We start from the raw sequence: 72,089 nt of genomic DNA, 5'->3' as shown, positions 1-72,089 counted from the left end.
AAGCTAGAGTAGTTAAGACCTTGTAGCACTGGGTGCAGAGATGGACAAGAAGACCCACAGGACAACAGAAACAAACAGAGCCATAATTATATGGAAACTTGATATACAACAGAAGCTGCATTGCAGACAACAAGGAAATCATTATTCATATGAACAAAAATGAAATTGCATCTCTACTTCAAACTATATGTAAGACTACATTCCTATTAAATTAAGGGTAAATATGAACATTAAGAAAGTCAAAACCATAAACATTGAGAAGAAAACACAGGAGAATATCTTTATGAGGTCTGGTTGTGAATGACTTTTTCCACAAGATTGATAAAAAAGGATAAATATAAAGGAAAAGGTTAATACATTCAATTGCATTAAAAAATAAGAACTTCTGTTCATTGGAAGACACCATAAGGAGAGTAAAAAGACAAACCATAAACTGAGAAAAGATATCTGCCAAAAAAATGTAATCAACAATGATTTAGTAGCCTGAACGTATAAAGACCTCCTAGAAATCATTAGGCAAAAGTTAAACAACTCAATTTAAAGATGGGTGAAAATCATGAATATAAATTTCAAAGAAGGAATCTATAACCCATAACAGATGAAAAGATGCTTAGGCCAGGCGTGGTGGTTCATGCCTGTAATCCCAGCACTTTGGGTGGCCAAGGCACACGGATCACCTGAGGTCAGGAGTTGAGACAGGCCTGGCCAACACGGGGAAACCTTGTCTCTATAAAAATACAAAAATTATTTGGGCGTGGTGGTGCATGCCTGTAGTCCCACCTACTCAGGAAGCTGAGGCTGGAGAATTGCTTGAACCTGGGAGGTGGAGGTTACAGTTAACCGAGATCGTGCTACTGCACTCCAGGCTGGGAGACAGAGCCAGACCCTGTCTCAAAACAAAAACAAAAACAAAAAAAACCCCTCCAAAAACAAAAAAACTATTGAAAAGAAAAGAAAAGATGCTCAATTTCGTATTCAATGAAATGCAAATTGAAATCACGATGAGACTTCATTTCATCTCTACTAGATTGGCAAAAGTTAATAGAAGGTTTCCCTGTACCAAGCTTTTGTAAAATTGTGGAGAAACAAAACAGGATCTCTCATCCACTTCTGGTAGAGTATAAACTGGTTCAAAACAATGTGACACTGCTTAATCAATTTAAAAGCATAATATTGCTTTTTCTTTATCAATAGAAATAGATGGCAGGGAAGTCCTTGGAATTATCATTAGATGTTCGTAGAAGTAAGACTGTCCTGAGAAGGAAGAGAGGAATATCAGGGTTCATTCTTTGCTGGGAGAATTCTCAATAGCTTCTCTGAAGCTTGGCATTTTTGCGTGGATCAATTTGTTTCTTAGGGAGATGTGAAACTTCATCATGGCTGAGAAATCTTTGGTGCTAAGAGCTTATTTATAGAATTCAAGTAAACAACTTATTTTAAATGTTAAGTCTTCCACAGCATAGATCCGCACACCTTTTGCAGGAGCTGTATTTGTGGTTTTGTGGTTTTAGGGGTGTATAAAGTTAGAAGCAGCAGGGATCTCATAGGTTGTGCTGTCGTGCTGTCTAAAAGCTCTGATCACTTGTCCCAAATGGGTGAGGAATTGCAGGCCTTGTCTAGTGGATTATAGATAACCTTTGGTACCGTAGTTTGGAGTCAACTCTTCTGTCCCACTGCCTGAGTTAGAATTTGAGCTCTTTCAAAAGACCTTAAAACAGCAGCTTGGTTCTACATTTCTAGTAGCAAATGGAGGAACAAAAAGAACCACCAAAAACAACAACAAAAAAATCTTAAAGTGATCATCATACTCATATGATCAGCAATAGTTTTGGTACTGTCATTCTTGTAACTATTGTGTATAGGGTAGAGTAAATTAAAAAAGTGACTGTGTGATTGGCGGATTCTTTCCTTGCTGGTGTCATTGAGAACAAAAACCACTAAGGGTTTATCAAAAGGTTTCAGGAGACAACTTGAGTTTAGCCAAATATATAACACATGAACATCAACAAGGATAACTGTAATAAATTTAAATACACATATAATGAAATCCGTGAATTTACCATGAAACTGTTTATAACAGTTCTGAGAAAACAAACACATCTGCTCACCACAGAAGAATGCTAGTTCACTTGTCACTTTGAAAACTGATACATAAAGGGAAAGGATCAATATTTATTTTGACATTCCCATGAACTGTATCACTGGATAATTGAATAATAGATATAGGTAAACAATCTTTATAGAAATATATCTGCTAATAAAACAAGAATGATGCGATTAGAATATTATCATATGGCCTCTCCTGATAAACTGCTGGATCTAGGCACTGAACATAATACAGTTAACATTACAAAAAGAGAAATAACCAGCAATTACATACCACTAACTGAAGAGCACACCACTGCTTCTAAAGTAGTCTTGCTAAAAAATCAAGCCTGGTCTGATCAATTCCCTACAACTGCCTGGCAATACAGGAAATTCAAAGGATGAAGGAATATATTTAAAAACAGCAAGGAGATGTAATCAGTGGAATCCAGACTATTGGAAATTGCACAAGGCAAGTGACCTAGTTTCCTTAAAAATAAATTACGAGAAAAAAAATAGAGAAAGAGGGCACTTACAAATTCAAGAGACATCAACCAATTGGAAAATGTGGACCTCATTTAGATCCTGATTCAAACAAGCAGGCTCTAAACGCCAAACAAAAGCACTAGCTTTCCTGTGGCTAATTAGACACCTATTTTAAAATGTACATTTACTTATTCCCTCTAAGCCTCAGTTTCCTTATCTATATAGTGGGGACAATAAATATACCTTCTTTATGGGGCTTAATTGAAATGAAATGAAATCGTGTTTGTAAAACACAATGCCTAGTACTTTGTAAGGACTCAATAAATACTATTATTATCACCAAAGTTGGTGTTAGAAGCTTGATAAGCAGTTTAGTATATGATTATCATATTGAAAATTGAAAAATTAAAAAAGACAAGTTGGAAAGTCAGATTGGCAAGGGGGTAGCTGGTGTATAAGCAAGATAAATGTAAGTTGTAAGAAAGTGAGAATGAGGAACACTTGTCCAGAGTTCTCAAATTGTCCACAGCCTTCTAAACAAGTGCTCAGAGACTCTGGTGTGGGTTTGCCAAGAGTAGAGAACATGACTACCGAGGAGTGAACACACCCTGCAACATATTACTCACTAAGGCTGGGATTTGCTCAAGGCCTTGCTTCAAGACTGTGGCAGAGCTGGGACTCAAATCCAGATTTCTTGGCTGCTGAGTTCGGTGCTCTTTTTCTCCACCACACCCCATCATCGCATACATATTTTATTAAGGTTAAAATGACAAAGAAAGTAGAGGTTTGGGTATGAAGAACAAATTCTGATTTGTTTGCAATATTGTAAGAAATGCTCCTGGAATAGGAAAACATAGTAAAGGATGCAAAAAGAGGGAATAGACAATTTTGTATTTTTCTCCTATACTACTTTTATATCTTTTAAGATATAAAAGACCAGATGAAAGTTGCCAATTGAAACTCTATATATCTAATTGATGCAATAGGAATAAAATCGCACACATTATCCTCAAAATAGTCTTGTGAATATAATAATAATATTATTATGATCATCTTTCAGTTGAGGAAACGGGATTAGAAAAGTTAGATATTGGCTGAAGTCACACAACCAGAAGTGGGCAGAGCTAGGACTCAAACCCAGCCAGCTGTCCGTTCTACCATCACTGAGATAACATATAGCCCTATAAAAGGGGAGGGGTTCTGGTATTTTCATGAATAGAGAAGTAAAATATTACTCATCCTTAAAAGAAACCAGAGGTTTTTTTTAGGTATTTCTCCTTGATTTCCTTTGAAAGTATGATTTTTCAACCATGAAATAAAATATTCCTTAAGGGCAAAGTAATGGTTTCAATAAGATTTTAGTTACTCCTGCTTTAAGTGCTCTGTGCACCTATTATTTCTTTATTTAAGGCCCTACGCATTAAATAAATCTCATTAAACACACTACCAGTATTACAATTACTTTTTCTCTTATTATTTGCTGTTATTACCATTATGGAAATCATATATAAAAACTCTAGAAAATTGTATTTTCTGGTTGTTAAAATAAAACATTGATTTTAGGGATGTCATTTTGTGTTTGAAACTTGATTTTGAGCTACATTTGAGTTAAGAAGCTAGAAGGGATGAAGTCTAGACTGACCAGTGTTCAGAAACACAGAAATAATTTTACCATGACTGCTAAGTCTTGGTCTCAAGATAAGTAATTTTATTCTCACTTGTGGTTAAAAAGAACTTTACAGAGAAATACTGTAGACAGACTATAGATATTACATCTCTCAAGGCATTTCTTCTCATTGTCTTTTTCTTAGAAGACCATCAAATAGCAAAGTCATGGAATCAACCTAGGTACCCATCAACAGTGGATTGGATAAAGAAAATGGGGTGCATGCACAATGGAATGCTTTGTAGTCACAGAAAAGAATGAAATCATGTTCTTTGCAGGAACATGAATGCAGCTGGAGGCCATTATCTTAAGTGAATTAACACAGGAACAGAAAACAAAATACTGTATGTCCTCACTTAAAACCGAGAGCTAAGCATTGGGTACTCATGAACATAAAGATGGCAACAACAGACACTGGAGACTTCTAATGGTGGGAAGGGAGGTGAGTATTAAAAAACAGTTGGTTAATATGCTCAGTACCTGGGTGACAGGATCATTTGTACCCCAAACCTCAGCATCATGCAGTATACCCAGGTAACAAATGGGCATACGTACCCCCTAAATCTAAAATAAAAGTTGGAAAAAAAAAAGACCATCAAAACTTTAAGAGACTTTTTTGGCTTTGCTTTTTTGCTTTGGCCTGTTGATGTTACAGAATCCCCCAGAGTGCAAGAGAAAAACCTTAATTATAGAATGAGAATTAGAGAAGATTGTTTTTATGTATTTATTTATTTAGAGATGGAGTTTCACTTTTGTTGCCCAGGCTGGAGTGCAGTAGCGCATTCTCGCCTAACTACAATCTCTGCCTCCCGTGTTCAAGCGATTCTCCTGCCTTAGCCTCCTGAGTAACTGGGATTACAGGTGCCCGCCACCACACCTGGCTAATTTTGTATTTTTAGTAGAAACGGGGTTTCTCCATGCTGATCACGCTGGTCTTGAACTCCTGATCTCAGGTGATCTGCCCGCCTCGGCCTCCCAAAGTGCTGGGATTACAGGCATGAGCCACCGTGCCCGGCCAAGAAGATTGTTTACATGGGAGAGAAACTCTTCTAAGATTCTTTTTGATAGCTCATGGGTCACTGCTATTTAAAAAAAAAAACAAAAAAAAATGAAACTCATTTTTTGTCTCTTACTTTTGTATGTCTTCATGCTATCTAATAAGCCTTTTTTTTTCTTTTTTTTTTTTTTTTGAGATAAAGTTTAGTTCTTGTCCCCCAGGCTGGAGTGCAATGGTGCAGTCTTGGCTCACTGCAACCTCTGCCTCCCAGGTTCAAGTGATTCTCTAGTCTCAGCCTTCCGAGTAGCTGAGATTACAGGCATGCGCCACCATGCCTAGCTAATCTTTGTATTTTTAGTAGAGATGGGGGTTTCACCATGTTGGTCAGGCTGGTCTCGAACTCCTGACCTCAAGTGATCCACCTGCCTTGGTCTCCCAAAGTGTTAGAATTACAGGTGTGAGCCACCGTGCCCCGCCAAACCATTTTTTATGCTAAATATTTCTAGAGATTGATGTAGACTGAATCCTCAAGTCTTGGCACCTCTGAACGATTGAGTTTTCTCATGGATGGTTCAGAAATAATTTAAAAACATTAACCTATCTCATATTGGGATCAATTTTATGAAAGGGATCTGTGGATGTGAATGAAAAGAACTTTAATTTTATCATGATTAAATATCTTTAACTCCCAGATTGTTGTCACTTTGGCCTAAAAAGTCAATGTAGGACTTTTCACAAAATAACGTTACTCCCAGAATTCCAACTTGTCATAGGTATTACAAGTATCACTGAATCTTCTGGGTAATAAGACCTAGGACCAGAGCCACTAGCACTGCAGCCTGTACCGGCTACAGATGTTCTTTAATTCTGGACTCCAGTGAAAAGTTTCATCCTTGATAAATGAATCAGAGCAACATACTCAAATGTGCCGTCTGTTGATTTCAAAATTGGCTCACTCAAGTATCAGGCCTCTTCTGTATTAAATTTTTAAAAAAATGCTTTCATTTTTATAGATTCGGGGGTACATGTGCAGGTTTGTTATATGGATATATTGCATAGCGGGGGTGGGGTTTGGGCTTCTAGTGTATTCATCAACTGAATAGTAAACATTGTACCCAATAAGTAATTTTTCAACCCTCACCCTCCTCCCACCTTATCCCCTTTTGGAGTCCCCAGTGTCTATTATTTCCCTCGGTAGATCCATGTGCACACAATGTTTAGCTCCCACTTACAAGTGAGAACGTGCGATGTTTGATTTTCTGTTTCTGAGTTATTTCACTTAGGATAATGGCCTCCTGTTCCCTCCATATTGCTACAAAAGGCATGATTAAATTTTTATGTGTGTGTCATATCCCATGGTGTATTATGTAAGGTGTATTTTCTTTATTTAATCCACTGTTGATGGATACTTGAGTTGATTCCATGACTTTGCTATTGTGAATAGTGTTGTGATAAACATACAAGTGTAGGTGTCTTTTTGATACAACAGTTGATTTTCCTTTGGATAGTACCCAGTAGTGGGATTGCTGGATCAAATGGTAGCTCTATTGTTAGTTCTTGGAGAAATCTCTACACTGTTTTCCATATAGGTTATACTAATTTACATTAGCACTAGCAGTGTCTAAGTGTTTCCTTTTCTTGCTAGTATCTGCTATTTTTTTGTCTTTTTAATAATAGCCATTCTGACTGGCATGAGATGGTATCTCATTATGGTTTTAATTTGCATTCCTCTGATTATTAGTGAGGTTGAGCATTTTTTCATATGTTTGTTTTGGGCCTCTTTTGTACTGATAGGGGGTATATGGTAGAGCAACTTGTCTTTCACTTTGGAGACGATATCCAGCCCACACTACTGGATTTCCAGAAAGTTCACCGAGTTGAATCTTCTTAGAGTTTATTGCCCATCCTCTATTACAACTATGTCTTACCAAGGCATTTGGGCGGCCTGCTACTTCTTGCTCAGCAGGTTCTATTAGTATTATGTAATCAGTGGAGCAGTCCAGCATGACATTCTATGAGATGGTAAGACAACCGAGGTCCCTGTGAACAAAATTATAGCCAAAGATTGAATAGCTGATGTGGCCCTGAAGCAAGAGAGTGAAATTATACTCCTGACTGAAAAGTGCAAGGAAACCACTTCTGACAATTTCTGCTTCATACTTTAGAAAACAAAACATTTTCGAGATGAGCACTGCATGCCAGGTGCTTCCGTATGTATTGATTTGCTCAAGTAAAAAGACTACATCTGGCCAGTGCAGTGGTTCCTACCTGTAATCCCAGCACTTTGGAAGGCCAATGTGGAAGGATCTCATGAGGCCAGGAGTTCAAGACCAGCCTGGGCAACATAGCAAAATCCACTCCATAAATACAAATTAAAAACTTAGCTGAGTGTAGTGGCACATGTCTATAGTGCCAGCTGCTTGGGAGGCTGGGGTAGGAGGATCACTTGAATTCAGCAGTTTGAGACTGCAGTGAGCCATAATCACACCACTGCTCCAGCCTGGGTGACAGAGTGAGACCCTATCTCAAAAAGAAAAATATAAAAGAGACTACATCTGGAATAAAATATAAATTTTCTGACTGAGTTTGTGATAATTTACCATTCTTCTTCAAGACCTTTCTGTCTTTTTATTATTTTTTATTGTTTTTTGAGACAGAGTCTCGCTCTGTCACCCAGGCTGGAGTGTAGTGGTGCCATCTCGACTCACTGCAACCTCTGCCTCCCAGATTGAAGTGATTCTCCTGCCTCAGCCTCCCATGTAGCTGGGATTACAGGTGCCTGCCACCATGCCTGGCTAATTTTTGTTTTTTTTTTTTAGTAGAGATAGAGTTTCACCATGCTGGCCAGGGTGGTCTCGAACTCCTGATCTTGAGTGATCTGCCTACCTTGGGCTCCCAAAGTGCTGGGATTACATATGTGAGCCACTGTGTCTGGCCAAGACCTTTCTGTCTTTTGTGAAAGCCAACCCAAGAGTCAAATGGGGATGCTAAGAATGATCATTTCTGTGTCTTTCAAGTTTTTGATGATAGCGGTAATCTCTGCAGCTCCCCAGGAATGTGGTTTTGGTTCCAGCTTACTATTGTCATAGGGATATGGGGCTTCACAGGCCTCCTTTAGGCTCTGCCTGCACACTAGTCATCATGCCATAGGCCAGGAACCCATGTAGAAACCCATGTAGATGTTCCAGTGGTTGCTGGGCATATATAGTTCAACTATCTATTCTCAGAGAAAATAACCACAGAAAGGATTTGCAGACTAAGTGAGCTCTTTATGAAGCAGACTGAGGCAAAAATTTATTATACAACCTACATAAGCACTGGTAGACATCAGGATATTCTTGGGGATACAAAATAGCTCTGAACCAGTGTCCAGTAATCCCTGAAAGGTCTGGTTGTATTACCTAGCAAAAGGGGCTCACTGCTCGATGTACTAGCCTGTACTCTGACACCGTGTTTTTGAGAAAAGAAAAGCTTTTTATTGCAAGTCGACTCACAAAGAGATAGGAGTCAAGCTCAAATCTATCTCCCTGTGCTGGTTTCATGGCAGTCATTTTATTAGAAAAGGTTTAGGCGCTGGATTCTGGGATTAGCAGGTGATTGGTGGAAGGAAAAAGGTCTAGAAAGTCCTCAGGCATGTACAGCCATCTCTTCATGCCTCCTCATTGGTCTCATGTGTAAATTTGGAGGGAGCTGGTATGAAGCATGGAAATTCAGGCTATGATGTCAGCAGGTTTGTTTTGTGCAAACTTATGCAGCTATAGTGGTTTCAACTGATTTCAGCCAGTTTGTTATCTTACAAAGGAGAGAAGTTTCAGTGTTTCAGCAAGATGTTTCTTTTCTTATCTGCTATCCTGCAAACTCAAGAATTTCTACTAGTTTTTTTTTTTTTTTTTTAAACTCTTTGGGGCACAGTTTCAGTCATTCCCTTTTCTCCTGGGTATAGTCATTCCAGGAAGTGGTGGCACTTTCCTTTGGGGAAGACCAGACAATTTACAAAACATAATATTGCATGGACCTTCCTCTATGGTGCAATCTTCTCTTTATTCATGTGCCTCTGGGAAATGATTACTTCTGGAATTAGATGAAGATCTCAAATCATCTATTTTCCTGGTTTACAGTTTCAGTTCAGTTCTAGAAATCAATTAGGATGTTAGAGGATAGGCCATTTATTTGGACTCTAGGGACCTTGTAATCAGTTATCCACTGCCAAAATACCATGTGTCAAACCATTCTGATTACCATGAGCCTTGCAGCCTGGTATGATGACTATGTCTGCTCTACTTCTGGCAGTTAGGTAGTGATATTTATCCTCTGCCTGGTCTCAATTCCATCATCTCCATAGAAATAAGAGAGCTCATTACAATGCCAGTATCTCTCAACCTTATCCGTGGCCAATGGAGTGAAGCCAACATAGCATTTTTCAGGAATCTCAGGGCTTCCCAACTATGTATTTCTCAAAACTGAGGTGAATAGACAGTTCTCAAAAGAAGATATACAAATGGCCAACAAACATATGAAAAAATGCTGAACATCACTAATGATCAGGGAAATTGAAATCAAAACCAGTATGATACAACCTTACTCCTGCAAGAATGGCCATAATAAAAAAGTCAAAAAACAGTAGATGTTAGCATTGATGCAGTGATCAGGGAACACTTCTACACTGCTGGACAGAATGTAAACTAGTATAGCAACTATGGGAAACAGTGTGGAGATTCTTAAAGAACTAAAAGTAGAACTACCATTTGATCCAGCAATTCCAACTATTGGGTATCTACACAGAGGAAAATAAGTCATTATACAAAAAAGATACTTGCACATGCATGTTTGTAGCAGCACAATTCACAACTGCAATAATTCTGAAAGGTCTGGTTGTATTACTTTGTATTACTGAGCAAAAGGGACTCACTGCCCAATGCTCTAGAAGCATGGAACCAACCCAAATGCCCATCAATCAACAACTGGATAAAGAAACTCTATTATATATATATACACATATATATGTATATATGATATATATATGATACACATGAATGGTACAAGGGAATCTGGGGACTTGGCATGAAGGGAGGGAGGGGGCGAGGGATAAAAGAATACAAATACGGTGGAGTGGATACTGCTTGGGTGATGGGTGGACCAAAATCTCACAGATCACCACTAAAGAACTTACTCATGTAATGAAACACCACCTGTACCCCAATAACCTATGGGGAAAAAAAAACTGTGATGAAAGGAGAGCCTGCTGGCCCTACTAGGATGGGTAAGCGAGTCACTTGTGATAAATCCATTTCTGTACATTTGCTCCCTCTTTATCATGTCCAGGAATTTCTAGTATCTTAATATTATTTTGTGTAGACCACACTGAGTCTGTGTTTCAGCTAACTGGAACATACATATGATAGGAGTAGATAACAAGGAAAATTGCCATCCATTTGTTGGTAGCTGCCACACAGGCAATGTTGTTTTAGGGTATTTGAGCAAGGCATGGCCAGACAGTTCTCTCACCAGACTGGGAAAACTCACGTTTTCTACTGATAAGGGGGCTCATTAGTCCTTCGAATTTATAGAAAATGAAGTTATAAAATTCTGCCAAATATTGTCATTTAAATTCTCGGGTGCCACACTTTTACAGTCTTTCATATAGGAAATGTCTTGAAACTGGAATTTAAACCGTGGAATATCTAGCATCCTGTGGGATAAGTGTCAGTTTGATTTGAGCTTATGTAAAGCCCATGGCCAGAAGACATGAGATACGTTTAGGGCATAGAAGCTGTAGGTGTTTTGGTCATGCTTTGAAAATGATACCCAGGAGGGCCTGGAATAACATCATTTTGTTCAATGTTCTGTACAAAGTTGTATCATTATAATGTTGTTGAAAGAAAGTTGGTTACATTTTATGGTATTTTTATGATACGTTTTATGATATTATATTGCAAGTTCCAAGAACCTATTGATGACCACAAGTGAAGGCTTACTGTATATGTATATTACATTATTATTTTGTCCATTGCCCAACTCCAACCCACTAATGCGAGAATAAGAACTTTTTATCTCTTTTCTTCACTGCTGTGTACTCTGCTCAGAAAAGCACTTGGATCACAGTAGCTACTCAATAAATAGTTGTTGAAATAATGAATAAATAGTCCTTGTTTTTATGATGTTTATGTCAAATGGAGGAGAAAGACATTCATATGTAATCTCTCAACTGAAATCTAAATTTGAATCTGTTCTAAGTTGTGTTGAATTGTTCTATTGTCAATTTGATTAACCTGGAAATTATTTTTTCCAGAATTCTTTTCTCTGTGGGTTGTGGGCCCACAGAGGCAAGCTCCCCTTTGCTGTCACTTTAGCAGCTTAACTTATTTGGTTTCTTGGATTTCCTTGGAGGCTCTTTCTCACAAATGCCATTGCTTAAGGGGAACTAATTAATAACTTTTTTTTTTCGATAGAGTCTCACTCTATCGCCCAGGTTGGAGTGCAATGGCGTGATCTCGGCTCACTTCACCCTCTGCCTTCTGGGTTCAAGTGATTCTCTTGCCTCAGCCTCCCGAGTAGCTGGGATTATAGGTACCTGCCACCATGCCTGGCTAATTTTTGTATTTTTAGTAGAGACAGGGTTTCACCATGTTGGCCAGGCTGGTTTCAAACTCCTGACCTCAAATGACCCTCCCACCTCGGCCTCCCAAAGTGCTAGGATTATGGGTGTGAGCCACCATGCCTGGCCAATAACTCTTTTTTAATCCTCCAATTACCCACTTCCAGAATTCACATAAGTCCCTCTTTTAATTATGTAATGTCTAATTCCTATTCTAAATGCTTTATCCTATAACACTCATAGCCAACTCTTTCAGGAGATAAACTAAGAAATCAGCAATCTTTCAAATCCTCTGTAGAAAATAGTCTGTGTTGAATTGTTTGCGAGTGGCATGTCTGTCTCAAGTGTAGCAATTCCTGAAATATTTTCTTGGGTACTTTTGACTATTTGCCTTTTTTGCCTGACAGACTGATACTAGATATTAATCTCCATGGAAGAGGGAAAATGTGATGTAGCTGAGTGGATGAGATCATTTATGAAAAAGAATATTGGGAGAAATGAGATCCTCTATGACAAATCCTTGAGACATTCCAAAACTTCTTTACCAGACAAAGAAGAATAAATTTGAAAAGTAGGTACAGTCAGAGTGGCTAGAGAGGCAGAAGGAGAGCCAGGAAGGTGTTGTGTCTTGAAAGTCAAGGAAATGTTGTGAAGGATGGTGTAGAAACTTATGCTTCAGTAATTTCGACATATTAGATATTTTTTGCGAGAGTGCACCTTCAAATTAAAAAAGATAAGAGTTTTCATTAAAAAAGTTTTGTTCCATAGTTGGACTCTCATAAAGTGAGGAAATCTTAAAGGTTCAAAGAAAAGAAAAAGAAGAAAACAATGCAAGCTGAAAGGAAAACGGTGAACAATGAACACATTTAAAAAGATCTCCCGCAGGGCTTTTACACAACGTGTATAGCTTTTCTTTGTAAATATGTTTCCCTGAGAAATGTTAATGTATCCTTATGCTTGTAGAAAAAGTTCTTCAGGCAGGTGACAAAATAAGGGAATGGAACTCAAGACTTCCAGATGTAACCCATGAAATTGGGAATGAACTGGAATGATCTCAGAAAGGTAGAACCCTTGGCTTTAGCAGAAGCAAAATGAAATACTATCCGGAGAAATTATATTCTCAATGGAGACTCCAGGTTTTCCACAAGTTAAAATCAACCATTGTAATTGTAATTGTTAATCCCCTTAGCCCAACTTGACTGGTCTAAAAGATACCCAGGTAGTTGGTAAAACATTTTATCTGGATACATCCGTGAGGATATCTCCAGAAGAGATTGACATGTCAATCAGTAGACTAAGTAAAGAATATCTGCATTCACTAATGTGAGCAGGAATCATCCAAACTTTTAGGAGCCCAAATAGAACAAAAAAGGTGGAGGAAGGGCAAATATTTTATTGGCTTGAGCTGAGAAATCCATCTTCTCCTGCCCTTGGACACCAGTGCTCCTGGTTCTTGGGCTTTCAGACATAGATTGGGATCTACACCACTGGCCTCCTGATTTTCAGGCCTTCAGACTTGGACTGAATTACACTACTAGCTTTCCTGGTTCTCAATTTGCAGTCAGCAGATTGTAGAACTTTCTGGCATCTGTAACTAATATGTTTTGGCTGTGTCCCCACCCAAATCTCATCTTGAATTGTAATCTGAATTGTAATCCCCACCTGTCAAGGGAGGGAGCTGGTGAGAGGTGATTGGATCAAGGGGGCGGTTTTCCTCCATGCTATTCTCATGATAGTGAGTATGTTTTCGTGAGATCTGGTTGTTTGATAAGTATCTAGAACTTCCCCTTCTCTCTCTCTCTCCTGGCACCTTGTGAATAATGTACTTACTTCTCCTTTGCCTTCTGCCATGATTTTAAGTTTCCTGTAGCCTTCCCAGTCATGCAGAACTGTGAGTCAATTAAACCTCTTTCCTTTTAAATTACCCAGTCTCAGGCAGTTCTTTATAGCAGTGTGAAAACAGACTAATGCAGAAACTGTGTGAACCAGTTTCTATAATAACATTCCTTATGTGTGTGTGTGTGTGTTCACAGACACAGATATGCCCCATTGTATCCCATTGGTTGTGTTTCTCTAGAGAATCCTGAATAAACAATCGTCATGAGCTCAGAAATCATCTTGAGGGAGAGAAACAACAGATTTAATTCCTCAAGGATTTTAGATAATAAAACTATTATATGTGGCTGTGAGATAACTATACATATTAGCTTTCTGTTGCTGCTATAAGATATTACTGCAATATTCTCTTACAGTTCTAGACTTCAGAAGTCTAAAATTAAGATATTATATGGGATATACTTAGAGGAAAATATATTTCTTTGCCTCTTCTAGCTTCTAAAATCTACTTACTTTTCTTGGTTTATGGCTCCCTCCTCCATTTTCTAAATGTATGACTAAAACTTCTGACTCCCTTGTCACATTTCTTTATTCTGAATTTGCTTTCTTACCTTCTTATAAGAACCCTCATGATTATATTGGAATATAAATATAGATAATACCAGATGATACAGGATAGTCTCCAATTTCAAGATCCTTAGTGACATCTACAAAGTCTCTTTTGCCATGTAAGGTAGCATATTTAAAATTTCTGGGGGATTTGAATGAGGACATCATTGGCGGTGGAAGCATTATTTTGTCTTCCACTCTATGCATGAATGTTTAAAGAATTTTTTTTAAATGCAAAAAAAAAAGACAAACATGATGACATTATATACAAGTAATCATATAGTTGTAAAAAGAAGCAGATAAAAATTTAAAATAAAGTATAATAATCAATTAAAAAAAAAACCTTAAGGGATGGACCAAACAAGAGAGTAGATGTGGCTGAGTGATCTACTAATTCTACTAAAAGAATTAGTGAACTGAAAGAGCTGAAGACTTTCAGAATGTCACACAGAAAGCTGAAATGGAAAATGTGAGAGAGGTTAATAGATATGGAGAAGAGAATGAGAATGCCTAACATACTTCCGTTTGAAGCCCTAGGAAGAAAAAATAAAAATGTTGAAGGAGAGACAATATTTGAAAGCATAAATTTGAGAATTTTCTGGAACCAATACTATATAAACCACAGATACAAACAGGATAATTTTTTTTTTGCCTATTTTTTTTTTATTATACTTTAAGTTCTAGGGTACATGTGTACAATGTGCAGGTTTGTTACATATGTATACATGTGCCATGTTGGTGTGCTGCACCCATCAACTCGTCAGCACCCATCAACTCATCATTTACATCAGTTATAACTCCCAATGCCGTCCCTCCCCCCTCCCCCTTCCCCATAATAGGGGCCGGTGTGTGATGTTCCCCTTCCCATGTCCAAGTGATCTCACTGTTCAATTCCCACCTATGAGTGAGAACATGTGGTGTTTGGTTTTCTGTTCTTGCAATAGTTTGCTGAGAATGATGGTTTCCAGCTGCATCCATGTCCCTATAAAGGACACAAACTCATCCTTTTTTATGGCTGCATAGTATTCCATGGTGTATATGTGCCACATTTTCTTAATCCAGTCTGTCACTGATGGACATTTGGGTTGATTTCAAGTCTTTGCTATTGTGAATAGTGCTGCAATAAACATACGTGTGCATGTGTCTTTATAGCAGCATGATTTATAATCCTTTGGGTATATACCCAGTAATGTGATGGCTGGGTCATATGGTATTTCTAGTTCTAGATCATTGAGGAATCACCATAATGTTTTCCACAATGGCTGAACTAGTTTACAATCCCACCAACAGTGTAAAAGTGTTCCTATTTCTCCACATCCTCTCCAGCACCTGTTGTTTCCTGACTTTTTAATGATTGCCATTCTAACTGGTGTGAGATGGTATCTCATTGTGGTTTTGATTTGCATTTCTCTGATGGCCAGAGATGACGAGCATTTTTTCATGTGTCTGTTGGCTGTATGAATGTCTTCTTTTGAGAAGTGTCTGTTCATATCCTTTGCCCACTTTTTGATGGGGTTGTTTGTTTTTTCTTGTAAATTTGTTTGAGTTCTTTGTAGGTTCTGAGTATTAGCCCTTTGTCAGATAAGTAGATTGCAAAAATGTTCTCCCATTCTGTAGGTTGCCTGTTCACTCTGATGGTAGTTTCTTTTGCTGTGCAGAAGCTCTTTAGTTTAATGAGATCCCATTTGTCAATTTTGGCTTTTGTTGCCGTTGCTTTTGGTGTTTTAGACATGAAGTCCTTACCCATGCCTATGTCCTGAATGGTATTACCTAGGTTTTCTTCTAGGGTTTTTATGGTATGAGGTCTAACATTTAAGTCTCTAATCCATCTTGAATTAATTTTCATATAAGGAGTAAGGAAAGGATCCAGTTTCAGCTTTCTACTTATGGCTAGCCAATTTTCCCAGCACCATTTATTAAATAGGGAATCCTTCCCCCATTTCTTGTTTTTCTGAGGTTTGTCAAAGATCAGATGGCTGTAGATGTGTGGTATTATTTCTGAGGGCTCATAAGCAGGATAATGTTTACCAAGAAGAATAAAGTGAAAAGAAATCTACCCCTAGTTATAAGGTTGAGCAACTGCAGAACATCAGTGACAAAGAGATCTAAGATGTAGCCATGTAGAAAAGACAAATTATAACCTTCTTTCCCCTCCAAAAGACTTAGAATAGGCCTTTGAAAACCTGAAAAAATGGAAGTCAGAATAATTGCATATGTTAATAAAATATATATTAAATTCAGAGAGAAAATATTGGTCTAGAATTGTCTCTATCTCAAAAATTGGAGAAATATACAGGAATTTTCACGTAATTATATATTGACTACATACTGAGTGTTAATCACTAATAGATCTGCACAAAAGAAACTTCTGAAACATGTACTTCAGGAGGAAGTAAAATTGCTTTGAAAAGGCCTAAGATGCAGAATAAAATTGTGAGCAAATAAATTCTTAAATGTAGATAAGTGAGCAATGTCTATATAATGATAATGAATAACTTGTTGTGGCTAATAAAGACACAATTAAAATACTGAGGAGCAATAGTATATAAGCCAGAATTGAGGTGATCAGACTTAAAATGTTCTAAGAATTCTTGAATGGATAAGAGAGAAAAACTCCTAATTTTAGGTTTGTTACACGTAGATGCTAAATTTCAAAGGTAACTGTTAAACCAATAGAAATAGAGTGCATAATTTCCAAACAGGTAGAGAAAAATGTGGAATAAAGAGTTATTCAAACAAGAAAAATCTATACAAAGAAAGTGAAGAGAACAAAAAGAGAGAAAAAATCAAAAGCAAAAAGTGAGATAAAACCGAGTCCAAATATATCTGTGATCACAGTAAATTAAAAAGAAACAAGTTTGATGATTAAAATGCAGTTTGTCAAATTAGATTAAGAACAAAAATAAATGCAGCCATCTAATCTTTTAAAGACAACCTAAAGCATATAAACCATGATCAGGTTGAAAATAAAGGAAAGAAAAAATATAGGCAAATCCAAACCAACGTTAACTGAAACTGAGTTTAGTGAAAAACTGACTTTTGGGTAAAAAGTATGAGAAGTATAATGGTGTTCATTACATAATGATTAAAAGTTTAATTTATTAGGATAATATAATAGTTCTAAACTTGCTTCTAACTAATAATCTAGTCAATAACATATGAAGCAAAACTTGATAGAACTTCAGGGAGAAATTAACAAATACACCACCCAAATAGGAAATTTTGACATCTTTCCCCTTATTAATAGATCCAAGAAACAAATTATTAGTGTAGAAATAAAATACATCAATGACAAAATTAACATGCTTTATACATTGGACATATATAGAACTCTGCTTGCAATAATGAGAAAGCATGCATTCTTGCTAAGCACACATGAAATATTTATAAAAATTGACCGTATATTAAACCACAAAGCAAGGCTCAGCAAATTTCAATGATTTAATATTCTAGAGACCACATTCTCTGATCACAGTTTTTTTTAATTTATAGCAAAAATTCAATCCATATATTTATTAAAATTTTTTTTGTTTTTGAGGTAAAACTAACATACCATAAAATTCATTTCAACCATGCTAAAGTGTATAATTTAATGACTTACAATACATTCGCAGTTGCACAGCCTTCATCAATATCTAATTACAGAACATTTTCATTACCTCCACCAAAGAGACTCCATATCCATTAACAAGTATTCTCCATTCCACTCCAACCGCAGTCCCTGGAAGCCACTAGTCTACTTTCTGTCTCTATGGGTTTTTCTATTCTGGACATTCACATGAATGGAATTATGCCAGGTGTGGTCTTTTGTGCCTGGCTTCTATCTCTTAGCATAATGTTTTCCAGGTTGATCCAGGTACTAGCACGTATCAGTAATTTGTTCTTTTGTTGCAGAATAATATTCCGTTGTATGACTATGCAATATTTTATTTATCCATTCATCAGTTGATGAACATTTTAGTTGTTTCTACTTTTTAGCAATTACAAATACTGCTGCTATGAACAGTCATATATTCAGTTTTAATGTGAACATATGTTTTCATTTCTTTTAGGCAAATACCTAAGAGCAGAATTGCTGGGTCACATGATAATTCTATGTTTAACTTTTTGAGAAGCCACCACATTTTTTTTTTTTTTTGAAGTGACTGCACCATTTTACGTTCCCACCAGTGATGTATGTAGGTTCCAATTTCTCCACATCCTTGTCAATATTATTTTACATTAAAAATATAATCATCCTAGTGGGTACGAAGTAGTATTTGCTATGTCATTGTGATTTTGATTTGAATTTTTCTAATGTCTAATGATGGGAATAATTTTTTTCATGTGCTTATTGATCATTAGTATATTTTCATTATTTTATTTTTTATTTTTATTTTATTTTTTGGGACGGAGTCTTGCTCTGTCACCCAGGCTATAGTGCAGTGGCATGATCTCAGCTCACTGCAACCTCTGCCTCTGGGTTCAAACAATTCTCTTGCCTCAGCCTCCCAAGTAGCTGGGATTACAGGCACATACCTGGCTAATTTTTGTGTTTTTAGTAGAGATGGGGTTTCAGCATCTTGGCCAGGCTGGTCTTGAACTCCTGACCTCGTGATCCACCCGTCTCAGCCTCCCAAAGTGCTGGGATTACAGCCATGAGCCACTGCTCCCAGCCCATTGTGAGTATATTTTCTTTGGAAAAATATCTATTCAAGATCTTTGTCCATTTTTTAATTCGGTTGTCTTTTTGCTGATAAGTTGTAAGAGTTCTTTAAATATTCTGGATGCTAAACTCTTAACAGATATATGATTTGCAAATATTTTTCCCATACTGTGGGTTGTCTTTTCATTCTTTTGATGGCATCCTTTGATACATAAAAGTGTTTAATTTTAATGAAGTCCAATTCATTTTTTTTCTTTTGTTGCTTATGCTTTTTGTGTCATAGATCTAAGAATCCATTGCAAAATCTATATGAAGATTTATACTTTTTTTTGGAAGATTTATGAGAGTTTTATAGTTTTAGCTCTTAATATTTAGGTCTTTGATCCATTTTGAGCCAATTTTTGTATACGGTATGCAGTAAGAGTCTAATTTCATTCTTTTGTTGTGGATATTCACTCGTCCTAGTAGCATTTGTTGAGAAGATTTTTCTTTCCCCTTTCAATGGTCTTAGTACTCTTGTTGATGTCAGTTGACCATATACATATGGACTTAATTTCTATATTTTTGAGAAACACTCTTGTAAACAACTTATGTCATTTCATTCTTTTGTTGTGTATATTCACTCGTCCTAGTAGCATTTGTTGAGAAGACTTTTCTTTCCCCTTTCAATGGTCTTAGTACTCTTGTTGATGTCGGTTGACCATATACATATGGACTTAATTTCTATATTTTTGAGAAATACTTTTCTAAACAACTTATATGTCATAGAAAAATTTTGATGAAAACTCAAAATACTTAAATCTGAAAAATAACGAAAATAGAACACAATAGTACTGTGAGAATTCTGCTGCAAGTAATGACAAACTATGTTGTTTCATCTAACCCTCCTGCCAAGAACTGGAAAAGTCAGAAAAAATTAAAATTAATCAGTTTGAAAATCGTGGAGAGCCATTGAGACATTAAGGACTTGTAAACCCTAGATCCTAGATAGGAGGAAAGCCCTGAGAGAGGAATCGCACATGATATTAATGCTCCCCTCAAAGCATTTGCCACATCAAAAGCAATGGCTGAAAGGTTGACAACTGAAAAGTAGGAGAGATAAAAGAAAGAAAATACAGAAAAGACATAAGAGGTATATGGGACAAGGTGAAAACTTCTAACATACATGTAAAGTCCCAGAAAAAGAAAGAAATCAGTCAGAAGCAATCTTTGAAGAGAGAACAGCCTTAAATTTCTCAAAAATTAAAGACATCAAGCAACAAATACAAGCAGGATAAATGCAAAGAAAATCACAGGTAGTCATACACACACCACACGGAAACTGCTGAAAACAAAAGACGAGATCATAAAACAGACGGAGAAAAATGATATATTATCTTGGAAAAAACAACAGTAAGGCTGAAAGCATTACTAGATATAAAGTGGAACATTTCATGATAATAAAGGAAGCATTCCACTAGAAATGTGTAATAATTATAAACTTGTATCAGTAATAATATATATGGTAAGATAAATTAAGCAAAAATTGATAGAACTAAAAGGATAAATTTATAACTATAGGAGACAGTAGGAAATTTTAATACACTTCCCTCAATAACTGATAAACCAAGTAGAAAAACAAAATGTCAGTAAAGCTGTGAAATTTAACAGATTATTATTACACTGGCTTAATTTACATTGTAGAACACTGCACAACAATATTTTTTCTATTTTCAATTTTTTTCAGTTACACACAGAACTGCAAAAATTAAGCTAGACATCAACAGCAAAATATAAGTGAAAAAGTCTCAAATATTTTCAAATTATAAAGTAAACATTTAAGTAATTCCTGGATCAAACAAGAATCACAATAAAAATGAGAAAATATTCTGAATTGACAGAGGATGAATATGTAAGAGATAAAAATGTGTGCGGTATAGCTAAAATTCTGTTTAAGGGAGGTATATAGCTTGTATGTATGTATGTATGTATATAGAAAAGCTAAAAACAAACGATGTATGTCCTCATGTCAAGAAGTTAGAAAAAACAATAAATTAAGCCCATAGAAAGTAAAATAAAGATAAAGGCAGGAATTAATAAAATTAGCCAAATCATACAAAAGAGAGTACCATCAGAATCAAATGAATAAATTGCTTCCTTGAAAACATCAATAAATCAATATAATTCTGGGAAGACCGATTAAGGATAAAAAGAAAAAAATAGAAAACTGATAATGTCAAGAATGAAAAAAAGGACATTGCTACATATTTGAGAGTCATTAAAAATAATATGAAGATATTATAAGGTTATAAATAAATATTTTAAAATAAGTAGTTAATATTTTGAAAAATAGAACTTGTCAAAACTGACAAGACACAAGAATTAAGTATGAATTTTTATGATTATAAACAAACTTAAGTCCACTATTATTCACAAGGAAAATTCTTGGCCTAGGTTGTTATATCTGTGATTTCTACCAAATAGATACTTAAAAAGCCCAACATAACACAAATTTGCCTTTTTTATGGGTTATTAAGCTAATGTGCCTCACCTCCAAGTTCATTCTTTTATGCTTTACTTTCTGATGCTGGGGCTGGGACTTTGCAATTCCCAGGTGTTTTTTGTTGACTGGCTTCCTGTTGGGCTCTGCAGAAAAGGAGCATCAGAGGGAGACTGAGACAAAAGAAGTGGGAGGTAGATGATATTCTGTGTTACCAAATACAAAAATTATATGCTAATTAAAAAACAGATTATAAAACCAAAAGAAAAAGAGAACAATGATCAACTGAGAGCTCAAAGAAGATGAAGACCATCTTCGAATTTTGTAATTCATTTAGGGAGAGCTGCCAAGGAGAAGTGATAAGGGCAGAAGCCAGATTACAGTGCATTTACAAGTGAGTAGGAAGTAAGAATGGAGACCTATGGCCTGAGCTTGTTGCTGTTTCTGGGCCCAGATTGTATGAGAGCTTTCAGGTCTTTAGAAGCTATACTTTGGCATGGCTGGGATAGGCTTGGATGGACAGCAAGGACTCCAATATGTAAATATTATGAGGCTTAAGGATAGATTAGATTTCATTCAGGGCATTATCTAGCTTTGGCTCCATACACCATAACTGGTATTGGAGGGCTAAAATATTTGGCTGGATTGATTCACCTTAGTTCCTATAATGCCAAACCTCAAAGCCCAACAAAGCTATCCTTGGTGGTCTGGACCACCTGAGAATTTTCCATTCCAATCTGGTTTTCTTATTGATACAGAGATTTAGTCTCATACCATAGAAGGCATTTATGCCCCTAAAGGAGTCTAACTTTATTTTAATAATTAATAGTGAATAGGATCTAGTTATAAGATTAGATCGCCCAATCCGTTAAAACAGATTTTAAGACCAAACTCCTGGCTCTAGCGGTTTGTGTTTGGGATCTGAGATTTGGCAGGCAGGAAAGTTTTGGTCCTTCCGGCAGTTTCCTGAACTTTCAACTGAAATATATTCATGGCAGTTTTCCTTGGTGTCCCCTCTCTAGAGCTGTAGGGTTTTGGTTTTACAGAACAACTACAGCAGTGTTCTGTATGAGTTGCAGAGAAGGTCATGGCAGGGAGCCTGTTAATGAGGTAACCTCAAAAATTTAGTCAAGGAAAACTTCCCCTCCTGGGGTTAGTACTAAAAATTTTATAAGGAATGTCCACATGTGCATAAAAATGAAGGTGTTTGGTTCTATTTATGAGGTTTATTTTTTTGAATAAAATTCAAGTAACTTGTGAGACCATGGAACTTCCCTTGGTCCTCAGGGAACAACCAAAAGGGACCAAGAAGTGCAAAGCAATTTACACACACCTCTTGAGGAATACCTCAGGCAGACATCATCTAATAAGATGCCCACCTGCTTCTTCAAGAGCTCCCCCAGATACCACTAGATTACTTGATTCTCTCAGGGTTAGTTTCCTCTTTCCTGAGAAACTGGAGCTTCATTAGCCTGTTTTTCTTGTTCTCAGAGGTTCTCCTTCTCAATAACAATTTGTTCCACATTCCAGGGTAAGGACACTGGATATAGAGAAAAAAATTAAAGCAAGACACTTGCTAATCTAATACCAGTCTATACTGAGTTGGACTTGTTGATGCATGGTCATAGAAACACACGTGCACAGGAAATGTCTGCTGAAAAGAGAAAGGAATCCACCCTGAAGTGACTCAGTCACATTTCTCCTGTTCTCTCTCATTCTTGTTCATGGTAAGAAGTATGCATGTCTTGTGTTAAAGAGGCTATCAATTGTTTTGAATAACCCAGGGATGTTTTTCATTTATTGAGCCTGTCTTCAAGGTAAATCATTCCCTAGAACACACATACAAAGAAATGTTTTTAGATTGTTTGTATTCAGATACCTCATCCTTCATATGAAGAGTCGATGTCCGATAGCTTTGGACGACTGTATGATATTGGGCCATATGGAAAGTTGTTAGAGTAATGACTTCCAGTAAGTCACACCTTCCAATATCCGAGCACTTATATATTCCTCTCCCACCTTGACTCTGGCCTTGGTCACTGACTTGCTTTGGTTAACGGAACATCACAAATGTGGCCAATAGGGACTTGTTAAACATTCCCCTATTGGGGCTTCCCTCTTGGAATGTCACCCTGAGCTGTTGCCATGTCAACACCCAGAATGAAAGGTCACAAGAGGGAAACTGCACCATCCCCGTTATCTCAGCTGAGCCTGACAGTCGTCCTGCCAGCTGAATGCAGCAACATGAGTAGTCCCTAGAGAGAGTGCCAGAAGAACTACCCCGTCAACTTACAGGATCATGAAAATTAAGTCACTTTTTAAAAAGCAAGTGTTGGGATGATTGTTGCACAATGATAGATAACTAAAACAAACCAGGTTCTTGTAGTTTGTGTATTTCATTTTTTGCATCTGTTTGACAATAATTGTGATATTCCACAACAAATTACTATGTGTAAAACTGTAAATATCCCTGTGCATATACAGTAAGATATGATTATCCAGAAATGGGACTGCTTTCCATAAGGCCTACCCAGAATCTATCTGTTCTATGTTCAGGGGTCGATGTGCATGTATTGTAGAATTACAGGTGGTAAGAGATTACAGAGACTGGGTGGGAGAAAATGCATAATTGGGAAACTAGAGGAGATGTGGTGTGTGTATGTGTGTGCATGTGTGTACATACGCACATGTGGGTTGAGAGAGAAAGATCAGGGACATGATCAGGGAAAGCGAGTTAAATGGAAATGGTTCTCAGTGGGTGGTGATGTACTAAACAGCACAGGTGGTAGAAACATGTTAACTTCCAAGTTCAAGACCTAATCATTAAAACAATCTACATGTGGTGCCTATGCATTGGCTCATAATTAAGAATCAGATTAATAAAAACATGGGTGTTCCAGTGAATTCATTCTTAGGGTTTTTTTGTATTTTTTCTTTATATTGCTTGAAATTCTTTGCAAATTAAATATGTAATACTGAAGCCACAGAGAAAAAAGGGATATTAAAAAAGCAAATAATCTTTTGATACCAACTTGCCTATGGAATGTCTTATGATAGTCTGTATTGCTTTTTTAACCACACAGAACATCAAAAAATATTATTTCCCAATGAATAGGAAAAGACTGTATGGTAAAGGATATTCACAATTAGAATTATGTTTGGCAAGTAATGCTTAGCCTTATTTAATACATTCTAACTTGTGTGAGTGCTAAGGAGTTCTCCAAGCTGAGGTTCTATGGCCGTGATTCTGGCATTGAGGGCACTGAAGCTGAGTAGTAGGGAAGTCTATAGGTTACTGCTGTTGTCCGAATAACTTCTTTCTGGGTATGCATGTAATGCCCACTTGCAATGAAACAAAATTAATCCTCTTCTGATAAACACTTTCCCCAGATCTGCAAAATAGTGAGGAAACTATGTATAAATATATATCCGATTACTTTTGATTTATAGTAAGCAATTAAAATGTACACACACATACACTACCATACATATTAAAAGATATCAAAAGCTGGGCATGGTGGTACATGCCTGTAGTCCTAGCTACTCAGGAGGCTGAGGCAGGAGGATTGCTTGAGCCCAGGAGTTCAAGGCTGTGGTAAGCTATTACCACGCCTGTGAATAGTCACTGCATTCCAATCTGGGCAACATAGCAAGACTCCATCACCCTATCTGTGAAAAAATAATTTAAAAAAAAGATACCACCACTGTGTCTGTGCACCCATTTGGGATCTAAACTTCTTTACTGTTCTGGCATAAATATCCACATTCTGGTTAAATAGGAAAAATCAGAAGCAGTATTAATCAAATCCTTCTCACTGCTCCTCTAATTGTCTTGCTGTTATAACAGGGATGATTTCTTAGGAAGAAATCACTTATGTGAAGCAAAATACCATTTGCTGAATGCCCCATTCAGAGTCATCAGGTTAGACAGCTTTCTTCCTCCCCAGAAAGTGATGGGAACACAAATGGGATGAAAACAGATGTGGTTGCTTGGTGCATTGTTGTGTCAAAAGTTCCTTGGGGTTTAATGATCCCTAGCATTGCAGGGAAGGAATATAAAGGAGAACTTAATGGCTTTATTTTTAAATAATTAGCTGAAGGACTCTTCTTTGTGCTCACAAAAAATTTTTAAATTACAGTATTACCTCTTCCCCCTTCTTGTCACTTGACACTCTCTCACCTCCATCCTGGGACTCCACCGCCCACAGTAAATTAAGAAATCAGTAATCCAGTAGTGTCAATGGTGAGATTGTTTAAAGAGAGTTTTCTTTCTTTCTTTCTTTTTGAGACAGAGTCTCACTGTGTTGCCCAGTCTGGGGTGCAGTAGTGTGCTCTCAGCTCACTGTAGCCTCTGTCTCCCAGGTTCAAGTGATTCTCCTGCCTCAGCCTCCCAAATGGCTCGGATTACAGGTGCCCACCACCACGACTGGCTAATTTTGTGTTTTTAGTAGTGACTTGGTTTCACCATGTGGGCCAGGCTGGTCTCGAACTCCTTACCTGAGGTGATCCATCTTCCTTGGCCTTCCAAAGTGCTGGGATTACAGACGTGAATTACTGTGCCTGGCCAGAGTTCTCAATGAGATTAGGTTAAATGACTATACTTTTATTTTAAGGCAGTGTTTCTTAAAGTGTGGTCTGGAGACCAGTGCTTTAGCAGAGGGTAAATGGCACCCTAGGGGCAATGTAACTTGTTTGTACTTGCTCTCTCAAGGCTGTGCTGGTATTTTCCTGAGAAATAAATAAACACATAGGCCAAACAAAAGTGTTTCTACATTCTTAGAGAAACAAATCTGAAGACGATGAATCAAATTCTTGTATATTAGCATCTTTGTAATAGCTCCAGTTATGCGCTGCCTTCCTTTTCTCATTCTCACTCTTCCGGAGACCGGCCTCTTCACAATTACTTATTAAAGTAACTTGTGAAAATGAAGATTCCTGACAGCTTCTGGGAAAAAAATTCGGATTAATAGGTCCCTAGGTTCATAATATTGTTATGAAGTCATCCTTACATCTTGGACTATATACTGCTAGAGTTTTATCTGCGAGAAAAATCCATTTCTGCGAAGTTTAAATCCCTATTCAATAACTTGCGGGCTACATCATCTCTAATGTTTATGGTGGGTTAAATAGAAGGCCCTTCCTGTTGAATCATTCTTCCCAAAACAAAACCCTTCTTGTCTATGTTCTTGCCTTAGTAAGTTCAGTATCATAAACAAATTGAATCTTTGCAAACTGAAGTTGTTCACAGGCTCAGAATCATCAATACGATCATCAGTGAATACTTTAAGGTGGAGTTGGCGTAGATAGGCTATCAAGTAGCCTATCTATCAGTTACAGTATTACTGTGGAAGTTGGGTTTTGGAGGAATAATTCACATTAGTTAATAAAAGTTGAGGCGGAGACTACTTACTGGTTGTTCCCAATTATCTGGTTTTCATTTTTCCCTTACCCTACCCATCTACAATACAACTAGACCCTCAGTTTTCAACTGGGCACATGGCCTTATAAAATAAAGTTTGTGGCCAGGCATGGTGGCTCACGCCTGTAACCTGAGCACTTTGGGAGGCTGAGGTGGGTGGATCACTTGAGGTCAGGAGTTCAAGACCAGCCTGGCCAACATGGTGAAACCTGTCTCTACAAAAAATACAAAAATTAGCTGGGTGTGATGGCATGCGCTTGTAATCCCAGCTACTCAGGAGGCTGAGGTAGGAGAATTGCTTGAACCTGGGAGGCAGAGGTTGCAGTGAGCCAAGATTGCATCATTGCACTCCAGCCTAGGCAACAGAGTGAGACTCCATCTCAAAAAAAAAAAAAAAAAAAAAAAGTGTATTTCTTAGCCTTATTTACAACTAGGGGCCATCATGTTATTAAGTCTGAACAATGGAAAGTAAATGGAAGAGGTGTATATCATTTAAGGGAAGTGTTTGTAGGATTTGTTCTTTTACTTCTTCATCCTCATCTGACAGGCTGGGATGCAGAGGTAATGACTCGAGTTTGAGCTGCCTTCTGGGATCATGATATAAAAAAGCAAATTTGACAATACAAAACAATACAGAGAGCAATAGAAAATTTAAAAGTAAAACAAAACACACAAAACAACAAAATAACTATAATCCATATGCTTATTATACAAAAGCAGATATTGTATCCATAAAACAATAAGATAGCCTTATCAAAAGCAAGAATAATAAAAACCAACAACAAAAGCCAACAACAACAAATAAACAAAAAGCAACATGAGAGAACCGGGCAGAACTCTCTGAATGCAAAAATATACAGCAGAAATGAGAAGAAGATCAGGTGAAAAGTCGGAAGCTAAAGTTGAAGAAATCTCCCAGAAAGAATGAAATGACAAAAGGGTGTAAAACTGGAGAGGAGACTCAATTTAAGAGCCCTGACTCTTAATTTGAGAATTTTAGAATGAAATAAAAGAGGCAATGGGAGGAGACATCAGGGAAATAATTTAATAAAACTTTTCAGAATGGAAAAGCATGCATTTTCTCTTGGTTTTGTTATTCAATAATTTCAACTTTTATTTTAGATTGAGGGGATACATGTGCCGGTTTATTACCTGAGTATATTGTATGAATCTGAGGTTGGAGGTATGATTGATCCCTTCACTCAGGTACTGAGCTTAGTACCCAACGGTTAGTTTTTCAACCCTCATTCCCTTCTCTCCTTCCCCTCTCTGGGAGGTCCAGTGTCTATTGTTGCCATCTTTATGTCCATGAATACCCACTGTTTAGCTCCCACTTATAAGTAAGAACATGTTGTATTTGGTTTTCTGTTTCTGCATTAATTCACTAATGATGATGGCCTCCAGCTTCGTCCATGTTGTTGCAAAGGACATGATATTGTCCTTCTTTATGGCTGTGTAGTGTTCCATATTATATACCTATATGTGTATATATATATATATCACATTTTCTTTATTCAGTCCACAGTTGATGGACACAAATGTCTTTGCTATTGTGACTAGCTCTGCAATGAACAGACAAGTGCATGTGTCCTTTTGGTAGAACAATTTATTTTCCTTTGGGTATATACCCAGTAATGGGATTGCTGGGTTGAATGGTAGTTCAACTCTTAGTTCTTTGAGAAATCTCAAAACTGCATTCCGTCGTGGCTGAACTAATTTACATTCCTACCAACAATGCATAAATGTTCCCTTTTCTCCACAGCCTCACCAGCATCTGTTGCTTTTTGACTTTTTAATAATAGCTATTCTGACTCTCGTGAGATGGCATCTCATGGTTTTGATTTGCATTTCTTTGATGTTTAGTGATGTGAAGCATTTTTTCATGTTTTTTGGCTACTTGTATGTCTTCTTTTGAGAAGTGTTCATGTTTTTTGCCCATTTATTGATGGGGTTATTTGTTTTTTTGTTTGTTCAATTGTTTTATGTCTTTATAGATTCTGGATATTAGACCTCTGTCAGATGCACAGTTTGCAAATATTTTCTCCCATTCTGTAGGTTGTTGTTGATAATTTCTTTTGTTGTGCAGAAGCTCTTTAGCTTAACTGGGTCCCACTTGCCAATTTTTGTTATAATTGCAATTAAAAGCATGAGTTTTCATATATTAAGAGCTAAGTACTCATTATAATTAATGTAAAAGTCTTGTACCCAGACATTCATTGTAGCTTGAAGTTTCTGAAAGTTACATTGAGAGGTGAAAAATCAGGTCACATTTACAAAATAAGGAAACGTATTGGCCCTATGCTCCTCCAGGGCAGCCCAGGATGGTAAAAACACAGTAAATCAATGTCTTCAAAATTCTGAGGACTGTGAGAAAATGTGTATCTGAAAGAACCAGTTCTTCAAGTTCTTCAAGATTGATCCTAAGTGAATAACTGGGCCTAAATTTAAAATAGAACCAAGTGGTCATTTGCTGACTAGGGATCACACACATACTCTGAGTTCCCTGAAAACCAGAAACTTTTTATCTTTAGAACTTTCAGAGCTCAGCTGTACCAACCAACCAGGGCTCAGCTATATTGACCAATCAGACCTAAACAAGTTTGAATTCTTCATTTGCATAAATGGACCTGATTAGGAACCTGGGTGGGAACTTTTGCTGTAAAACCTGAGCCTTCCCTTTGTTCTCTGGAACTCACTTTGGTTTTACATGAAGAATGTGTAGAACTCCTGTTTGCAAATTATTTACTGGAATAAAATCTCTTTCCTCCAAATTTCTTTTCAGGGAACTTTTGTTGACAATATGAATGGTTTCCAAACGAAAATTCCAAACTCTGGAGAAGAGGACTAGAAACGGGTTGATAGAGGAAAGGGCCATAAGCCAAAGAATGTAGGTGCTTTCTCAAAGCATTCTCAAAAATGGGCAAGGAAATGAATTCTCCCTGGATCGTCCAGAAGGAACTTAGCCTTGCAGACATATTTTAGAGTCTGATCTCAAGAACTGTCCAATAAATGTAGATTTTAAGACACTACGTCTGTGGTAATTTGTTTCAGCCACAAGAGAAAATACACTGACCAAATATATTAATTGTGCAGGCAAAGGAAAGACATTTTACATATTCATGCCCCCAAAACTTTACCTCCCTTTCCCTTATATAGGGAATTTACTATGGAAGGTGTTTTAATAAACAAGGATCAGGCATGAGGAAGAGTGTGAGGTTCAGGAAAGAAGAGATCCAAAGGACAGGGATGAGAGGAAGTCCTATGAGATTGGGGATGTTCCGAGCAGATAACTGTGTAGACTGCGAGAAAGCAACTGCTCCAGGCTGGAGCAGTCCCAGGCAGGGGCACAAAAGACTGACTGCTTATCACTCATTTTACTGTCTTGGGTGATGGTTTAGAGCTCTGCTTCAAGAACACTGAATACCTGGTTTTCATTACTTACTAACCAGGCAGATACATTTAACTCACTTTTATTTTTATTTTTGCAAAGTGGAAATAATGGTAGTGCTACCACATAGGGTTGTCTTGAGGGTGAAATTAATATGTACAGTATGCTTAAAACAGAAAAATTTATCGATAGGCACATGGAATATTGACTAAATATTCCCCTCCTTGAGACAGTTACAAATTGTATTATATACAAGTTTCAGCTGTCAAAAATATTTACCATCATAATTATATAACCATTAAGTATTGATTTAATCAACTTGTGGCTTAAGTATTTTGGGAAGCTGGGAGAGGGATTTGAAGTGTGTGCGTAGCGGGGGGATGAGTTGGATGGATAGAAAATCAAATGATGGGGTATCAATTGTAAAATCAAGACATAGCAGTATAAGCATGTTGTTTAGAAATAGAAAAGTTAATATTGATTATCTCTAGGGATTATAACTTCACACTGGGGCAAAGTAAAGCAGGGAACTATTGATTTCCATTATAAGCCTCATAGAACTATTTTACGTTTTCAAGTATGTTCCTGTGTTCTTTGATAAAATTTAAAAACTTGAATAATGAAGTTAATGTAGGTGATAGAACACATTTAGCAAGGTGGAGCAAGCCACATATGCTTCATTACCAAGAGTGTGAAAACTGGCATTCTTGACTCTATTGTCCAAACATATGAGCAAAAATTAACTTTAGAGTTTTGGAAATTGCAAACATCCAGCAAACTTTAGGTCTAATTTCCGATGATGCTTCAGAATCAGTGGTGCCCAACCTGAGTTGCAAATAAAAATGGTCGAGGCTATACATTGTAGCCACCCGGGGGACTTTTAGACCTTCCAGTGACCCAGCTCCACCCCAGACCAATTAAATCAGAAACTCTGGGGTTAGGATCCAGAGTACTAAACATCAGTACTGAAAGGTTTCCAGGTGACTACAATATGTGGCCAAGATTGAGAATAACTGTATGAAAACATTTTGGGCAGTGCTTGGTCAGATTTCCTTTTACTTATTGGCATTTTAGTATGTAACACTACATTTATCAGCTTGGTAGGAACGGACATGGAACTGATAGTAGTTTGGAAAAAAATAAAGTATGTGTCACACACCTCCTAAACATTGAAAAACATGTATGTTTCCTAAATATTATAATTTGGATTAGAACCATGTTTGATCACTTTGGTTAATTTCATCAAACCATAAATAGCTTTACACTAGTTTTTGAATTATTGAATGCATGAGTCAGACTCCTAAGCCTTAGTTATTTAAACACTGATTGTTATGGCTTAAACACACTGATCTCTGTGAATGCAGAATTTCCTAAAGAAATGAATGAATAATAACTAAATTACACCAGGAAGAACCAGTATTAATTACCACATAATTCATATGGCAGTTTATAAATCAGATACAAAATCCAATAATTATAGGACAATTGCTGTGTAATTTCCTTGACTCTATATAGTAATTACAGTGTAATTTTGTCAATAGTTCACATCACATAACCATAAAGAGAACTGCTATTACTTTGTATCCTGGAGTTGAAAATAACTAGCTAGATTATTCTAGCATCAGTTTGGAGAGGAATCAATAGAAGATCTTCCCTCTAGATTAGGATCCAGAAATAATGTAAGCTTTTGCTTCTAATCTGCTCAGTATTTGGGACCATACTAATTGATATGAGAGATATTTAATATGTAATGCAGTTGGTGCAGGAAGAATTTAAGCATTCTACCTGGTATTCTGAAATTGCCAACATTTAAGTTACATCATATATAACTAAGCAGGTGAAAGCAGATATTCATGAGGAGGAATGTACTTTGATTAAAAACAAATTAGAACATAGTAGAAAATGCTGCTTTTTCTGTGGAGATATAGCTTAAATAGTTTTATGCTAGTTGAACTTGAGTTGGTCAATGCTTTCTTTAGCAAGGGTATAAACTATCATTTGCTTAGCTCCCCTCAGAAGTATCTTTTGTTTGTTTTGTTTTTGTTTTCACTTTTAAAAATATATGTTAGCTTCATTGGAAGCACACTATACTGGAGAGGTAAGAACACTCCACTGGGGAGGAGGAAAATGACTAGAATTACCATGTAATGGGTGAAGAACTTATATCATCTTTTGGCCAGCACAGGGGTTTACAGTCTAAGACCAAATCTAAAGAAAGACAAAAGTCTGCCCATGTTCAAGTAGAGATGGGATTGATACTGGGAGAATGAGATGTGGGTGAATTTCCTATGGTTCCTTACAGAGAGAATGCATGGTGCCAATAGCTTAGCAGAGTCATTTCATGGATTTCATGAACATGGCAAAGAATTGGTGATAAGACACTGGGGTACTTACCAGACCTTCACCACCCACAAAAGTGATTATTCTCTGACTGTCAGCTCCCTGAAGAAGAGATAAATCCCAAGCAGGATGGGATCCCAGAAATGTCCAGGAAAGCTTGTCTTTTCGATAGAGTCGTAGAGGTCCTCAGGCAGAGTACAGTCCCTTCTGATACTCTAGACTGAGATTGTAGATATCCTGGGCTTGAAATATTATATTCTCATTGTTTATAGTTGTGAAAGTGACAGCCACAATACTATTTGGAATGTTATAAAAATGAAGCTCAACTAAATAGTGAAACTCAGTCTATTGACTCTGAAAGTTTTTCTGCCAGGTAAGGATGGCCAACTTCACTGGTAGCTAAGCTGCTGAACATTTATAATTGGAAACCATAGAAAGGATCAAAGGATCATTTTAAAAAATAGAGATAGGGTCTTGAGCTCCTGGGCTCAAGCAATCCACCTGCCTCAGTCTCCCAAAGTGCTGGGATTGTAGGTGTGAGCCACAGTGCCCAGCCAGAATCAACTTCTAATGACTCCAAAAGATAGGATGCCAACTCTCTGATTCCTGTCTACCCAAACATACTGAGGTAATTGCTAGCTAATCAATAAAGCAACAAAACTACACACAGGATGCACACCCCACTGAGGCAAGGTCTTGTAAATGGAATGAGTGGTTCCATGAATGTATTGTACCCTTTGTGTAGCCTGCAGTGACCACCACATCAGGTAAAAAGGAAAGAACACCAAAGCTTGGCCTTTAATACCCTCTACAAAGTGTCTTCAGTATTAACTGGAGTCTTTCCTTCTACTGTGCACTTTTATGTATCCTATACTTAGTCATCAAGGATACTCATCTTTTGTTAAACATTGCCTGTAATTTCCTGCTACCAGATTCTTTCTTCCCTTTATCTGAAATGACCCATCCATCAACATGTCTCCTGTCCAGACCTCACTCATTATTTAAGGGCTCCATTTTCTTAGTCAAGAGACTCCTTTTGCATCTTGGAAACTCTACTCTTGTACTACATATATTTTTATATGTATTTTCTCTATTGGCTTATAAATTCCTGGAGGCAAGTGCCATGATTTACACGTTTTTAGATTATTTCCAAGTAGTTATTATTGAATTTCACAATACAATAAAAACTAGAATGAATGTACCTGTTGATATTTCCTTTGTTAAATTTAAGCATTTGTAGGCTATATTAATTATTAGACCCCAGGATTACTGATCTATGGAGTAAGCATTTTTGATGCAGGTTTTTGAACCCTCTCCTTCCCCTGAAAATGTTTCTTTTATCCTAATATGACTATTAACAACTTGCTTTTTGAAGGACACCGAAGATTTGATGTAGGAATTCAAAGTGATCTCTCTGATAGTAACAGAAAACCTCATTCTGTTATTAGACATAGATGACACTCTTTGAAGAAGTTAAAGCTTAGCTCCTCTAAGACTTTAAGTCACAACAGATTTGAAAAAGGAAACAGTGGAGAAGAGCTCCTGTGTGCTGTTGGAAGAGCCCCAGATGGGGGTTCAGGAGAATGAGGGGCTGCCTCTTTCCTTCAGTAACTGGGCTGTATGAGTTGGGGTATGCCACAGAACACCTGAAAAATGAGTGGTTTCAGTTATATGAGCTTGAAGACACCATGAGTCTTAAGAAATCATGCTGTGAGTACATTTCTTGGAGAAAAATATTGTGATGAAAATAAAACAGCAGGCTGGGATAAAAATCTTGAACTATTGGAAAAGGTAATTATGAAGAAATAATAATTTTTCTCCCAAAGCTTGGCCTTAGGAAAATTATGGCGAATTTATGTATTTATTTATTTTTTTGAGACAAGGTCTCACTCTGTTTCCCAGGCTAGATTGCAGTGGGGTCATAACAGCTCACTACAGCCTCAAACTCCTGGGCTCAAGTGATCCTCTCGCCTCAGCCTCCAGAGTAGCTGGGACCACAGGTACATGCCACAACACCCAGCTAACTTAAAAACAAAAATTTATTTATTTTTGGTAGGGACAGAGTCTCACTATGCTGTCCAGGCTTGTCTCCGACTCTTGGGCTCAGGCAATCCTCCTGCCTTGGCTCAGCCTCTCAAAGTGCTGGGATTATAGGCATGAGCCACTGTGCCTGGGCAGCTCATTTAATTTTAATTATCTCTGTTTCTTCCCTCCCCTCAGTTATTTATCCTAGTTTCAATTCCAAGGGCATTGCTTCAGATTTCTTGATTGATTACAATGAAGGTATTTAGAAAAGCAGTTTAAGGTATTGTCTTCCTTTAGAACTCTTCGTAGAAGGCACAAGAATCCTGGTAAGTTTTCAAGGTGTAAAGAGATTCTAGTGTTGGGATTTATAGGAATTCTCTCAGGTGCTGAAGCCCTCAAAAGTTTTCCCGCTTCCCCCATCCCCATCTCCGGAAAGATTTGAACAATTAGGAGAAATCATTGATTCTCATTATTAGACAGAGATGTCTATGATTAAGATTTCAATCATACTGACACCTGAGGAGCTTGGCTCTTGGTTAAAAACCAGTGGTGATTTTCTTTCTTGAGGCTTGACTATCAGCAATTACAAAGGTTTTCCCTGGCAGGCTCTTGGGAGAAGCTGCTCTTCCCACACCAGACTCCTTGCACAGCCAGTGTATTCCAGTCTCTGCAGGGAGCTGCACTCAAGCCCTCAGGCCCCTCTGGCAGGTCATGCTCTTCCCTATTTGCATTCCTGTTGCTGGCACCTTCATTCCTGAGGTTTCCCAGGCTGGATTGTAGTGTTGTCATCATGGCTCACTGTAGCCTCAAACTCCTGGGCTCAGGTGATCCTCTTGCCTCAGTCTCCAGAATAGCTGGGACCGCAGGTGCATGCCACTACACCAAGCTAACTTAAGAACAAAATTTGAGGCCTTAGGCAGGGGGCTTCTTCAGGCTCCTCTGCTGAGGCCTCCCTATGCGGGGAGGAAGGGGAAGACTTGAAGACTCAGTCCATGTCCACTCCTAGCCCTCCCTCCTTGCCCTCCTCCCCCAACCTCAGAGTCCATGCAGCTGTTTGGGGCTCCCTCAACAGTGAGACAGCCCCGCAGTCTGTGTTGATTCATCTGACCCACTGTCAGTGTGCTGTTCTCTGGGGGAAGATGGAATAAGGGGAGTTGGTACAGGTTTCTCTGGTTTTAGCCTCTTATAAGTGATTGCAGTAAGTGATTGAAGGTTTAATCCTTTCATTTTTGGCTTGTTGCTTTAATCGGCTCCTCTAACACCTGGAGGCTCAGCTCTCTCTCCCTGCTCAGCTGAGCTCCTGCTAGCACCTCTGCTTTCCAAACAACTGAAATATTTGAGCTCAGGTCAGCTTCCCAGAGCATGTGGAATGAAAATGTTTCAATAATCAATACACGACAGGGCCTAGCAACAAGCTGAGGATGACAGGAGCTCAGCCGCCTTTCAGTCCAGTCACTTATATCTGAGCACGAAGCTGTCTGTCACAAAGGTTCTGCACCGCACATTCCATGACCATGAAGACTTATTGCATGAGCATCAATTTTCCCTACAGCCTAATGCAATACCCAGCATGTAATTAGATGTTAATATATATTAATTTAAAAGCAATCATGATGTGTCAAGTAATTACTGAATATGTTGCGCAAACATTTTTATCAGGCTGTTACTCTTTCTGTCTCATGGGGGCAATTAACAAATAGAATAAATCCACCATAATACTCATATAAGATGAATTAGAATATAATCATTTGGAAAGTTTAGATTATTAAGGAAAATAATTCAAAGCAATATATTCTTAGAAACACACATAGGCTAGCAGTTATCTGGGAATATATATGTTACTAGAGTTCTTCTGTCTTTAAGAATGTTGAGGTCCCCAAATTGACCCAGTTACCTGTCTGAGCTAAATACACATTCACTTTTGCTTCCTAGTTCTGAGTATTGAGGTTGCAATTGACTTTCTCTTCTCTTGACCAAGATTTACTTGAAATAAACCTAGAGGTGGTTTCTAAAATCATAATATGATTTTGTGAGGGATTGCAGTATGGGGATGAAATAGGTATGTTTTACAAAGTATAAATCTTTGGGGCAGAATGAAATTCAGATTTTTGTTTGTGGGTTCAGGGAAATTGTAGCAGGCTAGGTTGGTGCTTATTGGCTTCTGAAAACATTTGATTTAACTGGATGAAGAAAATGCAGACAATATCCATTTGTCTATCTAATAGAAAAGTAGAAGGTTGTTTATTTAGGGTCCTGCTGCAAAGACAGAGGCCACTCTGGTGAGTGTACTTCAAGACCATTTGTAAATATGCTAAACAATAAGACAAAATTTCAAAGTATCATGGTTACATGTTCTAGAGAAATTTAGAACATCATCATTGTTCTAAGGAATGTCCCTACATACAAAATAAAGTCGCTTTATACAAAATGAAGTGACTTCTTCTCAAACTGCCTAGTAAAAGTAGCCAACAATAGTGTAGGTGACACCCTCAAATAATACAAAGATTATTTTACATGCTGAACTGATTTGTTTTCCTAATCATGTTTTTTTTTTTTTAGATCATTTAATTAGGTTCTTCTTAAGACATTTAGAACACCAATTTGTGAGGATGAATTCCATTTGTAAGGGCAAACACAGATCGCAGGTAGCCCTGAAGCTGAGGAATAGCTTTAATTTTTGGTAAAATCTGGGAGTCAACAGCTTTCTGATCAATCTTGCACTGTCTGTAATCTCGTATTTCTCTTTTCCTGTGTCAAAGATCTCACCTTCCTGGTGTCTGGGCTTCTGCAGCTGCTTCTTCCTGAAGTTAGGCCTCAGTAAGATGTTTTGGGATTTTTACATTGCTGATATCAAGTTTGGTTGAGGTGGCAATGATAAATTTCCAGTGTGTTCTTTGTAGAGGAACTCAACTGAGGACCAGAGATCCAGTCACAAATAACAAGCCACTAGCCAGCTGCTTCAGGAAAACCACACTCTTGACGCTGTGGTGTCCAGTGAGGATAATCAGAAGGGTCCTGGAGGCAATGCTGGCTCACAGTTTTCTCACGCTGCTGATTGAAGGGTTTTATGCCATGATTCAACAGCTTTCCAGGCACATCTTCAGTAGAATAATATCTGGGCGTTTCATGAAGTTTAACCACCTGGGTACCACCATTCTTGTCACCACCAACTGGTTTTGTAACAGTTGCAAGAACTTTCTCCTTTGTTTTCTTTTCAACCTTGGATTTAGTGGCTGAGTACTTCCTCTTGTACATGGCCTTTCTGGAATATATAGCAGATCGAGAATACCTGCCAATTCCTCTGACAGGGACAGGATTGTGGCTGCAGTGGGGCTTCCCCTTCTTGGGCATTTTAGCCTTGAGGTTACCCTTTTCCACCTTGCCACCAGCATCAGCTTCAGGTTTCTTCTCTTTAGTATTGGCTTCTCAACTTTTTCACCTGCCATCTTGCAAGATGGGAAAGAACCCTAATCATATTTTATATCATTTGATGCCTGATAATTTTCCTAGTGTTCAAGGTTCATTTAATAATCATTTCATTAAAAAACCCAACATTTATAGTATGCAAAGTAGTTTTAAATAAAAGATTGTCAGATTTTGAAGGAAAAGAACCACTGAAATACAGCCCTAAATGTCATTCACAGCTGCTGAAAGTAAATTATATAATCTTCTGGGGAGTAATTTGGTATTATGAATGAAAATTATATGACGTATATTTTTTCAATACTGCAATTCCCATTCTAGAAATTTACCATAAAGAAATAATGTTGTATGCACAGATATGTATACCAAGAATATTTAACACAGTCTGGTTTATATTACCGAAGAAATAGAGCCAAATGAAATGTTCAGCAACCAAGAGACTTGGTAGCATAAATGAGCAGTCCTCAAAAGTGACGATGCAGATCTATGTATTTTTAGAACATATTGCTAAGTGGAAAGTAGTTCCAAAACAAAATGTATAGTATAAAACATTTTTCTAACTTAAAAAATGGTTTGTTCACCTATAGTAAAAAGCTGGTGAATTAGTTTTCAGTTGTGGTCATGTTTCAATGGTGGAATTATGGGTGATTTTTTACTCATCTGTATCTTCTGTTGTTTTCCCATAAGGAAAATAAATTCCTTATCTACTCTAGGTATTATTCCTGTAAGGAGTTAGGAAATAATTTCACCAATATTTTTTAGACAATAGAGTCTTATGATTATGTAAAACATGCCACATTAAAAAAATTTTATTTAACAGACATTTTTATAGTACTTACTATGTTCCAGACATTGTTTCTCTCTGATTTTTCCTTCCCATTCTCCCTTTCGTTCTTCCTGTCTCTTTTTCCTTCTCTTACTTAATTTCTTCCTCTCCCTTTCCTCCTTTATATAATTTTTATTGTGGTAAAATGTAGCATTTTTGGTGTATAGGTCTATGAATTTTGTTAAATACATATAATAGTATAGCATATTGACTGCAGTCAATACACAGAACAGTTTCATCCCTCCACCCTCCCAATTCCTTTAAATTCCTTTGTAGTAAACACTGATTATCCTAGCCCTGGGCAACCACCGATCTCTTTTCTCTTCTTGTTTTACTTAAGTGTTATATAATTGCAATTATGCAGTATGTAACCTTCAGAGTCTAGCTTATTTTATTTAGCATAATGCACTTGAAACTTATTCATGTTAAGTATATCAAGAGCTTGTTCCTTTTTGTTGCTGACTAGTATTCAATTACATGGATATAGTACAGTTTGTTTATCCATTCATCAGCTGAAGGACATTTGGGTTATGTTCAGTGTTTTGTAATAATGCATAAAGTAGGTTGAATATTTGCATATAGTTCTTAGGTGAACATTGTTTTCATTTCCCTTGAGTAAATACCTAGGAGTGAAATTGCTGGATCGTATTGTTAGTATGTCTTTAACTTTATAAGAAACTGCCACAGTGTTTTCCAAAGGGGCTGTACCATTTTGCATTCTTGCCAGTAATGTATGAGAGTTCCAGTTGCTCTGTCTCCTTGACAACATTTGGCATTGTCAGAGATTTTTTTAATGTAGCAGCTTCATTTAAATATTTATAAATATTAATTCATTTAACTCTGTGAGATGAATAGTATTACTATCTCAATTTTATGAATGAAAAAATTGATATGGACATCAGATTCCTGTCTCAAATTCACACAGTCTGTAAGTGGTAGAGCTGAATTGGTACCCAAACAACCTAAGGTCAGAATATACATTCTTAATATACTATACTATACTTCTCTTTCTGTCAATATGGGAAAGAAAGGCTTGCTATAATTCCAGTACAAACTTGAAAGTTCATCATTTCTACTCTTGGAAAGTTGGCTAAAATTTATTGAGTCTCAAATTAATTTGCCAAGCATGTGCAGTGTGGCTCCATCTAGAACTATTCCTGTCAGCTAGTTGAAGGATGTCAGTAGGCCGGCTCCTGAGAGATCTTTCAGAATGCTGTAACTTGTTGGGTTCCCTGTGGTTCAGAGTCTTGCTCTCAGCCCTGCAAACCTAGAAATGTAATCCTTTTGTTATCCAAGAAATGACTGAACTCCAGTCATGCCGGAGGACGTAAGAGATAAAGTTCACAAGACAATGATATGTTAAACAAAATGGAAATTTATTAATTTACCATGAGAAATATAATGACCAAAGGGAACAAATATTCATTTATATTTGACAGCACATCTTCCTGTAGAAAAACTTCATGGGAGCCAAATTATAATTAGAAGGTTTCTAGGTATGCCTAGAAACATAACTGGGAGAGTTCTCTGATTTTAATAGCCTGAAGCCTTTAAACATTCAATCATAAAACTAACTCCTGGAAGTTTGTGCCTGAAATATCCTCATTTGTTCATTTCCACAGTATGATTTAGTCTGCCCAGGGGTCACAGAGAATTATGAAGTGTCTTCCTTTCTGCTGCTGTAGCTGTGATCAACCCAACTTCTCACTGATGTCTTTGTTCCTTAGACATGGATCTTCTAATTACAATCAATTCATATTCATCTTCAGTAACCCAATATTTGTTGATCATCTATCATGTGCCAAGACTGTTCTATGAGTATGGGGTAGAGCTCATTTCAGGAATCATTCTGTCTTTCTAAAATTTTGAAGTATCTCTTCTTGTCTTTTTTTGGATCCATTTTATGTTGAGATTGTCTGTCTATCTATCTATCTATCTATCTATCTATCTATCTATCTATCTATCACCTCTAAGGAGAAACTCATTAATGAGGTCTTGATGGTGACCTCACTGTGGTTCCCATGTACTGACTTAGAACATGTATTTTTGAATTTGTGTGATTATTATTCATTTTTGTCTTTCTCCACAAACCCTCATTTCAACTCTAACCAATGTGTGAATATTTTAAAAGTCTAGATCCTTTGTACAACACATTTGCTCTCCTAAGCTGAATCCATGAATTTCAATTGGCTAAATGTCACTGTCTGGACATTTTTCTAGCTTCTCAAACTCAATGACTCACATCAAACCTGCCATTTTCTTCTAACAAACCAGCTTTTATTTTTTTAAAAATCTGCATTTAAAATTGTGTTTTAAATGAATACAATCAGCATCGTCCAGCCATTCCATATTTTAGTTCTGCTCCCATTTTTCCTGCACCCAGTGTCATGTCAATGAGTTGACAAATTGGATGAAAAGCATTTTGTAAACCAAACTCTTTCTTTCATTTATCTGCTTATTTTCGATATGTCCAACCAACTAGTGACATATATCATTAGACACTGACATTGGTGTGTGTTGTACTGCAAGTTTCTTGAGCAGTGGATCATTCTTTTTTCTTGCCGTTGTCTCAGGGAACTTCTCTGGGCTCCTTCTGTTTGAAATTTTGGGTCCCAACCACATTTTGCCTCAACACCACTTGCAATGGACTGAATCAAAGTGTCTGTGTTAAAGTCCAACCCTTAAGATGATGGTATTAGGAGGTGGGGCCTTTGGGGGGTGATTGGTGCCCCATAAAAGAGGCCCTAGAAAGATCCCTTGCCTCTTCTACCATGTGAGGAAACTGCCAAAAGATGGACATCTATGAATAGGAAGCAGGTCCTCACCAGACACTGAATCTGTTGGTGATTTGATCTTGAACTTCCCAGTCTCTAGACTTGTGGGAAATAAATTTCTGTTGTTTATAAACCACCCAGTCTGTGACATTTTGTTATAGCGGCCTGAACAGTCTAAGACAGACAGCCTAGAGCTTTGGTTTTGTGTGCCATTTCTTTCTTTGGTTGACTATTTCCTTTAGACCTTTTTCTGAGCTGCCATGTATCTATACTCCTCTTCCTGTTGCCCCAAGTTAGCCGTATTTCATTCCTACCCTTCCTACCACTCTCCTCTTCTGTTTCTCTTCTTTTCATCATGAATCCAGCCGCATTTGACCTCCTTTCCCTTGCTTTCCTCATTTACCATTCCCTTCCATCCTGTCTTATTCCTTCTATTCTCTGCCTGCCTTGGGTGGAGACTGAAACAATGCCATCACTCCCTTGGCCAAAATGAAACCAGCCCATAGAAGACAGTTTTTGAGACAAATAAAAATGGATCCTCCTGGTCTTAAAGCTTGAAATTTACATTTGTCTTATCTGAATTCCTTCTTAGGAAACTGACTCTCAGGCCTCCCAGATGTTATTAAGGAAGTGAAACTCATCTTCCTTACCTCTCCCTAATTCCTGTTTTACCAACTGACTGCCTGCTTTCTGTTGACCAACTCCTCTTTCTTACCCTCCTAATTCCTGTTTTCTCACACATACTACATTCCTTCTCTGCTATGTAAACCCCAAATTTTAGTTGGTTTGAGAGATGCTTTTCAGACTGATCTCCCATCTCTGCAGCTGAAGCACTTAAATAAAGCCTTCTTCTTTGGCAATACTTGTTGTCTCTGTGATTGGGTTTCTGTGCAGTGAGTAATGGGACCTAGACCAAATGGCTGGTGTTTTCATATCAAAAACATTCAATATCTCTCAATGCAAGAAAACATTTCTCATTCACATTTACGAACACTTCAACCATATTAGCCAAGTTTGTACTTTCAGGCTTAATATTTATTATTTTCCTGCAAAGAGCCTTGTTCCATTTAACATAGGGGTCCTTGTTTTTTCCTAGTATTCCCTAACATGTCTGCATCCCTTTTCCCAATCTTCAATTCATATTGATTGCTAAACTTATAAAGTTATTTTATTTCTCCTAATAGATGGAAGTCCTACTCCTTATGCAAATTCATGTTTTCTTTAAGTCTTTTCTAGTACCATTGATCAGAAAAGTATCCTTTGCAGCCTTCAAATTAGGAAAGAACTTTGTTTTTAGGTCAATTTTACTGTACTTAAAAGTTATTTGTATACATTTGTCCTACTCTGCCAGATTATACATTTAATGAAGGTTGAAGAATATTAGCTTTCAAATACTCATCCACGGACTAGTGGGTACTTTACCATTCGAGGAGCTTAATGACATAAATCTACCGTGTGAAAGAATGAGAAGATGAGTCACCGCAGTCTTAAACATGATTTCATTTGTTCTCCATTCATGTCATCATCTACTATGTAATTTTCTTCTTTAACCAGAGACATGTAGATTTCAGGCAAAGCTTGTACTTCGTTCTCTTCTGCCCCTTAAAACCTTCATTGTGCACCACAGACCTAGGTTGCCCATCTTTCCTTGAATTTCTGCTTTTCTGCATCTAGTTACAAGTGTGCAGGCTGCAGCCCGCCACTGTCCACTGGCTATGTGGGAATTTCCTGATATAATAGTCTGACCTGAAATGTCACCAAGGCAGGTTTGGGCTGGCTTCCAGCCCACTGCAAACAGCGGGTATAAACAGCAGTGTTCTGCTCAACACTTCACCAGTTAAGCTGTCATTAAAAGGGAAACACCTGCTACCCAGAGAGTCTTTATATTTTCACTTTACCGCAGGGGTCTTCTCTGGACTTGTCAACTGATTGCTTTGGGGCTAAGCTGGAAAAAAATACATTATCTCTCCATGTAACTATCAAGTAAGAAGTGTCCTCTGTGTGATTAGACCCATCCACAAAACAGGCCCATGGAGAGTCTGGAAGCACATACTATACCTTAGAAAAGCAGAAATACACTATGTCTGCTGTTATATGGAAGATGAGAACAGGAACATACAAAATCATTGTGCAGTTAGAATCCTGCAGTCAGTTGGAGTCCCTGTTCCACAGCAGCTTCCTCTGTAATTCCAAAATTATTTGTTACAGAATAAAAGCAACATAAGGTGCTCGATCTGCAATCTTTTGAATTAGTATAGTTTGGGAGGTAGGAGGCACAAAGGTTCAAGTCCTAATTCTACATATCATTGCTTTACTTTGGGCAAAATTTTTAACTTTCCCAAGACTGCTTTATCAGTATAATGTGGTGATGAGGCCAAGTAATCTTAGAATTTACTTATTTAGTTCCAGTAGTCTAAGATTCTGTGACTAGTTGACGCTTCTTGACTCTGTACTTAAGCAACTTAAAGTGCGAATTGGTAGCATTTTATAAGGCAGAGCATTTTCTCAAGATTTACAGTGAAATCTCTGTGGTTTGTGCTTACAGAGGGGGCAGTGAATAGTTTGAATTATGGGATACTTTTTCAGAAATGCCATCTTTATTACTTTCAAATGGGTGCAGTAAATATGCTGGGCTAAGAAAACGTTGCCAGGATGTTTTGCCAAATATAGATCTTTTTGTGAATGTATCAGAATGATATGTAATTAACTTTTATTGTTTATACATCAGTGTGAGCTTTTAAAGTGCTTAAAAACAGTTTGTTGCCTTAAATGGTTTTGTGAGTACCTTCATTGCCAGACTTTTATTTACATGATGCCCTATAAGATGGTTAATTTTATGTGTCAACTTGACTAGGCTAGGGGATGGCCAGACGGCTGTGAAAACATTATTTCTGGGTGTATCTGTGAGGGTATTTCTGGAAGAGATGAGCATTTGAATTGGTAGACTGAGTAAAGAAAATGGCCCTCACCAATGTGGGTGGGCATCATCTAACCTGTTAAAGGGCGTCAATACAACAAAATGGCAGAGGAAGGGCAAGTTTACTCTATCTGTTTGAGCTGGGGCATCTGTCTTCTTCTGCTCTTGGACATCCGCATTCCTGGTTCTCAGGCTTTGGGACTTGGATTGAATTTCATCATTGACTTTCTTATTTCTCCATCTTGCAGGTGGCAGATAATGGAATTTTTCAGCCTCCATAACTGTTTGAGCTAGTTCCTACAATAAATCTCCCTTTATATATAATATATATCTATATCCTATTAGTCTGTTTCTCTGGAGAACTCCGACTCATTCATTCTATGTAAAATTTGTTGGTGCAAAGGTTAAAACTTACATTTTCTTATTATTAAAACTTCAAGATAAGTGATGTTTAGGATGTTTTGAATGATGATGAGTTGGGATTACAACATAGCCCTAGATACACACTTCTTTCAAGTAAGCATTCATTACTAAGCCTTGAAACCATGAAGTCTTTGCAGGCTTTGTCTTCACGGTCTTCACAGTTACCCCATTGTTTCAGAAGTTTTGCTTCCTCATTTTGTTCTAGCTTGAGGTACAAGTTGATGCTGAAAAATAAAAGAGATTCTTTGAGGTTCAAGCTCTTTGACTCAGTGAGCCACTGGCTGTCTCTCCTGCTCTTACCCTCTTACCCTTTGTCTTACATGTCCTAGTACCTAGTAGAACCTTAGACCCCTTCTTGTCTTACTGCCCTATTGGACCTGCCAACTCCAAGGCTCCTAAGTACAGTTCAGGAAATATCAGTTCCTATGGGGTAAAGCATCGCAGTTTAGGAAATGATAACTGATGGTCACTGACAACCAGGGTTCCCATCAAAGTCTTTAAATTCTTTATAAAGTCAGTAACTGTTGAATACCTGCCATGAATAAGCTATAGGGGTTGTACAAAGATGAATAAGATACAGCCACAGTCTCAGGAAAGTTGTTTGCAACTTGGTAGAGGAGGCTAATTTCATCATAATTGTATTTCTAATTTCTAGGAGAATGGATTTTTTTTTGTCCTCAGGCTTTAATATCCACAGCACTATGCAGAAAGTATCACCTTCTCAGCACTGGTGCGGTCACCTTTTTCATTATGCTTACACTATGCCAAGGGAGAAGATGACATCAACACATTATTACTTGGCTTAATTGCAGCTTCCATAAAACAAATAATATGCACAATTATGTGAAACCACAAAGCAGCCTAATGACATATTGAAAATCCCAGAACAAGTGAATAGGGAGAAAGAATATGGAATTTTTTTCAAAACAAAAATTAAACTGATTTTTTGGGGGTAGGTTGGGGTGGGTGAGGATTTTGGCCTAGGCCAGCATGAACTGATAGAACATGTGAAGGCAGAAAAAATAATGAACTAGGATCTTTCTACCATCCTCCATCAAGACGGAATCTTTGCTGACCTCTCTGTATTACTTCAATGCTTCTAATAGTGTTGGAAAGTAATAGCACAAAAGCTTGCTTTATCTGGTGATGGAGAAGCAAAGCCAGACCTGCTCTTTGTGTGGTGTGACCCAGGATACCTCAAGGCCAAGATGACTTCCAATAGTTCTTTCCCTTAACCCACAGCAACCAAAATTCCCACCATTAGAATTTTTATGTAGGTGCTTTCTAGAAATGTGTGCTCTGTGGATAGATCAAGACCTTATTATTTATTTAGAAGTCTAATGTCTTGGGTAATGTCTTAGTCTGTTTTCCACTGCTATAACAGAATACTTGAGAGTGGGTAATTTATAATAAACAGAAACTTATTGGTCAAGGTTCCAGAGGGTGGGAGGTCCAAGACCAAAAGCTGCATCTGGTGAGGGTCTTCTTGCTGTGTCATCCCGTGATGGAAGGGCAAAGAGAGGGCATGAAAACATGAAACGACTAAACTTGCTTTTATAACAAACTTACTCTTGCAATAAAGAACATATTCCTGCAGCAATGACGTTAATCTATTAATGAGGTCAAAGCCCTCATGGTCTAATTACCTCTTAAAGGTCCAGTCTATCAATATTGTTGCATTGGAGACTGTTTCCAACACATGCTTTATTGGAACTTCCATATAGCAGAGCTTTGGTGATCTAGAGTCCATTAAGGATCACTTTGATCTAAGGGAGAGATATGAACTGGCAAAAAATAAGAAAGTGATGTGGTTTAATGAATGAAGTGTGGATGGCAGAAAAAGGAGAGAAAAACAAACTAGAGCTGCTCTAAAGACTCAGTGACTTTAGAAAAATGTGTCAAAGGCTTTGACCATTGAGGGGTGGAAGGGGCCATAGTCTCTGCCTTCTCTCTTCTTTACCCTTTTCTGATCAATATGTATGGCTGATGTTACTTAGCATTAAATGGTAATATGTCTTTTCATGCTTGCTTGTGGGATGGGGGCTGATGGTTTTGCTATGAGTCAAACCAGGCACCAAGAGATACTTCACTGGGATGGGTTAAATCCATGGATTTAAGATATCATTGAAATGAGTACCAGATTACCTAGGTTCTTGGCCTAGCTCTGCTGGGAATTACTGTGTGGCCATAGGCAAGTTTGTTTTTCTTTCTAGAGACCCATTTTCTTTAACCACACCATGCCAGGAATGGTGGAGAGAGGGACCATATAGGATTAGCTGCCTCAATTCTAATGGAACTTTATACCCTACTTTATAAAAACAGAAAATGCTGTGGTATCTGAGAACTGGATCTTATATTCACCAGTATCTCAGGAATAAAATTCAATTTCAGCAGGAGATGGTTCTGAACACTCATATGCTACTTGGGGGGAATCTAATGCACATAAAAGCTGAGTACAAGACTGCAAATCCCCTTCCAAGCCTTCTTCACCTGCTGAGTCATCTTCCAAAGTCTGGATATGTGGCTCTTGGGATATGTCCAGCCTTGCCTTGAGCTAGGCAGCAGGCATCCAGTCAGGGCAGAAGCTTGGATTTTAACATAACAACTGGAGGCAAGTTACAGAAGCAATATGATTTTCTAAATTATTGGAATTAGCTAGTCAAGCCTGGGAGTTAACAATCACTCAGAGGCTCACAAATCCTAATAACATCTGGCAAACTCCAACAGGGGCAGAAAGAAACACATACACATGCACATGCACACCCCCTCCCGCCCCCCACATACCCAACAACAAGCAAATAAACAAAAAACAAACCCAAGGCATTCACATCCTTTTTTAGTATGACATCCTTAAGGTCACCATGTCAAGGGATGGGAGGAAATTAAAAGGAAACTTCTCAGAGGACACTGCTTACAAGGACTCCTTTACTTATAGCTTGTTAATTTTCACAGTACAGTGGCCCTGGGTCGTGAATTAAAGAAACAGATGAAAAAAAATATTGCGCTTTAAACTATACTGGAGGCCCCTTGCATACTCCTGTGCCTTTTGATGAGAAACATTAAACATTTTTAATTTAGCACATCAATTTGAAAATCTAATTTTTTTTTAATGCTTTGTAGCAGCAGACGCGTTCACGGTGCTGTCACTACCATAGAAGAATTATGAGAAACTTGAACCGCAAAAAGTAAATTAGAAAAATCTCATTTCAGTTACTCTAAAAAGAGGGGAAATTAGATTTTGATTAAAATCACTCACACATACAATTTTAGGTAAACTAATTTAGCAAGACTGACTATATAATTTTTTTTCCTGCCAGTATGTCCTTTTAATACTGGCTGTGAGGTATTCGTACCCATAACCTTTCTTCCAACCAATGGATGAAAAAAAGAAACTCTAATAAAGTGGCCTCTTGACCACTGTGTCCAAGGCCTGGTAGGGAGAGATTAAAGTAGTGTATTTGTCAATATAATAGGCAGAAGCTGAGAATGAATTAAGACTCCTTGTACAAGTCTTTTTTAGCTGGCCCTTAGCTTTGCCTTTTCAACTATTTTTTTTTTTTAAGGTTTCAACTTGGAAAATTTTACTTTAAGGAATGATGTGTCAGCTAATGTAGGGGATTAATTGCATCATTAGTGCTGCATAATGTACAGTTCATGGCCAGAGGCCCCAGTCTGGGTGAGACAAATGCTGCCACCTTCAAGGTGGGATGGGAGCACAGAAACCGACAGTTCTCATTAATTAAAGGTAGACCCACGTCCTCTACAAGGGTGTTGCCAGTTGCAGTGAAACGATGCATAGAGATATGTTTTGTAAACCATAAAGTGTTACCCAAGACTGTAGTGTCAGTATTCTTGTGTCTGAGTTCAAATTACTGCCTTCCGGGGTCTGAGCTTGGTCCTCTGAAATCCCAGCATGGAATCTAGGTTTTAGTTATTAAGCATCTTGTACCAAACCTCATTTTGAAAATTGCATTGTTAATGAATTCAAAACTTAAATTAAGGCTGAAAGGCAAATAGTTAACTCTCTGTAAGAACAGGAATGGCTGGTGTATAGAGGATTGTGCCCATAACTGATCTCCCTCCCTACTGAGTAGAATCTTGGAGGAGCAGGTTTCCTTGGACTTGCCAGTGAGGTGTGATGAGACGTGCATGATGTAAAAAATATGGGAGTGACATGGTCAGTCTCTGTGTCCCCACTCAAATCTCATCTTGAATTGTAACCCCCATAACCCCCATGTGTCGAGGGTGGAACAGGTGGAGATAATTGAATCATGGGGGTGGGTGCCCCCATGCTGTTCTCATGATAGTGAGTTCTTTTTATATGGTTTTATAAGGGGATTCCCCATTGCTCGGCACGCATTCCATCCAGCCACCCTGTGAAAATGGTGTCTGCTTCTCCTTTGCCTTCTGCCATGACTATAAGTTTCCTGAGGCCTCCCCAGCAATGCAGATCTATGAGTCAATTAAACCTCTTTCCTTTATATTAATAAATTACCCAGTCTTGGGTATTTCTTCGTAGCAGTTTGAGAACAGATTAATACAAGGAGCCTTTGAAAAATGTAACATGTAATATATAGGTAAGACACTATTTAAAAAGAAATAAGGCTCGGTGTGGTAGCTCACACCTGTAATCCCAGCACTTTGGGAGAGTGAGGTGGGCAGATCACGAGGTCAGGAGATCAAGACCATCGTGGCTAACATGGTGAAGCCCCATCTCTACTGAAAATATAAAAATTAGCTGGGCATGGTGTCATGCCTCAGCTACCTGGGAGACTGAGGCAGGAGAATCGCTTAAACTCGGGAGGCGGAGGTTGCAGTGAGCCGAGATCATGCCACTGCACTCCAGCCTGGCGATAGAGCAAGACTCCATCTCAGATAAATAAATAAATAAAAAGAAACACTATACAAATAACAATTCCATACGATCTGTAAGTAGCAGAACGACAAGGAGGGTTGAAAGAGAGCTGTTATTTACTAATCATTGTTGTCACCTGGCTATCCACTCTTCTCCAATCCTGGCATGGCACAGAAAGATAGATAACAAGGATAAGATTGAATCTGGAAATAGAAGAACAGGGGAAGAAAAGAAATTAGAAAATAATTAGAAATGAAAGAGTAAATTAGGCTAAAGAAGTCAGAAATTGAGAAAATAGAAGAAGAGAAAGATGCAGGAAAGAGGGAAAGGAAAAAAAAAGGAAGAATCAGAAAAACCGGGGAAAGGAAGAAGGTGGGAGGGAAGATCTTGACTTTTCTTCATCAGCCTAGTCCATTTTGACAACATTTTGGTCCAATAAGCCTCATATATAACTTTCAGCTTGGAAATAACAGAAACCTGCTTAAAACTTCCATAATAGAAAAGTACCAGGACATCTTTTTCACTGGGCATCAGCCTCTGCAGTTGTCTGTCTCAGCTTTGAGTCCATGACCCATCCCTATAAGCACTCCCTTGTAAAGCACCACAACTTGTCTCTCTTTTCCAAAGCCCTGCTAGAACCCAACTATTCACCTTCTGCTTGTCCATCACAGAGTAACTAAATGTTTCCAGATAGAAACCATACAACAGAACATTGACTTCTTTATAATTGCCAAGATTCAAAATAACAGGTGACTGTTTATTTTATTTTCTAGAGACAGTCTCTCGCCTTGTCACCCAGGCTGGAGTGCAGTGGTGGGATCACATCTCACTGCAGCTTCAATCTCCCAGGCTCAAGCAATCCTCCTGAATAGCTGGGACCATAGGTACATTCTACACCTGCCTAATTTTTATTTTGTAGAGATGGAATCTCCCTATGTTGCCCAGGCTGCTCTTGAACTCTTGATCTCAAGACAGCCTCCCACCTTAGCCTCCCGAAGTGCTGGGATTACAGGCATGAGCCACCACACCTGGCCAACAGGTGACATTTCATGGCATTTCTGTCTTCTTGTTCCATGAAGTGACTACTGGCATACCTCTCAGAACGTCTTCCTGTTTGATGCCACTTGGTTTTTAATAACCAAACTTCATGAGGCATAAATATTTCTCACTGGGACATTTTTGAGGTGGATGTTTATGCAGAGAATATTTATATTTACATGCCCTAAACTCAATAAAACACTTTAAACAAAATAAAATTCAGGAAATGACTCAAAATGAATTCCCAATACAATAAGTAGCCTAAGCACCACATGTAGATGTTTTAAAGGGCATGCAGTATGTTAACAGATGTGCATCTGACTTACTGAGAGAAGTAATGTTACTGCATACACAGCAAATGTTTCTTAACAAGTATATTAACTTTGAGATAAGAAAGATAAGTTATAAGCGTTATTTGTCTTAACATAATAATTACATATGTATAATATATAATTGGTAAGAATTTTTCTTTCTTGTGAATGTTGGCATGCTGATTCTAAAATGGATATAGAAATGTAAAAGGCCAAGAATAGCTAAGGCAATTTTTTTTTTTTTGAGATGGAATCTCTCTCTGTTGCCCAGACTGGAGTACAGTGGTGTGATCTCAGTTCACTGCAACTTCTGCCTGCTGTGGTCAAGCAATTCTCCTGCCTCAGTCTCCCGAATAGCTGGGATTACAGGTGTGTTCCAACATTCCCAGCTAATTTTTGTATTTTTGGTAGAGACGGGATTTCACCATGCTGGTCAGGCCGGTCTTGTACTCCTGACCTTGTGATCTGCCTGCCTCGGCCTCCCAAAGTGCTGTAATTACAGGCGTCAGCCACCATGCCCGGTGATTTTAAAGATGAACAATATTGGAGAGTTTTCAGATAATGTGCTATTGACACAAGGACACACACAGAGGTAAATGGTACAGAAGAGAGGGTTCAGAATCACATGGAATTCATAGTTGATTTAAAAATCCATGGCACTGAAGAGAAGTGGTGAGAGGATGTATTTTAAATCCTTGATACTAAGTTAATTTAGTATCCCTATATAAAAAAATAAAAATTTGACCCCCTACCTTACACAAAATACACAAAAGTATTTCCAGTGGGTTGTAGCTCTACATATGTGTGACAAGTAAAATGATAAAGCCTCTAGAACATGGCATAGGAAAATATCTGCATAAATATTTTTCAAGTTACTTATTAATTCTAATTGTAGCTTCTTTGGGAATGCCTGTATGTAGTAATCACATGGTCTCTGAATAATGGCAGTTTACTTTTTTCTTTCCAATTATCATGCCTTTTATTTCTTCTTTTTGCTTTATTGTCCTAAGATAGTCAGTACACTGTTTAATGGAAGGGATGTTAGCTGACAGCCTTATCTTATTTAAGATCTGAAAGTGAAAGCTTTTGATATTTAGTATTAACTTTATGTTTGCTATAGGTTTTTTTGTAGCTGTCATTGGTCAGACTAAGGAAGAAGTTCTCTTCCTTTTCTACTTTACTAAGAGTTAAAAAGTATCACAAATGGGTATTAAATTTTATCAAATGAACTTCCCATGTCCATTGAAATAATAGAAAATTTCTCCTTAATGTGTTTAATTACATTAATTGATTTTCAAATGTGTTAACCAATTTTACATTTCTGGAATCAAGCCCACTTAGTATTGATGAATTATCATTTTATATGTCCCATAATTGTTTGCTAAATTTTTAAGTGAATTTTGATATAAGGAAGGTTGGCTTCTAATTTTCTTTATCAGGTTTTAGTATTAATGTCATGCTGGCATGCTGGTCCTACAAAATTGGCTGGAAAACATTTCTCTTTAAAAATATTCCTGCATAAATTTGCGTAAAATTGGTGTTTTTTCCCCCTTAAATGTTTGGAAATCATCCAGGCTTTTCTATTTTTAAATTTTTTTTAGAGGAGGCATTGGAAAATTCCTTTAATTTCAAAGGATTTAAAGGATTCAATTCCTTTAACAGCTCTTTTTTCTAGTTTTTAAATATTTAAACTTTTTTTATTTTTTTCATATGTTATGAGGGTATAGGTGGTGTTTGGTTACATGTATAAGTTCTTTAGTGGTGACTGTGAGATTTTGGTGCACCCGTATACACTGAACAGTATACACTGCACCCTATATGTAGTCTTTATCCCTCTCCCGCTCCCACCCTTCCTCCCAAGTCCCCAAAGTCCACTGTATTATTCTTATGCATTTGTGTCCTCATAGCTTAGCTCCCACATATAAGTGAGAATATATGATGTTTGATTTTCCGTTTCTGAGTTATTTCACTTAGAATAATAGCCTCCAATCTCATCCAGGTCATGAATGCCATTAATTTATTCCTTTTCATGGCTGAGTAATATTCCATCATATATATATAGATATAATGTATTATATCTCACATTTCTTTATCTATTCACTGATTGATGGGCATTTGGGCTGCTTCCATGGTTTTCAGTTGCAAATTTTGCTGCTATAAATGCATGTGCAGGTAACTTTTTTGTATAATGACTTATTTTCCTTTGGGTACATAGTAGTAGGATTGCTGGATCAAATGGTAGTTCTGCTTTTAGTTCTTTAAGGAATCTCCACACTGTTTTCCATAGTGGTCATACTAGTTTACATTCCTACCAGCAGTGTATTAGTGTTCCTTGATCACTGCATCTATGCCAACATCTACTGTTTTTGGATTTTTTGATTATGGCCATTCTTGCAGGAGTAAGGTGGTATTGAATTGTGGTTTTGATTTGCATTTTCCTGATCATTAGTGATGTTGAGCATTTTTTCATATGTTCATTGGCCATTTGTATATCTTCTTTTGAGAATTGTCTATTCGTATCCTTAGCTCCTTTTTGATGGTATTTTTTTTTTTCTTTTTTTGCTGATTTGTTTTACTTCATTGCAGATTCTGGATATTAGTACTTTGTCAGATGTATAGATTATGAAGATTTTGTCCTACTCTGTGGGTTTTCTGTTTACTCTGCTGACTGTTCCTTTTGCCATGCAAATACTTTTTAGTTTAATTAAGTCCCAGCTATTTATCTTTGTTATTATTGCATTTACTTTTGGGTTCTTGGTCATGAAATCCTTGCCTAAGCCAAAGTCTAGAAGGATTTTTCCAGTGTTATCTTCTGGAATTATTATGGCTTTAGGTCTTAGGTTTAAGTCCTTGATCCATCTTGAGTTGATTTTTGTATAATGTGAGAAATGAGGATCCGGTTTCTTCCTTCTCCATATAGCTAGCCGGTTATCCCAGCACCATTTGTTGAAAAGATGTCCTTTTCACACTTTAAGTTTTTGTTTTCTTTGTCAAAGATCAGTTGGCTGTATTTTGGTTTATTTCTGGGTTCTCTATTCTGTTCCATTAACCTATGTGCCTATTTTTATACCAGTGCCATGCTGTTTTGGTGACTATGACCTTATAGTATAGTTTGAAATCAGGTAGTGTGATGCCTCCAGATTGGTTCTTTTTGCTTAGTCTTGGTTTGGCTATGTGGGTACTTTTTTTGGTTCCATATGAATTTTAGAATTATTTTTTTCTAATTTCCGTGTTGTATGATGGTGGTATTTTGATGGGAATTGCATGGAATTTGTAGATTGCTTTTGGCAGTATGGTAATTTTTCAAAATATTGATTGTACCCATCCATGGAACATGGGATGTGTTTCCATTTGTTTCTTTCAGCAGCGTTTTGTAGTTTTCCTTGTAGAGGTATTTTGACTCCTTGGTTAGGTACATTCGTAAGTATTTTTTTTTTTTTTTTGTAGCTATTGCAAAAGGGGTTGTGTTCTTGATTTGATTCTCAGCATGTTTGCTGTTAGTGTATAGAAGATCTACTGATTTGTGTATATTAATTTTGTATCTAAAAACTTTGCTGAATTCTTTTACAAGTTCTACGAGCTTTCTGGAGGAGTCCTTAGGGTTTTCAAGGCAAACAAATGTATCATCAGCAAACAGTGAGACTCTGACTTACTCTTTACTGATTTGAATGTCCTTTATTTCTTTCTCTTGTCTGATTGCTCTGGCTAGGACTTCCAGTACTATGTTGAAGAGGAGTGGTGAGAGTAGGCATCCTTGTCATTGTTCCAGTTCTCAGAGGGAATGCTTTCAACTTTTCCCCATTCAGCATTATGTTGGATGTAGGTTTGTCATACATGGCTTTTAATGCCTTCAGGTATGTCCCTTCTATGTTGATTTTTCTGAGAGTTTTAATCATAAAGGGATGCTGGATTTTGTTGAATGCTTTATCTGCATTTATTGAGATGATCATGTAATTTTTGTTTTTAATTTTGTTTATGTGGTGTATCATATTTACTGACTTGCATATGTTAAATCATCCCTGCATCTCTGGTATGAAACCCACTTGATCATGGTTGATTATCTTTTTGATATGTTATTGAATTTGATTAACTGGTATTTTGTTAAAGATTTTAGCATCTATGTTCATCAGGGATTGGCCTGTGGTTTTCTTTTCTTTTTTGGTTACGTCCTTTCCTGGTTTGGCTATTAGGGTGATGCTGGCTTCATAGAATGATTTTGTTCTCTGTCTTGTGGAATAGTGTCAAAAGGATTGGTACCAATTCTTCTTTGAATGTCTGGTAGAATTCTGCTTTGAATCCGTCTGGTTCTGGACTTTGTTTTTGGTAATTTTAAAATTACCATTTCTTTCTTGCTGCTTGTTACTGGTCTGTTCAGGGTATCTAATTCTCCCTGATTTAAGCTAGGAGGGTTGTATCTTTCCAGGAATTTATCCATCTGTTCTAGGTTTTCTAGTTTATGTGCATGAAGGTGTTCACAGTAGCCTTCAACGATCTTTTGTATTTTTGTAGTGTCAGTTGTAATATCTCCTGTTTCATTTCGTGTTGAGTTTATTTGGATTTTCTCTCTTCTTTTCTTGGTTAATCTTGCAAATGGCTCATCAATTATGTTTATCATTTCAAAGAACCAACTTTTCATTTCATTTATCTTTTGTATTTTTTTGTTTGTTTGTTTTAATTTCATCTGGCTTGATGACCTGTGTAGTGCTGTCAATAAAGTATTAAAGTCTTCCACTATTTTTATGATGCTATCTCATTTCTTAAGTCTATTAGTAATTATTTTATAAATTTGGGAGCTCCAATGTTATATATGTTTAGGATTGTGATATTTTCCTGTTGGAGGAAGCCTTTTATCATTATATAATATCCCTCATTGTCTTTTTAAACTGCTGTTACTTTAAAGTTTCTTTTGTCTGATATAAGAATAGCTGCTCTTGCTTGTTTTTGGTGTCCATTTGAATGAAATACCTTTTTCAACCCCTTTAAGTTTATGTGAATCATTACATGTTAGGTGAGTCTCTTGAAGGCAGCAGATCGTTATTTGGTGAATTCCTATCCATTCTGCAGTTCTGTATATGGTAAGTGGTGCATTTAGGCCATTTTCTTTCAATGTTAATATTGAGATGTGAGGTACCATTCCATTCATCATACTATTTTTGTCTGTGTAGCTTGCTTTGTTTTTGTTTTTTAAGTTGTATTTTCGATTTTTAGGTCCTGTGAGATTTATGCTTTAAAGATGTTGTGTTTTGATGTGTTTCCAGGATTTGTTTCAATATTTAGAGTTCAATATTTTAGCAGTTCTTGTAGTGGTAGCTTGGTAGTGGCAGATTCTCTCAGCATTTGTTTATCTGAAAACAACTATATCTTTCCTTCATATACAATGCTTAGTTTTGCTGGATACAAAATTCTTGTCTGATAATTCTTTTGTTTGAGGAGGCTGAGGATAGGGTCCCAATCCTTTCTAGCTTGTAGTGTTTCTGCTGAGAAATCTGCTGTTAATCTCATAGGTTTCCCTTTATAGGTTACCTGGTGCTTTTGTCTCACAGCTCTTAAGATTCTTTCTTTCACCTTAACTTCAGTTAACCTAGTGATAATATGCCTAGGCGATGATCTTTTTGTGATGAATTTCCCAGGTGTTCTTTGTGCTGCTTGTAGTTGGATGTCTAGGGCTCTAATAAGGTTGGGGAAGTTTTCCTCGATTATTTCCCCAAATATGTTTTCCAAAATTTTAGATTTCTCTTCTTCCTCAGGAACACTGATTATTCTTAGGTTTGGTCATTTAACATAATCCCAGACTTCTTGGAAGTTTTGTTTATATTTTCTTATTCTTTTTTTTATGTCTTTTTTGGATTGGGTTAATTCAAAGACTTTGTCCTCGAGCTCTGAATTTCTTTCTTCAACTTGTTCAATTCCATTGCTGAGACTTTCCAGAGCATTTTGCATTTCTATAAGTGTTTCCAATGCTTCCTGAAGTTTTTATTGTTTTTCTTTAAGCTATCTATTTCCTTGGCTATGTATCTCTTCACTACATACAAGATATATACATACATATATATGTATATGTATATATGTGTGTGTGTGTGTGTGTGTGTATATATATATATATTTTATTTCCTTGCATTGGGCTTTGAATTCTTTTGGTGCCTCCCTGATTAGCTTAATATTAGCTTAATAATTAAGCTTCATAATTAACCTCCTGAATTCTTTTTCAGGGAAATCAGGGATTTTTTCTTGGTTTGGATCCATTGCTGGTGAACTAGTGTGATTTTTTTGGGGTGTTAGAGAGCCCCGTTTTGTCATATTACCAGGGTTGCTTTTCTGGTTCCTTCTCATTTGGGTAGGCTCTGTCAGAGGGAAGGTCTAGTTCTGAAGCCTGTTGTTCAACTTCTTTTGTCCCAAGGAGTGTTCCCTTGATGTAGTACTCTCCTCTTTTTCCTACGGATGTGGATTCCTGAGAGATGAGGTGTAGTGATTGTTATCTGTCTTCTGGATCTAGCCACCCAGCAAGTCTACCTGGCTTTGGCCTGGTATTGGGGGTTGTCTGCACAGTCCTATGATGTGAACTGTCTATGGGTCTTTCAGCTGTGGATACCAGCACCTGTTCCAGTGGAGGTGGCGGAGGGGTGAAATGGTCTCTGTGAGGGTTCTTAGCTTTGGTGGTTTAATGCTCTATTTTTGTGCTGGTTTGCCTCCTGCTGGGAGGTGGCACTTTCCAGAGAGCATCAGCTGTGGTAGTGTGGGGAGGAACAGATGCTAGATGGGGTTCTAGAACTCCCAAGACTATATGTTATTGTGTTCAGTTACCAGGGTGAGTAGGGTAGGACCATCAGGTGGGGGCAGGGCTAGGCGTATCTGAGCTCAGATTCTCCTAAGGTGGGTCTTGCTGCAGCTGCTGTGGGGGATGGGGGTAAGATTTCTAGGTCAATGGAGTTGTGTACCTAGGAGGATTATGGCTGCCTCTGCGGAGTCATGCAGATTGTCAGGGAAGTGGGGGAAGGCTGGCAGTCACTAGCCTCACTCGGTTCCTGCACAATCCAAAGCATCTTTTTGACTCCCACCATGACCCATTAACAGCACTGAGTCTGTTTCCAGGCAGTGGGGAACCAGGGCTGAAAACTTGCCCCAGGCTACCTGCCTCTCAGCTGCAAAAGCAAGTAGGGTTTTTGTGTTTCCCCCCGCCTGTGGAGTCTGCACACCAGATTCATTACTTCCCCAGAGTTCTGGCCAGGAGGTTTCTTCGCCAGTTCAAGCTGGAGATTTCCTTCTTCCTGTGGCACTTTCCCTGTTCTTCTGTTCACCCTCCTGAAAAATCCCTGTGATGCCAGGCAGGAATGGCCTTCTTGGGGACCCAGTGAGCTCACAGGGCCTTTCTAGCTGCTTCCTCTACCCCTGTATTTCACTTGGCTCTCTAAATGAACTCAGCTCCAGGTAAGGTTGGAATCTCCTTCAGTAAGCTAGACTTTCAGTTTCCCAAGTGGGGATATGCGCTCGAGGGTAGACAATTTGGGCACTCACAGTTTGGGCACTCACAGTATTGGTGGTGTCTCCTGGGAGCACTCTGCTTCCTTCAGAGGGTCTATGGGTCCCCTTGGAATTCCTGGTTGGTTCTTGCAGTTGTTCTGGAATTAAAATTCACAATGCGAGCCTCTGCATGCTGCTCTGTCCATTTGAGTCGGAGCTGCAATCTAGTTCTGCCTCCCATCCGCCGTGATGCCCTGACCTTGACTGAACAGCTCTGTCTTTACAATAAATAAATAATAATGATTTTAAAATATTTGTTGTCAGTTTTGATGAATTACATTTTTCTAGGAATATGTCAATTTTTAATCCAATTGGTAAAGTTATTTAATGTATACTGTTATGATTCATTTATGTTTATAGGATCTGTAGTGATGGCCCTTTTCTCATTCTGTGTTACCCTCTCTGTTTTCCTTGATCTGTCTTTGCAGGAATATAATGATTTTGTTAGTCTTTTCAAGACAGCAACATTTGGCTATGCTGATCCAATTTTGCAGGACTACTCAAAGTGTTGTTTATAGATAGATGATGGGCTGTGAAGTGTTTCATACTGGTCTGAGATATAATGAGTATTAGAAATGAAGAATGAGTGTTCAGAAACTTTTATAGTAATTTGACATTGCCATGACATTCAATCACATCATTAGTCCTATAAGTGCTTTTATCTTATAAAATTATTTATGAAAAAATTTTATATATTTTGAAATCATGGAAACACACACACAAACACATATAACACATTTATGTAGGTATACATGTATTTATAATGTACATTTATATGCACAATTTTAATGTAAATGTAAAATTTAATGAAAAATAAAGCTGATGCTAGGTGGAGATCAATAAGTGTGTTAGGGAATTGGAGATATTGAAAGAACATAAAAAATAAATTTGAACTCTTAGAAGATGACATGAGAAAATATATATGACCTTGGGTTTGGTAATAACTTTTTAGATATAGCACAAAAGGCACTTATTTCCAAGAAATAAATAATTAATAAACTAGACTCATTAAAAATTTTTGCTCTGTGAAAGACACTGTCAAAATAATGAGAATACATTCCACAGACAGAGAGAATACTGGCAAAAGACATATCTTATAAAAGACTGTTATCTAAAATATACAAAGATCTCTCAAAACTCAATAATAAAAAATGAACAACCTGATTAAAAAATGGGTCAAAGATCTGGACAACTCACCCAAAAGATACACAGGTGGCAAATAAGCATATGAAAAGATGCTTAACATTATATTTCATTAGGAAATTGCAAATTAAAACAAGAAAATACCATTACATACCTATTAGAATGCAGAAAATCCAAAACTATGGCAACATTAATTGTTGGTGAGGATATGGAGCAACAGACTCTCATTCATTGCTGGTGGGAAAGCAAAATGGTGAAGCCACTTTGGAAGACAGTTTGATAGTTTCTCAAGAAACTAAACATACTCTTACCATATGACCCAGCAACTACATTCCTTTCTATTTACCCAGATGAATTGAAGACTATGTCTGCACAGAAACCTACATATGCATGTTTATAGCAGCTTTATTTGTAACTGCCAAAACTTGAAAGCAACCAAGATTTCCTTCAGTAGGAGAATGGATAAATAAACTGTGGTACATCTAGACAATGGAATATTATTCAGTGCTCAAAACAAAACATCTAGACAAATGGAATATTATTCAGAGGTATCAAGCCATGAAGAGATACAGAAGAACCTTAAGTACATAACACTAAGGGAAAGAAACCAATCAGAAGAGGCCATATACTGTATGATTTAAACTATAGAATAGTCTGGAAAAGATAAAACTATGGAGACAATGAGGCAGCAGTGAATAGGTGAAGCACAGAGGACTTTTAGGTGAGTGAAACTACACTGCATGATAGATGCTATGATGATGAGTGTGCATTATCTATGGATATCATATTCTATGGGTTTTGACTAATGTTTAGTCAAAACCCATAGAATATACAACTCTAAGAGTCAACCCTAATTAAACTGTGGACATAGGGGATAATAATGTGTCAATGTAGGTTCATCAGTTATAAATGTACCACTCTGGTCTGGGGTGTTGATAATGGGTAGGGGGTGCAAATGTGGGGCAGCATTATATGGGAATTCTCTGTATCTTGCACTCAGTTTTGCTGTGAACCTAAAGTTTCTCTAAAAAATCAAGTCATCCAGGCGCGGTGGCTCATGCCTGTATTCCCAGCACTTTCAGAGGCCAAGGTAGGAGGATCACTTGAGGCCAGGAGTTCAAGACCTACCTGGGCAACATAGCAAGATGTCTCTACAATATTTTGTTGTTGTTGTTGTTGTTTGTCTTTTAATTAGCTGAATGTGGTGGTGTGTGCTTTGAGAGGCTGAGGCAGGAGGATTGCTTCAACCCAGGAGTTGGAGGCTGCAGTGAGCTATGATCATGCCACTGCACTCCAGGCTGGGCAACAGAATGATATCCTGCCTCAAAAAAAAAAAAAAAAAAAAATGAAGTCTATTAAAACGTACTTAAAATTTACCAATAAATGTTAATAAATAAACAAATTTGAGGCTACTAAAGGGGGTTAGAATAGATATGTAACTTAAAATTAAGGTTTTTTTTTTTTTTTTTTGGTTTTCTTCTTATTTATGCTTGATCTGGTGGAAAGAGCATGGGCTTCATATTAGGCACAATCATTGTATCCCAGCACTGTTATTTACAAATGCTATGACCTTGGGCAAAGCACTTAAGCTTTCTGATTCTCAGAAATCCCACCTATAAAACCTGTACTCTGTATATCCCAGTGACCTAATATATGTGATTATTGTGGTGTCTGGTTCATTTTAAGTCTCAGTAAACAGTGGCTAATAGTAGTTTATATGTAATATTCATCTTTACAGTGTTTATTGTAGGCAGTGTTCTTGATTCTGGTTGTAAACAAATGTACTGCTATGTGTTGCTGTGTTTTGCCATCTGTAACATAATATGTTATCCACAATGTGCCATTTGTGGAAAAATAATCCTCTAAATTTTTGAAAAAGCAACTGAAATAAAAAGATACAAGAACTAAAAAATAAAGTAAAAAACCATGAAAAATAGATGGCAGAACCCATTTATGCTGGAGGTTGCATATTTTTTTGTGTGAAAAATCAGATCTTGATGATAACCTTGAGCAGTAGGATATAAATAACTCCTACAAGCTTAGCGTTCCAAAAATGGAACGCTGGGCATAAATGGGTTAAGAAAGAAACTGAAAAATTTTACCAGAATGGAGAGCCATGTTAGAAGAAGCGAGTAGGAGAGATGTCACTAAAAGAGAGTCAGGGACTTGGAGAAAATGTGCGAGGAAATCATATAAAACCAAATGGAGAAGAACTAAAAGATGAAGGCAACTCCAAAGAGGAAAAGAGATGTGTAAATAAGGGGAAGGCAATATGTGAATCATTCTTAATGAGAGAAAAGGATTCCAAATTTAATAAAACTTCCCTCAACCAATTGTCCTAAAAAGTACAGTGATTCAGGAAAAGAAAAATAACCTAGAATAATAGATGTAGAAGAAGCAAGGGGTTTTTCTTAAGGCTGAATTTGGCTTATTTCACTATATCATTTAAATTTAAAATAAGGTGAACACAATGTCTACAGATTTTTATGGGGTAAAAAGTAGACATAAGTATTTTATTCCGCATCAGATTATCGATCATGTGAAAAGAAAGGGATTTTTGTTTTCTTTAGGAGACAGAGAGGGAAAGAGAGAGAGAGAGAGAGAGAGAGAGAGAAAGAGAAAGAAAGAAACACTATGCAGCTGCTCATGGGGGTTGAATGCCTCCGACCGAAGAAGGCACGGCATAGAGATCTCTTACCACTAGGGGTAGTATCCAAGTCATGTGGCACCAAACATGTAACCGGTGGAAGGTATCCAAGTTACCAGGGCTGATTCCTTATGGGTCTGCAGCAACCTCAATTCTTGCCTCCTCAGAAGAAAGAATTTGACTGAGGGGCATAAGGCAGAAAAGGAGACCAAGGTAAATTTCAGAGCAAAAGTGGAAGTTTCTTAAAAAGCTTTAGAGTGGAAGGAAAGGAAGGAAAGGAAACAAAGGAAGGAAAGCACACTTGGAAAAGGGTCAAGCGGGTGACTTGAGAAACCAAGCACATCAGGAAAGGCATTCTTCAACATGAGAGTCATTGAGGAATGTAAGGCTTATCAACGGTTTCGAAGCAATTACTTCATGATGAGACCCTAAATGAAATTAAATAAAGAATTCAGGGATGAAAAAGCAGCAGTATGAAAGACCAAGAGGCAAACAATGAATTCATTAAAAAAAAAAAAAAAATATATATATATATATATAAAAGCTGCTATGGAGGTTTTAATCACAAAAGAGGCTGTAACTGACATAAACCTTGACAATGTGAAATGATAATGACATAACTGAAAAATCTGCAGGGAGAGAGGGAAGAGGGGAGTTAGGACAAGAGAGCACTAATTTCCTCATCTTTCATCTTGGAAGTCAAAAGACACTGTCTGAAGTTAAGTCAATAAACAGAAGTTGAAGTATATAATTAATAGTTAAAAATAACTTGAAAAGACAATAAATCTCTTAAATGATCAGAATAGAACAAAAAATTAACAGTAAGGAAACAAAGACTACAAGAAAAAGGTAAGAAACAATAGAAGTATAAAAACAGAAACAGTAACAAACCAAAATGAAACCTCAAGACTCAACATGTTTCTTATAAAAATGAGTATAAATGGAAGAAATTCACCTAGTGAAATAAAAGTTATCAGATTATATAAAAGGCATAAAATTAAAACAAAATAACTCTAAAAGACTAAATATGAATCAATAGGCAAAGAAATATCTGGTGGCTGAATACATGCATGTTATAAAGGACAACAACCAAAAATGATGGCAAAAAATAGAGGTCACGACTAGTAATATTATAGAAGAGCGAAACAAAACAAAAAGCATTACATGAAACAAAAACAGTTTATATTAGTAAAGGGTGTATACCACCCTTTTGAAATGAAACATTATTTTTTTTAAACCAATGCAGAATCAAATTATTTAAGGCCAAAATTACAGTAAATAAATGATAAATTGACAAATATTCTAATAGAAACCTCTAATGCACTGCTCTTACTTTTTGAGAGGTGACATAAATAAAATTAACTAAATTACTTTGGGTTTTCACAATATAAATAAGAATGATTATATACTCATTTACACAAGCATATATCATGAAGCATTTAAAAAAATTGATCAGACATCTTTATTCTATGAAAAAATCAGAAATTTATAGCGATTTATAAATTTATAGAACTTACTCCATAATTTTGGCAAGTTTCCCTGAAGTCATAAAGTTTCATGAAACCTCTAAATTAAGAAACGAGTGCTATATTATTAGAAAGACAGCACGAAATGGTTTCCTTTCAATATCAAACTACTTTTCCCATTGTTATCTCAGAGAAAACATTGTTCTGATTACAGGTGTCTAGACAGCTGTTAGTTATAGCCAATTCTACCATTTTCTAACAAAGGAACTAAGGAAAACCTGGAATCAAAAGTCACCTCTCAACAATGATTTGAGTAATAACACTTGTGGTTGCAAAGCCCTTGAGCTAGTAAGAACTGGCGTACCACCCATTCAAGGTTTTCTGATCTTTCCCTTATGACATACTCATGAGTCAAAGATTCACTTTAATAGACAAGGTCACGTTTCCATTGATTAGTAACAGAATTGACAGTTGAATCCACATCTCCTAAATCTTAGTCCTTTGCTACTTTTAAACCACATTGCTTTTCCTCAGCACACACAAGGACTATGGCTACAGGGCAGCTTTTCCTTCAATTGAACATTGCAAGAGATGTATTTAACTGGTTTTCTGACCATTGCTTCTGTGGCCTTAGCAATTTTCCCAAATCTTCATACTCAGTCTTATAAGTGTTCATTGTATAAAATGTGTTTGATTGGTGTATTTGTAATTGCATAATTATCTTGCTCACACCGGATTATTGTTACAAAGGAAGGTTGCCAGTACAGCTTTCCCCCGATGGAAGCCTGTGGTCAGCTTTTTGGATATACTAAACACATCTATTCCAGCCTCTATGGTGATATCCCCTTGGTAATCTAGTAGCTCTGGTCCCATGACCCCACAGGTATTGCTCTACATATGATTTTCTTCTAACTTACTGTGAATGTGGCTGCATGCATTATTGGGATCTTTTTAATTTTTTGCCACTCTGCATACTTTTATCAGTTGTACCTTCAACCAGGTGTTTAATAGACTCTGCATATGTTCCTTTTACAAACATTTTATTTGTAATAATAAACTAAAATGTTCTTACTTAAAGAATATTCAAAAGAGTCCTGTGATTTAAAAATAGAATATTGCTTTCTTTACTGTTTTTCTAGGTCTCTATTCTGAGCCTTTTTGTTCCTGCTGAGGGGCTAAGGCTTTCCTAAGCCACTGGGAAGGAAGCCAGTCCTAGAAAAGAGGAGTGAATAGTAGCCGTTTCTAGAAGAAACATATAATTTTGACAAGGGCGGTATCTTCATTTTTACCATCAAGACTGTTTCTAAGCAGGGATATCACACTTGGGTCCTCCTGTACAAAGATGGGAAAGTTAATTCATATTTATAATGTTGAAAATCTGGCTGTTTTAAAACAAGATGAGAAAACATCCCAGAATGGTGAATTTGTTAACGCAACATGCTATCAATCATTTCTCATCTTTCCCTTTGGTGTTCTTTTTTAAATTTATAGAAATAAAACATTTAAAGCTGAACTAATTAAGTTTTGTGTTTTAAGGGGAAAAAAAATCTACATGTAGATAACAATTCATCTCGGGTCCCTTTAGGCAACTTTTAGAAGTTCAAGAGATGTTGATTTGTATCTGAGTTATTTAATAGAATTGGCATTGTCAGGAAGTATCTACATGCAACTTTTTTTTTTTTTTTTAAACTGAGACAGGGTCAGGGTGGAGTGCAGTGGCACCATCTCGGCTCACTGCAGCCTTAACTTCCCAGGCTCAAGCAATTCTCCCACTTCAGCCTCCTAAGTAGCTGGGACTACAGGTGCATGACAACACGCCCAGCTAATTTATGTAATTGTGTGTGTGTGTGTGTGTGTGTGTGTGTGTGTGTGTGTGGGGATGGGGTTTTGCCATGTTACCCAGGCTGGTCTTGAACTCAAGGGCTGAAGCCATCCACCTGCGTCAGCCTCCCAGAGTGCTGGAATTACAGGTGTGAGTCACCACTCTTGGACTATACAATACATTTCATTTTCAGTTATTCTATAAACATTTTGAACAGCTTCTGCTACAATGTATTATGAGTCATGTGGAAAAAAAGGGGCAGTGATCTCAAACACATTGTCAGCTTATTGAGGCTAGAATGTGACATGTGAATAAGTCATTTTAATATGAGATAGGAAATGTTAAGTGTAATGGGAGATAGAGGTAAAGGACTTTGAAAGTATAGGGTCAGCCAAGATTACTTCTGGCTGGAGAATCAAGAAAGAGACAATATTTGAGGGGAACTTGAAGAATTAGCTAGGATCTTAATGCACAGAGAACAGGCAAAAATACACTCTAAGCAAAGACATCATTGTAACCAAATTTGTATCAACTTCCAATTGAATTATTCTTCTCAGTATCTTGTCAGAGAACCAGGCTAATTTACAATTAGACACCCAATTTCTGGCCACTAATAACTCTTATCTCTGCATTTGGGGTCTGTGTGTTTCCACAATTCCAAACCCTGGGCCAGATGACAGCAGCAACCTCTTTAAGGCTCCTAAGGCCAGTGGCCCACTGAGCTTGTGGTGGAGACTCAGCACATTGGGACCCATCTGTTTGTCAGAGCCCCTGGCTGGAACATTCTACTCCCAGCCATCTGTTCCTGCCAGCTGTCCATCACCTTGGAAAAGACTTTCCTTTGTTGAGATGCGTGCAACACAAATATTGCTATTTTTTTCAACGTGTAGTAGAATGTGCTAACACAGAACCCAGAACATTAAAAAATAAAGAAATTAGTTTTGTGGTAGTTTTACTTTGCTGATTTTGGCAGAGGCAATTTACACTGCTGGGTTTGTTCCTCCACCTGGAAAATGGGAATATTAGCATTTGATTTGTTTCTGCCGTCCATAGCAGTTAAGAGAAGAAATTAATTTCAAAGTATTGCTTCAAAAAATTCTTTTTTTTAAAGAGACAGGGTCTCTCTGTGTTACCCAGGTTGCAGTGCAGTGGCACAATCATATTTCGTTGCAGCCTCCAACTCCTAGGCTCAAGTGATCCTCCCACTTCATCCACCAGAGTAGCTGGGACTACAGGTGCATGCCACCACACCTGGCTAATTTTTAAGTATTTAGTAGAAATGGGATCTTGCTATGTTGCCCAGGCTAGTTTAGAACTCCTGGCCTCAAGTGGTCCTCCCACTCTGGTCTCTCAAAGTGGTGAGTTTATAGGCAGAGCCACTCACTGCACCCAGGTGAATTTTTCTTCTTCTTCTTTCTTCTTTCTTCTTTCTTCTTTCTTCTTTCTTCTTTCTTCTTTCTTCTTTCTTCTTTCTTCTTCTTTCTTCTTCTTCTTCTTCTTCTTCTTCTTCTTCTTCTTCTTCTTCTTCTTCTTCTTCTTCTTCTTCTTCTTTTTTTTTTAACATAAAAACAGATGCATCTCATTCTTTGGATGAGATTTAATTCTGTAAATTTAGCTATATAATATTTTTAGCAAATTAAATAATAAATATTTTCCACCATTTTCCTTTGTAAAAGGAAGAAATGTTCATAGAAGGCAAAACTCAGAACACAAAATCGCATATAGTAGCCAATGAACTTTAAGAATCTCATATCTTTGATAATCTTTTTTTTTTTTTTTGATAACCCTCTAATGTCAATGTTAAAATAAGCCACACAATAAAAGGGTTTACCTGAAACCAATTTCTCTCAGAACGAATCCCATGTGAGAAGAAGATAGGCTGTATGGGTTACATGCTGTTTAAAATTATGCTGTATAAAATTATTCTCTAACAAATGTCTAGGGTTCTTTATCTTTACTAAGCATTTATTGACATTTATCAAAATTCTTGGTCACTTTCTACATGGCTGGTGGGCCTGTAAACTGGAACAAGCCTCTTGGAGAGCAATTTGACAAATTTGTCAAAGATCTTAAACACATTCATAGCCTTTGGCCCCGTAATTCCATGCCTGGGAATTTATCTTAAAGCAATAATCGGAGATGTGCCCAAAGATTTATGTATGATGATATTTATCACAGCATTTTATATAATAGCAAGCAGTGGAAACAACTTAAATGTCAAACAATAGGGGGTTGGTTAAATAAATTATGGTACATCTATATCCAGAATACTGTGTAGCATTAAAAATAATGATCTCAAAGAAGTTTTTAAGGCCATGTGAAAATGCTGAAGATATTTCACTAAATGAAAACGACAAGAGTCAATAGAGCAGATCCCAATTTGTTTAAAAAAGTGTATCTACCTCTACATAGCAAAAAAAAAAAATATGGATATATATTCTAAAATATTAATAGTGATTATCTCTGTGTGGTAGAACAAATGATTATTTATGGAAACTCCAAATTATTATTTATGAACTCCAGTTCAAACTCCATTTTGAGGATTAACTGTAAAACTTATAAAACTTATACTTTTTCTCAATTTTAGATTTCAATATATGCTACTAGTATCTTCAAAAAAAGACTTTCTCTTTTCTTAATATGTCATATAATAAACAATTGACCATGGAACAACATGGAGGTTAGAGGTACTAATACACCACACAGTAGAAAATCTGCATGCAACTTTTGACTCTCCTAAACCTAACTGCTAATAGCCTACTGTTGACACAAACTTGCTGATAACACAAACAATCAACACGTATTCTGTATGTTATGTATATATTATATACTTTGTCCTTACCAGAAAGTAAGCTGGAGAAAAGAAAATGTTACTAAGAAAATCACAAGGGAGAGAAAACATATTCACTGTTCATTAAGTAGAGGTGGATAATCACAAAGGTCTTCATCCTCCTCATCTTCACATTGAGTAAGCTGATGAGGAGAAGGAAGAGGAAGGGTTGGTTTTTCTGTCTCAGGGAGGGCAGAGGCAGAAGAAAAGCTGCATATAAGTAGACCTGGACTCCATTCAGTTCAAACTCCATTGTTGAGGATTAACTGTAAAACTTATTAAATACCTCCTAAATTTCTCTATTTCAAGGAATCCCCCTGAGGGTTGGCTTTGCTGTGGCTGTCCAGTTCCACTGTTAGGTTCAGAAACGTCATTTCATCGGGGTATTCTGGGGGGCTGGTTCTCACTAATCAAACTCAAGAGTGATTTCAATGAACATAAAAAGAACAATTAAGTAACTTTGAAACTGGACTGTAGTTTTCTAGTGATTAGAATCCCACTGATTCATTGAAAGTATGAGCTGGAAGAACCCTCAATGATGACAAACTCCAGAATGGTTAGTGTCATTCTAAGGTCACACAGATAATAGTGACAAAATGACACCAGAACTCAGGATTGAAACCTTTCTTCCACCTTCTCTTCCACACTGGTTTGAACTGAGCTCCAAGGGTTCCTCTATTGGACACTCCTTTTTTGGTATGAAGATGCTGGAAAATTTAAGTGAACAAGCTAGCTTTTAACAACTAATTCATTCTGAGCAAAGACAGCTGAGGAATCTTCCAGAAATGATACAGGCTGATGGCTATGGGTTCTGTGGATTCTTAGTTGTTGTCTTTTTACTGATAAAATATCTGTTGGGTAGACCAAAATACTTATATATGGCAACTATATGGGTCCTTTCCAGCTCTTGGAGAGAACCAAAACACACACACACACCCCAACAACTCTGATGAATTATTATGAATTCTTACCCTTTATTCTTTATTAAAGCTTTTTTAATGTTACCAGAAGCTTCTGCTTCTATCATTTTAACACCATCTGGTTGCAGTTTTCTAAGAGGAAGGCAGCTCTTTGCATTTCTGTTGTTGTTAATTTCTGATGAAAGTGGGAAGCCCCACTGTTTATTATGTGTGAATTCTTGTGCTTTCCAGATATGGGGAGAGAATTGTGGACCTTGTCCCTCAGTTGTGGAGTGGTTCCTCTTTTATGTGGGACAGTTGTCCTTTATCCATATCCTACATTATTTCCTAAGCCATTACCATATTTAAAATACCCTAATCTAATTAGTATTAGTACTTGAAGAAGGTTCATGCAAGGACACCAAGTAGGTCAGTATATCTCTTTTATGCTGCCTGAAATTCTACCTCTATTTCTTTTTTTTGATCAAGAAACTTTCTTTCTAAATGACATCAACCTGTATAAGAGATTAAACAGTCTTGTAATTTATTTCTCTGCAAGTAGCTATTGTTACATGATGTGTCTCTTTTATATAGTATCTTTCTGTGTTTGGCTTCTATAATTACTGCAGCTGATTTTCTTATAACTTTGTGAACAAACTGGCAGGAGGATGATATAAATGTTGGGAAATAGAAAAATTATATAAATATGACTTTTCTTCTTTACTATATGTAATATAATGAAATCATTTCTAGGTATGGGATACAGAGGGTGTTGGATTGGGAAGAAGTGTGTATGGGGAATTTAACACAGATAATATCAGGGTAACTGCAATACATTTTCCTATTAGATTCCAAACACCACCTGAAGATAATTTGGAAGGTGTAGCAGCAGAAAATTAAACCCTGTAAATGCTGTCTGGCAAATTAAAAGACATAATTGATTATATTAACTCATTTAAGTGCTTCTAATTGTGAGCGATAGGATTTGTTTGGTATGGCTTTTCAACTTGCCAAGCAAAGTTTACACTGTCAACAAGCAAGTAATAGAAGTTGCCAAATGGCTGTTTTAAAAATTTCAACTCTCAGGTGCTCAGTTTTACTTGATACTTTCCTTTTGGTGCCAAACTCTCTTCTGTAGTCTCCAGTAAGTAAAAAACCAAAAACCAAAACAAAAAAACACCAAAAAAAAAACAGTAAAAGCATCATGTTGGATTTAGGAGGGGTCCCCAATGCCCATCTATTCTTCTTCACTGCAGCCAAGGGTTCTAAACCCATATCCAGGCAAAGAGATTCTGTTTCCATTTGAGTTACTGCTTGTAACATTCACACCTTGTACTCAGAGATTCCCAGAGCTGGTTTTATGGGTAATACTGAAGGGTACCATTCTCTTCTGCTTGCTCTGCAATGCCGGAAAACCACAGCCTTTGAGTCAGCACCCAAATACTTTAGGCCTGGAGAGTGTTAGCACCAGACTGGCTAGACCTCCTTTGGCAGTACATTTTTCTCTAATACAAGTGGGTAAGGCAATGGAATAGCACCCAGAGTATTCCTGCTTACTCACATAAAATTCTTAATTACACATGCAAATTACCTGGTGCTATTAGGAACATGCCACTAAAGGGCTCACAGATTCCCCCAACCCCACCGAAATGCCATTTGTTTTCTGAATATTGAGTCTCTCTATTAATGAACAATACATATTTATTGGGCACTTTTCATGTAGGCAACACTATTCTGGATGCTCTAGGGAAAGTAAAGAGGGTATGTGTCAAAGTTTTTGTCCTCAAGGAGTTTACAGTATGTCAGGGAGACAATGAATGCTTACCTTAAAATAGCTACAACATAAGTCAGTTATTTGTAAGTGTCAACTGACATGCCTAAGGGACCTGTTTTAAATCCTGCTAAGTTGTAAGTACTGAGAAGGTAAGGACTCAGGATTCCTGAAGGCCAGCCTGGCTTTCTCCCTTGCGTTTACTCAGCGTCTACGCCCAGGGACAACTGAGAAAGCAAGGTTATTGTACTTAGTTCTTGAAAATTTTTACAGTTCAATGAATGATGTCCTCAGTGTTGTCCTTTTCCACCTGGGGAGGGGAAACATTAAGTGTTACTGACATGCTACTTCCTTGCCCGCCAGCTCCGTTTGGAAATACCGGTTATGGGAGGAATGGAACAGGGAGAGACAGCGCCAAGATGATTTTGATGTGGTCTTATACATGCTCTTGTATTTGCATGCTAAGCCTGCTACTAGAGTTTCTCAATGCAGATGAAGCTGTGAATGTGAAAGAGTTTTTAAAAGCATAAATAATCATAATAGCCAGCATTTATGAGCACTGTGTACCAGACTCTTGGCTAAGCATTTTGTGTATATGATTTATTTTAATCCTGATGACAACTTTATGAAGTCAAGTAGCATTTTTAGTATCGCGATTTTCTAGGTAGGGAAACAGAGCTTGAAGAGAATGGCTATTGGCAGAATGAGGATGTGAGCCTTGGTCTGAGTGACACTAGAGCCCATGTTCTCTAACACCTACTCTATACTACCTCTTAGAAAGCATTTTATTACTCTGAGGGATGGTGATGTTTATGTAGATAATGATGGTGGGGAAAAAGGGATGGCAGCTCACTTT

The 72,089-nt window shown here is 37.3% G+C and overlaps 1 long non-coding RNA gene and 1 pseudogene across 1 annotated transcript; both read right to left on the bottom strand.

Moving 5' to 3' along the window:
• Positions 1 to 37,158: 37,158 nt before the first annotated feature.
• LOC105476609 (large ribosomal subunit protein eL6 pseudogene) lies at positions 37,159 to 38,149 on the bottom strand (annotated as a pseudogene).
• A 4,446-nt stretch (positions 38,150 to 42,595) lies between these two features.
• LOC105476608 (uncharacterized) lies at positions 42,596 to 58,859 on the bottom strand. Its single transcript, XR_984163.2, has 3 exons — positions 58,665 to 58,859; positions 44,926 to 45,157; positions 42,596 to 43,774 (listed from the first exon to the last, which is right to left on the bottom strand). It is a non-coding gene; the product is annotated as an uncharacterized lncRNA (long non-coding RNA).
• Positions 58,860 to 72,089: the final 13,230 nt, after the last annotated feature.

This window comes from Macaca nemestrina, chromosome 8 (assembly GCF_043159975.1).
Source record: "Macaca nemestrina isolate mMacNem1 chromosome 8, mMacNem.hap1, whole genome shotgun sequence".
In the NCBI taxonomy this organism is placed as follows: domain Eukaryota; kingdom Metazoa; phylum Chordata; class Mammalia; order Primates; family Cercopithecidae; genus Macaca; species Macaca nemestrina.
The sequence above is the reverse complement of the archived record's forward strand: the minus strand, read 5'-3'. Positions and strand labels throughout refer to the sequence as shown.